Source organism: Microtus oregoni, unplaced genomic scaffold, assembly GCF_018167655.1.
Source record: "Microtus oregoni isolate MIOR12 unplaced genomic scaffold, Mior012 000055F_ref0000237, whole genome shotgun sequence".
NCBI classification, from domain to species: Eukaryota; Metazoa; Chordata; class Mammalia; order Rodentia; family Cricetidae; genus Microtus; species Microtus oregoni.
The window spans coordinates 1,367,882-1,439,793 of record NW_024543831.1 but is presented as its reverse complement, the minus strand read 5'-3'; the positions used below and the strand labels follow the sequence as shown (position 1 = coordinate 1,439,793).

Below are 71,912 nucleotides of genomic sequence, written 5' to 3'. Positions count from 1 at the left end.
AGGCACTGCCAACAGGGAAGGGAGGGGCCTGCCTCCCGGATGCCAGGCCCCGCCCACTGTCCCTCACCTCCAAGTATTTCAGAGCCTTGTCAATGACGTTAGGGTTTGAGAAGCAGCCAGTCCAGAGCGGGGTGAGGTTGGAGGGATAAAACTCCAGGTTCTTCTTCTCTTTTTCCCAGTCACAGTCGAACCAGGCTCCCTTCTGCTCGTCCCACAGGACGGCCTCCATGGCGGCCAAGCGCTGGGACCGCAAGTTTCTGTACTTTGTGGCCTCGGCGTCATTCCCTGTGTGGCATTGCCTTTAGTCCCACCCAGCAGGACACTGCCATTGGGTGCTTAGGGGACCTCCTCTCACCCCAAGGAATTTCTAGGTGAGAAGGAATCGCCTACTTCTGCGGGAGGCTCCCAGGCTGCAGGCAGACCTGGCCGGGGTATCCCTGGGCTATCTGCTGCCCCCTGTGGGTGTAGCCGAGGGCACTTCAGGCCACGTGTGCCTCCTGTCTATTGATAGTAACTGTTGCAGGAGAGATGATGGTCAAGCGCTCCGCACAGTTCTGAATGACTTTCTTTTCCCTGAAGTCCTTGCTATGGAGCTGCAGACAAAATCTACTCATTGTCCCTGATTGCTTCCTTTATTGTTTATTATTCTGTGTGCTTGCATGAGGTGTATGTGCACATGTTGGGGTGAGAGACTATGAACACCTTATCCCTTAGATAGTTTCTCACTGATCTGTGCTAGACGGGCAGCCAATGAGCTCCACAGATACCCCCAGCTCTGCCTCCCCTCACTAGGGTTATAGGCTCAGGCAACAATGCCTGACTTTTCAATGGGTTCTGGGGATTTAAACTCAGGCCCTCAAGCTTGCACACTTACCCTGGGAACCATCTTCCCAGACTCTACAGATGCTTCCTTTCCCATCATGCCCTACCACTGCTCATTCACAAGTGCTATAGCCCAATCTTCGAAGCATATTCCTTATAGACCTGCTGCTGCCCCAGCCCTATCACCAGGGCTCTCCTTCCCCCTTCCCTTGAGCCATCTCCACCAATCGACCTGTTCCTCCTTCTGTCCCAGACACCTGGGACTTCGTCACTCTTGAAAAACACCTGGGGCCCTTGCCCTTCAGCCTCCTTGCCTGGCTTGTTTAGGAATGGGTCTGCCCACCTCCTCTGAGCTGTGTGCCATCCTCTATAACACCCTCTGCTCAACTCCCTCACGGTCCCCCAGCTTCCACCGTCCTTACTGTTGTAGGCTGTCATGGGGATGGAATGCGAGTGTTGCCAGTCCACAGAGTGAGACAAGACAGTGCCCTCCCCTCTGTTTCTGCTGCTAGACGCTGAAGCTCACAGGAAGGTTTGACTTGCCCCAATACACAGAGAGCCGCAGCCCTGTGGGCTCTTGACATGCCCTACATTCCTCTCACACCCAGGCTAGGCATTGTTCGCTTGACCTATCAAGAGAACAGCCCTGGGAGGTGTGATTAGCAATGCAGAAGACTCTGCCATGACAGAAGACTCTGGCCATGACAGAATACTCTGGCCAGGGTGAGCTCTGGCCCGCAACTCTAGGGTCTTAGGCTATAGGTTGATCCAAGGTAGAAAGTTTGTTGCCTGAGGGAGGCAACTGTGCAAAAGGAGACAGGCTACCATTTCCCCTTCCAGAGGACAGTCCAAGTTCTGCCATGGAGACTTGCTTCAGTGGCAACCTGGTGGCAGAAGGGGATGTGTGGCGGAGGGACCTCTTGGCGTTCTGTGTCCTACTCTGGGCTATTTCTTGGGCAGCAAAGACCCTAATAAGAAAAGGGGCAAGCCTTACAGGGCAGGGGTGCAGGAAAGAAGAACGAAGGGTGTGTGTGTGGCAAGACACAGGGACTCGCTTCTCTGTAGTTTAGCTGCCAGCTTGATCCACGCAGTGCCTGCCACCCCCTGGCCCCCAGGGCAGAGCCTCCCATTTGGCCGAGGACTCTACTCAAACCACAGCCACCTGTGGATCAAAGAAACCAGCCCTTGCCCACACGGGCAGGTGGGGCAGGTTGTCTCAGGCACCCTTCTTCCTTTCTGCACAGGACAGCAATTTTGCAGAAAGGGAGTGGAGGCTGTGTCTGGCCCCACGCCATCCAGCTGCAACTTTCTGCACCGCCTCTGCCTACTCTACCTGCCCAAACTCTTGTTCGCACATCAACCACTGTGGCTTCCTGTCCCCGTGGGAACATGGCACAGGGTCAGGAGACCCACCATGCCCAAGTGACTGAGCAGCTCCCTGCTAGACTAAGTATTTCACCGCCACCGCTCAAGTCAACCAAGTCAGTGCCACCTGGTGATCTAACTCAAGCCATGCTGCCCTCGCGGTCGATTTCTGCCAAACAGGCTGTGCAAGCCCTGGGATTTACAGTGCTCATAACCTCTATAAAAGAGAGTTTGTTTGTTTATTTATTTATTTATTTATTTATGTCTTTTGAGACAGAGTTTCTCTGTGAAACAATCCTAGCTATCCTAGAACTAGCTCTGTAGACCAGGCTGGCCTCAGCCTCACAGAGATTCTCCTGCCTCTGGCTCCCAAGAGCTGGGATTCAAGGCATGTGCCACCACCACCTGGCTGAAAGACATTTAAAACCAGAACTAAATCCTAGCAAACCCAATGAGCACTTGGTCATATCATAACAGGCTGAGGATCTCTGGTGGGGTGTGTTCCATCTCTGTAGCTCTTTTCTCTTTCTTTCTTTCTTTCTTTCTTTTCTTTCCTTTCTTTCTTTGGTTTTTCGAGACAGGGTTTCTCTGTGGCTTTGGAGCCTGTCCTGGAACCAGGTCTTGTAGATCAGGCTGGCCTCAGACTCATAGAGATCCGCCTGCCTCTGCCTCCCAAGTGCTAGGATTAAAGGCATGCACCTCCACCGCCTGGCTCTGTAGCTCTTTTCATTGTTGTTATCTGTTTTCAGGTAGCTTTTCTTATTACTTTTGTTTGCTTTGAGTCAGCATGAATCTCACTATTGAGCCCCGCCTGGCCTGGAACTTACTATATAGACCAAGCTGGCTTTGAACTCACAGAGATCTGCCTGCCTTGGCCTCTGGAGTGCTAGCATTAAAGGCATTTACCATCATGCCCTGCTATGGATTTTTTAATTTTTATTTTTTTAGATTTATTTATTATGTATACAGTATTCTGCCTGTATGTCTGCCTTCATGCCAGAAGAGGGCACCAGATCTCATTACAGATGGTTGTGAGCCACCATGTAGAAGCTGGGAATTGAACTCAGGACCTCTGGAAGAGCAGCCAGTGCACTTAATCACTGAGCCATCTCTCCAGCCCAACAGTATTCTTTTTATTTGTGTGTGCGTGTGCATGCACACCTGTGGTGGCCAGAGGCATGAACATCCCTGCAGCTGGAGTTACAGGTTGCTGTGTGCTGACTGACAGGTGCTGGCAAGCTCCAGTCCTCTGGAAGAGCAGCAATGCACTTTTGCTGAGCTATCTCTTTAGTACTGTGTTTTCTTTTTCCTCTTTTTCTGGGACAAGTTCTTATAGCCCTGCTAAGAACTAAGTGTTCCAGGCTGGCTCAAGTTCACAGCAATCTTCCTGCTTCCCCTCTTTGTGCTGGACGCGCTTTAACTCATGTTAGACGGAGACTCCTGTTAGAGGAGCCAAGCCCCTTGCTGCCTGTGCCAGTGTTTTTCTGATTTCTTCCTGGCTGCTCGGGAGTGGCAGCTCAAATGGTGCCCTCTTTGGAGTGGCTCTTGTTCTTTCTTCTTTTCTCTTAAGAAATCCCTGCTAGGAAGCTGGTGGTGATGGTAGCAGCGCACCCATTAATCCCAGCACTCAGGAGGCAGAGGCAGGCAGATCTCTGTGAGTTAGGGGCCAGCCTGGTCTACAGAACAAGTTCCAGGATAACCAGGGCTGTGCAGAGAAACCTTGTCTCAAAAACCAAAAACCCAAAACAAAGAACTTCCCGTCCTTCATCTCCATATCTCCAGAACGTTTCCAGCCAGGTGCCAATGTCTCCATGTCCCCCCCCCCCCCCCAGCCCCTGCACGTACTTAGAAGCCGGAAGTCAGCATCACGTGTCTCCCTCAGTCACTCTCTACTGCAGTTTTGAGGAAGGGTTTCCCACAAAACCAGGAGCTCCCCGATTTGACTCGGCTGGCCAGCCAGACATTCCCAGGGATGCTGCTGTCTTGGCTTCTTCAGCGTAGCAGCTACAGGTAGAATGCTGGAAACCCAAGCCTAGGTCCGCGTGTTTGTGAAGCCAGCGCTCTAGAGCCAGAGCCTCACTCCAGCCCCGGCTGTGGAGCTCTTCTGTATTTTTGCCCGGCTGCCTTAACTGTGGCCAGCGGAGGGCACAGGAAGAATTCAAAATGGCCAGCCCTGAGAAGATACATACAGGTAACATTGTACAAACTAAGCAGGTTATATTTATGTATTTAGAAGTGCACATACACAATATATATATATATACACACACACACATATATATATATATATGATGTACATGTAAGTATGTAACAATAATTAATGAAAAAAGGCCACGGTTGAAAGAGAGCAGAGAGGGGTATATGAGAGGGTTTAGAGGGAGGAGCAGAAAGGAAAACAAAGCAATGGTATTATAATCTCTAAAAATAAAAAGATAATTTTTAAATTATTTTTATTAAGCTATATATTTTTTTCTGCTCTCCTCCCCCCCCCCCATGTCCCCCATGCTCCCAATTTACTCAGGAGAAGAGATAATTTTTTTAAAGGCTATGATGTCTACATAGGAATGTGTGAGCCACCTCTCTGGGGCTGGCCTTCCTCACACTTGCCGGGCACGAGTGCACCTGGTCCAGCCACCTTCACTTCATGCCATTCTCAAGCCAAGAGCCTAGTTCTCTAGGGGCTCAGGGAGGCCAGAATGGCAGGACTGGAGTGTGACACAGTTAATGCCGTGACCGGTGACGACAAGGTGGCTGCTTCCGCAGCTTGTCACGCTCTGTCCTGTGTCCTGTTACATGGAGCCAATTAGAAAGTCATTTGAAAACTAAAAAAGTCTACCAGGCTGGGTGGGTTCAGCCCCATTTGTGTGACCACAGGCTGGTCCTGAACAGCAGCTTCCAGCCTGAAGAACTGCAGGCATCCGGTGACAGCCGGCGGAGCGGCGTGACTGCTCCTCCGAGCGCTCATAGGAAGCACACACGGTTCGTTCTCCGAGAATAGCTCTGCACCTGTAGACAGGCAGTTTCTGTTGTGGTGAGAAGCAGTGGGAGAAGAAACACAAAGGCAGGCCAGGGCCAAGCTGGTCCTGACTGAGACAACTCTTTTCTGTGGTGAGGTTGCTATGGCTTCACACTTCCCACTCACTGTCAATCAGTGCCACCTGCGGCCATAGCCCCTCAAGCCGCAGAGACACCTGTGTGGAGGGGCAGCCAAGCCCATCCCCAGACCACCTGCCTGGGATTGCTGAGGCTGAGACTACCCCCAGTGAAACCCCAGACACACAGGCCTCGGCTCCGCCATATTTGGTCTTCATAAGTACAGACGAGCCTCCGTTTCCTCATTTTGCAAAGTGGGAATAATGATAGCTCTCTTCCAAGGCTGTGGTGATATGGTCCACTGGTGGCCAGCTGAGGAAGTACCTGTCTGTGGGTGGAGATGCTCCAGTTAATCTCCTGCCCCATTGCGGAGGCCTAGCAAACGTCTGAAGACTATTCCCCTGGCTTGAGAGGAGTGTGTGTAGAGCATGCTCAGGGTGCTGGCTGGTTTTATGTCTACTTGATAACCGGAGGGGAGGGGGCCTCAGTTGAGACAATGTCTCCATAAGATCGGGCTGTGTGCAAGACCGTAGGGCACTATTTAAATGAGTGATTGATGGGGAGGGCCCAGCCCATTGCAGGTGCAGGTGATCCTGGCTCTATAAGAAAGCAGGCTGAGCAAGTCATGAGGACCAAACTTGTGAGCAGCACCCTCCATGGCCTCTGTATCAGCTCCGGCCTCCAGGTTCCTGCCATTTGAGTTCCTGTCCCAAGTTTCTTCGATGACGAACAGTGGTGTGGAAGCATGAGCCATTTAAACCCTTTCCTCCCCAAGCTGCTTTCTTTGGTCATGGTGTTTCATCCCAGCGAACATCTATGGCATGTAGCTGAACTCAAGTAGCCAGATGACAAAGTCATCATATTCTACACCTGCTTACCTGGCATTTGATCGCATCTCTTCTACAACAGTATTTGCATGTGTGTTTATGTGCATACGTATACACGTGTGTGGGTGGAGGTCAGAGGTCAATGTGTCTTCCTAAATTGCTCTCCACAGCCGGGCGGTGGTGGCGCACGCCTTTAGTCCCAGCACTCGGGAGGCAGAGGCAGGCGGATCTCTGTGAGTTCGAGACCAGCCTGGTCTACAAGAGCTAGTTCTAGGACAGGCTCCAAAACCACAGAGAAACCCTGTCTCGAAAAAAACCAAAAAAAAAAAAAAATGCTCTCCACATTATTATTTTTTTCTTTTTTAAAAAAGATTTATTTTATTTATTATATATACAGTGTCTGTCTGCATATTTTGCCTGAATGCCAGAAAAGGGCACCAGATCTCATTACAGATGGTTGTGAGCCACCACGTAGTTGCTGGGAATGAACTCATGACCTCTGGAAGAGCAGCCCATGCTTTTAACCTCTGAGTCATCTCTCCAGCCCTCCACATTATTTTTTTGATCCAGTCCCTCCACTGAACCTGGAGCTCACAGATTTAGTGATGGTAGCTGGCCAGCAGGCTGAAGAGACTCTCCTGTCTCCACCCACTTGAGGTCAGAAGCACAGGCCTGTGCCACCACACCTGGCTTTTTCACAGAGGTGCTAAAAGGCAGCCCCAGTCCCTCACGGTGAGCATGGTACCAATGATGTCATCACCCCAGCCCCCCAAACCATATTTTAGCTTCCGAATAAACAGGAAAATAATGCCTCTGATCAAACTGTTCATCAAAAGATGAAAACACGTGGCTGCGACAGTACTTGGGAGGCTGAGGCAGGTGGATGACATCAAGTTCTATTGAGTTGCAGAGCAGCCAGGGCCACTTACTGAGACCGGCCCCAAAATATAAAGTAACAAATAAATGAAGTTTCAGGACCTGGCAGTACAGCTCAGTGTGAAGCATCCATAAAGGCCCGGGTTTCATGCCCAGCACCACACAAACTGGGTATGATGGCAGATGCCTGTCTTAGCACTTGGAAGACAGACAGACTAGTGTAGATTGTCACCAGAGAAAGATGTATTCCATTTGTTTATGCTGAAGAATTACTTTAACTGTGCAATGGTCTGTTACTTTTGTTTATGTTACATTTGTTTAATTATGTAAAGCTGTTTTGCATTTTTTTCACCTTGCCTGCCTAAGGTACCTGATTGGTCTAATAAAAAGCTGAAGAGCCAATAGCAAGGCAGGAGAGGACTAGGCAGGGCTGGTGAGCAGAGAGAATAAATTGGAGGAGAAATCTAGGCTCGAGAGAAGAGAAGAATGAGAGGAGGAAAAAACCTGGGACAAGCCCAGGTCCAGAAGCCAGGCAGCATCAGCCAGCCAGACATAGACAGCAAGAAAGTCGGGAAAAGGGGCTGGAGATATGGCTCAGTGTTTAAGAGCACTGACTTCTCTTCCAGAGGACTGGGTTTAATTCCCAGCAACCACATGGCAGCTCACAACTGTCTGTAATTCCAGTTCCAGGGGAACTGACACCCATGGTAATAATGCCCATATACATAAATTTGAAAAAAATAAATTAATTAAAAAAAGAAAGTAGGAAAAAGTAGATAAGCCCAGAGACAAAAGGTAGATAAACAGGTTAATTTTTTTCTGTTTTTTTTTTTTTTTTGGTTTTTTCGAGACAAGGTTTCTCTGTGGTTTTGGAGTCTGTCCTGGAACTAGCTCTTGTAGACCAGGCTGGTCTCGAACTCACAGAGATCCGCCTGCCTCTGCCTCCCGAGTGCTGGGATTACAGGCGTGCGCCACCACCGCCCGGCTCTGTTTTTTTTTTATTTTATTTTTATATACATTGGTGTTTGAGGGAGTTGGATCCATTGGAACTTGAATTACAAACAGTTGTGAGCTGCCATGTAGGTGCTGGAAATTAAACCCAGGTCCTCTAGGTGCTCTTAACCACTGAGTCATCTCTCCAGACCTGAAACAGGATAGTTTAAAAGAGCTATCCAGAAACATCCCACGAGAGGCTAATCTTTATAATTATGGCTGACACGGTAGGAGAATGGGAGAGGAGAAAGAGAATCGGATAGTAAAACAATGGAGAAGTCCTTAGAACCGTGGAAAGGTCCTCATTTCTGCAACTGTCAGGGTGCTCAGAAATGCTCAATACAATTTGTTTCCTTCATGTACTTGGCTTGTCTTGAAGTCCTGTGCGCTGAAACAACCCACATCTTAAAAACAAAATAGCAGGGGTGGTGGTGGTGCACGCCTTTAATCCCAGCACTTGGGAAGCAGAGGCAGGTGGATTTCTGTACATTCAAAGACAGCCTGGTCTATAGAGTGTTTCAGGACAGCCAGGACTACACAGAGAAACCCTACCTCAAAAAAACAAAACAAACAAACAAACAAAAAAAAAAAAACAAAGAACAACCAAAAACAAAACTATCTTTCAGACCTGGTGCTCAAACCCAAGGACTTGCACTCACTAGGCAGTCACTTGACCAGTAAGAAACATCTCATCCAAAACCCTCCTGACGGTGTCTGGGCTGTTAATGGTCTAGCCTGCCCTCCCTCCTGACGGTGTCTGGGCTGTCAGCGGTCTAGCCTGCCCACCCTCCTGACGGTGTCTGGGCTGTTAGCTGGCTAGCCTGCCCTCCCTCCTGACGGTGTCTGGGCTGTCAGCGGTCTAGCCTGCCCTCCCTCCTGACGGTGTCTGGGCTGTCAGCGGTCTAGCCTGCCCTAAGATGCTGTCACTTTTATCATCATATTGGATGGGAGCCCTGGGGTCCCTTGTCACAGACATGTTCTTCCTTATCCTCTGAGTGTAGCCACAACCCAATTTCATTTTTTTTTCAATCAAGACTGGCCACTGAATACAGTGTTTTCCCTGTTGGTTCCTTCTTCCCAAGTGGGCAGGGGACCGTCTCCTTCTAATTTCATGGAGCCATTGTTGAATCCCTTGACGGAGGTATTTCCTCCAATGAGAATGAAAACTTCTGAACCAAGAAAGCTCAAAGCTACCTTATAATGAATGAACCAGGTGATGTACGCTCTGTGGTGAGCGGCTCAAAGTATGTTGACTTGGTAACGCGTACCTGACCCAGCACTCGGGGGCTCAGGATTTGAGGACAGCAAATTAGGAGCTGTGTCTCAAGAACAGAATAGTATCTTTGATCCTAGCACTTGGTAGGCAGAGACAGGCAGATCTCTTGAGTTTGAGGCTAGCCTGATCCACAGAGGGAGTTTTAGGACAGCCAGGGCTACACCAGTGAAACCCTGTCTCAGGAGAGAGAGCAGAATAGTATGTGCAGAAGATGGCATAGCTGTCTATCAAAATCCTCACCGTCTGTGCTGTCACTCACCTAAGTGATTCTGTCAAAGGCTCCATAGAGCATCCCTCCCTCTCACAGACACTGAGATGGAGCCTAAGTACCAAACTGTAGTGATATTTTGTTTGTGATCTAACAAATGAAGCTTGCCTGAAGATCAGAGTGCAGAGCTAGCCACTAGTTAGCCAGAGAGGCCAGGCAGTGGTGGCACTCACCTTTAATCCCAGCACGTGGGAGACAGAGGCAGAGGGATCTATGTGAGTTCAAAGCCACCCAGGGCTACATGAAATTGATCCAGTCTAAAAATGAAATAGAGCCAGGTGATGGTGGCCCATACCTTTAATCCCAGCACTAGGGAGGTGTAGACAGGAGTGATATGGTTGGGTGGACAGAGGAATATAAGGTGGGAGGAGACAGGAGCTCAGATGCAGTCTGAGCAGGCAGTCTGAAGCTTCATAGAGATAGATGAAGTCTGAGGTTTTGTAGAGACAGTAGCAATCTGAGGATTTGTAGAAATAGAATCGCCCCTTCAGTGTGAGGATTCGGTAGAGGTAAAAAGAACTCTCTAGTGGCTGACTGCTTTGCTTCTCTGGCCTCTCAGCTTTCACCCCCTAAAAACTGACTCTGGGTTTTTATTATTAAGAACAATTAGAATTCGCGCTACATTTGGAACCCAGCTTTTGGCACACCGGTACAGCCTATCCCTGTGGCAGTCCCCTCTTGTCTCTACTACCCTCAAAACTAGCAGCGACTCTGATTTTTCAGCCAACGGTTGGAAGAAGCCAAACCATTTCAGTAGACACGGTGTCTCTAGTAGTGGGATGATGTCCTGTAGGTGCAGAGGTGTGTAAGGCACATGAGGGGCCATCAACCGAAAGCAAGCTGCTCTAGCAAGAGCTATCAGTCGGGGACAAAAAGATTTCACTAGCTCAGGTGGTGGAGGTTGTACAGCTTTGGTCCAGCTGAAAGCCCAAATGCTGCATCTCCAACAGCAGCTTGGGTTTACAATAGTCCACTGCCATTCTCCTGAATTTTCTCCCACACAGACAAGTACATGCATGGGATGGAGATGTGGTAGGGGAGGAGCATTCGTCTTCTCAATTTGGTTGGCAATGTGGTATTTTTGTTTACTATCTTGACAGTTCTGGTGGCTTCCATTTGCATCTCTCCCCCTTATCCCCACTCCCTCCCTCTACCTTTCTTTCAAGATAGTCTCACTACGTAGCCCTTGGCTGGTCTAGAACTTCCTACATAGATCAAGCTGACCTCAAACTCAGAGATCTACTTGTCTCTGCCTCTGGAATGCTGGGATTAAAGATGTGCATCACACCCAGCAGTGTGGACTTTTCTATCAGGATGGTCCTCATTACACAGGCTAACGGACTCATCTGTGGACTTAGCTGAGGCTATCCGTTCCCACTGCGCCGCCTGGACCTCTGCGTGTATAGGTAAGTAAAACCTTTGTAGATTGCATTTATTTCAGCCCTAAGGACACTACACTCAATTAGCTAAAGTTATCTACAGATGAAGAGGACTCTACTTCAAAATTTCCAGGTTGTTGTCCTTTGTTTTTTTTTTGGGGGGGGGTGTGGAGGCAGGGTTTCCTCTGTAGTTTTTGGTGCCTGTCCTGTCTTGTAGACCAGGCTGGCCTTGAACTCTGGCGACCCTCCTGCCTCTGCCTCCCAAGTGCTGTGATTAAAGGCATGCGCCACCACTGCCTGGCTGTTTTTTCTCTCACTCAAGGTGCTTTTGGCTTCTTCTTCTTTTAAAGATTTATTTATTATGTGAGAAGAGATTATGAACAGGCGCAGGGGAACCTAACAAGGGGAAGAGAGCTGACTGACAGAAGAGGAAGGAAAGGGTGATGTGGTCTGTCTGACATCTCTTGAGACAAAGTAGCTGGAGGGAACCCTACCATAAAGGAACTATTACAAGAAGGCTGTATGTTCTTCCCTTCCTCTGAATTTCTGAGGGGGTGGTGAGAGGGTTGGGAACCCCTGGCATGTTAGTCTAAACGGAAGCCAGAGATCTGATGCCAACTTGGCTCACCCAAGTCAATCTGTGGAGAAAGTGAGAAAGTAGCTAAGACAGAGACCTTTGGACCCTAGACTCTAGGGAGGATGGAAGTGTGGCCATAGAATCCACACCCTCCTACAGTATGGAGCTCCGCCCCTACAGCAGTTTCAAGGGGTTGAGCACAAGTCCCCATGTCTTCATAAAGACAATAGAGTCAGAGCTGAGTCTCCAACAGGATAACCAGGTGTGACTTTTTCCTGCAATAGGGCTTCTCTACACAGCCCTGATTTGGAACTCACTCTGCTGGCCTTCAACACAAAGATCGGCCTGCCTCTGCCTCCTGAGTGTTGGGATTAGAGGCGTGTATCACCACCACTTCAAACTGTAAATGTCGGTTTAAATCTATACTCTAACTCCTGTTACGTTAAGCCAGCACTTGTGCTAAACTCCACATGCTAAACTCTAACATGCCAAATCCACCAAGATCAAGAGTTTTTGAGGGGAGGGAGTAGAGGAAGAGATGGAGAAAAGTGATCGAGATCCTTTTGCCACAACCTTTGAGTTTGTGGCAAACTTTTGAGTGTGTTATGCTGCTTTTCACGATCCATTTTTGTACAATGCTTTGGCAGATGGGAGATCCTTTTCTTGCAATATGGACACCCACTAGGCTCAGCATTTTTGTTTTTTTTTGTTTTTTTTTTTGGTTTTTCGAGACGGGGTTTCTCTGTAGCTTTGGTGCCTGTCCCGGAACTAGCTCTTGTAGACCAGGCTGGCCTCGAACTCCCAGAGATCCGCCTGCCTCTGCCTCCAGAGTGCTGGGATTAAAGGCGTGCGCCACCACCGCCTGGCTAGCATTTTTTTTTTTTTTTTTTGGTTTTTCGAGACAGGGTTTCTCTGTGGCTTTTGGAGCCTGTCCTGGAACTAGCTCTGTAGACCAGGCTGGTCTCGAACTCACAGAGATCCGCCTGCCTCTGCCTCCCGAGTGCTGGGATTAAAGGCGTGCGCCACCACCGCCCGGCAAGCATTTTTGTTTTTTGAAAGGGTTTCTCTGTAGCTTTTGAGCCTGTCCTGGAACTTGCTCTTGTAGACCAGGAAGGCCTCGAACTCAGAGATCTGCCTGCCTCTGCTTCCCAAGTGCTGGGATTAAAGGTGTGTGCCACCACTGCTCGGTTAGTTCAGTATTCTTTGATTAGATTTGTCAATCCATTGCTGGTGTGGTGGCACATGCCTTGAATCTGAGCACTACTGAGGCCAACAGGATTAAGAGTTGAAGGCGGGGTCTGGAGAGATGGCTCAGAGGAGGTTAAGAGCACTGGCTGCTCTGCCAGAGATCCTGAGTTGGATTCCCAGCAACCACATAGTGGCTTACAACCATCTTTAATGAGACCAGGTGCTCTCTTCTGGCCTACAGGCATATGCAGGCAGGCGGAATACTGAAAAGATAATAAATAAATCTTAAAAAAAGTTGAAGGCCAGTTTGGGCTGCATACTGAAGCTTTTGCAACAAGTAAAGCAAAGTTGTGCTACCTACTTTGCAGCTTGTTATTTTCCCCCATCCCACAATGGTCTAGACAGTTATCTTTCAGCGGAGTCCTGCATTTGTTTGTATGCATCTATAATGATGTGGCAAGCCCCCACCCCCCCATACAGTTTACGGGTATTCACCGGAGTGTCTAAGACTGGAAATGCTGAGCTCAAACCAAGGACACTGGGAGAACAGTGTTTTCCCCCAGGCCCGTTCTCTCCATTCTCCCTCACCCATCTCGCCACTTGAGGCTGATTCTTTCATTAGCGGATTCTGCTGCATCTGAGCAGCTCTGAGGGAGGACTGGCATCTGTGTGTCTACTGTCCTTGTAGTTCTGAATGACTTGGGAACACATTCTGATCGGCAACTCTGGGAGTTGATGACTTCAAGACTCCCAACCGACGGTCTTAGCTCTTCACCTGTGAAAGCTGTGTGTTTGAAGGAGGAAATCTCGGGTGGATGACAGAAGTCTCCAAGTTTATTCACCCAGGCTCACAAAAAGCCTGCTGAGAAGACTGGGCTGATCTCAAATGTTCAGAAAACGTTCTAGGATTCCAGCACAACCTGCTTCAGGAACATACACACAAGACACATGTGGAGTTCCAGTGGGCTTTTATTGAGATAAATTAACAAAAAGAAGTAATCAAGATTTTACCAACCATCTTTTCTAAACCATATATAAACTCTTTACTCAGGTCCATAGACATGTACATACAACGTAACACATCCCAACAAAAACATACCCCCCACTGGAACATTTGCCAATTAAACAGAAAGCCAATTCTCCCTTTCCCCAAAATATTTTCAAAGTTTTAAGTTCCCACTGTTCAAAGTGGAACTGGTCCCTTGTGGCTAGGGACATTAGAATTTTCTCATATTTATTGAACAAAAATTGTAAGTTTTTTCTAATTTGTTTTGTTTCAAATAAGGGAAGTGACTTTGTTTTCTCCAGGCACCCTTCCCAAGAACCACTGGTTAAAATTCAGCAGCCTGTATCTTTAACTAACCCAGGCCCACCCCTCCCTTGCCCTGCCCAGCTTGTCTACTGGAGATTTAAATACACTTCTGTTGGAGTCTGTCAGCTGTGGAGGGGCAGAGTCCAGGCCAGGCTAGCTCCCTCTGACCTCATACTGGTTACAACCCTTGGACACTTAACTCTTTATTCCAAAGATGAGTTTTTACAACACAGAAGAAAATAGATTTGCTTTGGGAGTTTTAAAAAACTATCTTTATGAATATAAAGTCGAACTACAAACTCACCAAAGTCTGCATAAATTCACCCAAAAGCTGGCTTACTTCACCTCCCATGAGGTCAATAATTTTGCCTGACAAAGACATTTGGCAAGAAAATCATTCCACAGTAACAATTTTAAAGATACACAGAAAAGTTGAAAAAAAAAAAAGTATCCAATTAAAATAACATGGCTTAATTCCCAAGAACTTATTTCATCTTTCTGTTACTCATCTGAAGGTCAGGAGTGTGGCTAAAGGCAGTTTCCCATGAGGTTATGAGCTTCCAAAGTGTTTCTAAATCCTTAGTGCAGACAACCCTCCCCCCTTTGGGACACAGTACCCTCCCCTCCCACCCCTATTAAAAAAAAAGGAAAAAAAACCCAAACGATCAGAAGGAGATGTTCTGTTCCACACTTCCACTGAACTCTGCTGTGCTCTGTTCCCACTGAGCACGATGTGTCCAGCACAAAGCCAGCGGCCACGGAAAGATGCCCTCATCTCATTCTGAACACGAACTATGACAACCACCCACCCTACCCCAACATTTTGGGTCAACCCTGTATTATAATGGTGGTACCATTTGGAAATAATTTAGAATTAGTTAGGCTATCCTTTCCAGAAAAAATTATTTTATGGTAAAATATATTCCACTCCCACTGGCAAGTTTCACTCACCTTCAACATAAAGGGAGAGAAAAACAAAACAGGCCCTGAGGCAGCAAGGTGTGTAACAGTCTTGTAACTCATTACACAACTATATAACCAGGAGCTAAAACCACTGACGTGGATATAGTCTGAATATTCAAAATAGGACATAGTTCTCTCATCCAAATGAACCACTAGAAAAACAAAACTATTTAAAAAACACTGGAAAGAACCTGAAAGACAATTTCCAATAGGAGTGATGTTCCTTATTAGGGGATTAAAAAACAAAACAAAAAACAGAGACCAGGCTTTTTGACCCAGTCAGTAGGGCATCTTCCCATTTCCAGCTCCTGTGAGCGAAGCACCACACCCACCGCAGCCTCTCCAGTGTCCTGCGGCGGTGCCAGCTAATCCAAGTGCCACAACTCATCAGAGACTATAATCAGTAATGCTCTCCATGTGGAGTCTGTGCTTTAAGAGGGACCCGTAGGCATGTGGCACCTGGCAGAGCAGCCCAAGGTTGGCAAGAGACTGCACTCTTTCTGTTGACGCACCCACGTGCCCTTTGGCGAGGTACCAAACTGCATTTATATTCCTTTCCTCCGATGTTCTATATGGAAGATCCCTCATCTCGCCAAAGGCAGGAAGAAAGAGAGCTGCATCAGTACAAGGGCAAGATTTGTTGGTCAAAAGGAGATATTTTAAGACCCCTCCCCCACCCTCCCTAAAAAAGTGACTTCCTTAATTTGGTTTGTGTTTAGTAACCAACATTGACTGGACTTGCCTTCTGGGGTTTGTACTGTGCAGCTCTTGCTACAGTTGTTACGGAGTCGGAGTCCGAGTTATGTCTGATCAGGAGGCATCTGCAGGATTTTGATCCCCAAGGAATCTGGGGTGAGTCACATAGTTTTGCTTTAGAGCTAGGCAAAGTCAAAAAGCAACTTTGAATAACTGATTCTTTTATTCAGGTGAGTTAAGCATGAAAGCATACACATGACATACCTTGTCATAGTTTTAAGGTTTCGAAAAATGATGGAATATGGAAATCAATTTTTTTAAATTTTGTTTTTTGTTTTTTTTGTTCCCTAGATGCCTCCTGACTGACCTAGTATACTGGGTTAAAAGGGAATTAAAAACATTTGTTTAAAAAAAAAAAAGTTCACTGGTTTGATTCATCTCACTCCTTTTGCCTGGAGATCAGGCCAAACATCAAGCATGTTGGGAGGGGCACAATTTAAAGCAACACTACCCACCAAAAGCATCTGACAGCGATTTACAATGCAAAATGACAGACAGCATTCTCATCAGGGCACAGAGAACAATGGCAAGCGGCTTTCTGCAGCATGGAAGTTACAGCTTTGGGGGGTTGCCCATTCCTGCAGAGTGCATGTATCAAGGTGGGCCAAGGGCAACTCACTCCCACACCACAGGTGACTGAAGCAGCTAAGCTCCGCAACTGCCAAGCCCATGGAGCCGGTACTGGCTGGTCCTCTGAAATGCAATGCACGCTTCACATACTCTGATCTCAGCCTGCACTTAACACCCTTCCCATACTCCAAGGGAAGATCAATCTTTGTTCCCCTGAGCAGAACTTGGGAAGTTCCTCAAACTTTTAGGGCAGGAGAACCAAATCACAGAGCTTCTCAAAGCCCTCAGGAATTGGATTTCTGATGCTTCCTTGCTCTCTGCTAAAACCACCGTAAATGCTTCACAAGAGCAGTGCAGCAGACAGTGTATCCTGGGCTTCTGGGCCCCTTCCAACCAGGGCCCTGCAGAGGTCTGCTTCCTACAGTTAGAGGCCAAAGCACTTTTGAAGAATTTAGTGTTGCAGAAAACTGAGCCCCTCTCATCTTTAGCTGCTCCCATAATCACTCTAATCCCCTTAATCCCAACAACCTTCATCCAAAAGAAAAAAAATAATATATATATGTATATATATATATCTATATATATGAACCCAGAAAAAAAACTTATTTACAAAGTTTATACAAGTATACACATCCAATTTTCTACGGGACGCGCTTTGTCACAGAGGAAAGAGGCCAAGGCTCCAGCATATCTCCACGTCAAGTGCCATACTGCTCATGGAGGCGTGAGCCAGGTTAGTGTTCCGCTGCAGAGCACAGAGGCTTGTCATATGGCTCCTGCAGTGAGAGGCTGCCCTTTCCTTTGGGAGCGACGATGGTGCGTCTGCTCAGCCCAGAAGAAAATTGTACTTGGTATTGTTTTTTTAAATACATGTATTTACAGTGTGGATGGACTGCAGTTGTGAATCAACTCCTCCATACAAAGAAAAGGAAAATGGCGCTAACATCACTAGTCCACCTTCCGGCCCTGGGCGTGAGTACTGGTAGAACAGGAAGAGACTTCAACTTGAAACAAAAAATGAAGAGGCAAAGAAGATTGAAAAAAAGAAAAAAGAACATGACTTTGTTGATTCCTTGGGCTTTGTATAAGGATGATATTCTTAATGGTTTCGTAGCATAAGGCACTTCGCACAAATAAGTAATAAGCTCTTCAGGCTTAAGAAACGATGACTAACCAGGGAGAAGTTGATATGCAGTAGAGTCGGCTATTGGAGAATTGTAGACAGGTGCGCTCACCAAGGTTCTTCTCTTCTTAGGGTTTCTCCCCTTTTCTCGTCCCCTTTTCCCAGAAAACATTTTTAAAAACCAGCAGTTAGTGCAACGAATGTTCAGTCAGCACACAGTGCAAACAAGTGGAACAAAAACGTCTATTTCTTCTTTTCAGTTTCTCTTCACCAGTTTAAAAAAAAAAAAAGAAAAATGTCTGAGCTCTTATATAACTCTTCATAGTTCCAAATAAAGATGAAAAAACCCACAAAGAGAAGAGCATCCCCCCAAATGATGTGTCACAGATCCAAGGAGCCTTTTGCAGTTTGTCAAAGCCTATGGAAAAAAAGTTTAGAAATCTAAAGTTAACATCCATGAGAGCAACTGAGAACAGTCCTCATCCTGAACCTCTTCAGTATTCTCTTCTGAAACTACTAGGAGCTACTGGTTCCAGGAAAGGATTGATTAAAGCTGGATCCGGTGGCTCAGGCATGTTAATCTAAACATGCAGAAGACTGAGAACAGAGGATCTGAGTCAGGAGGACAGGTATGAGTTGGTTTTAGGCAAGCTAGGGGTATATGCTCTGTCTCAGGGGAAAAAAAATACATTATCACCAACCAACATATTCCACAACATTCCCCCACATATCCCAGGAGGAGAGCTTCAAGTTCTGATAGAAGAATGACAGCTCTCATTCACAATAATTAAGAGGCCAAGTGTGGTGGTTGGTATATATCTTTAATCCCAGCACTTGGGAAATGGAAGCATGAAGATTAGGTTCTCAAGGCCATCCTACAGTAGATGAAGAGTTTGAAGGCTCTTCTGACTCCCTGAACCTCTCTCAAAAAACAAATAAAAAATAAAGTGGAAAAAGTAATGTAATGGAAAAAGCTCTTCATTTTGTTTTGGAGACAGGGCTACGCGGCCCAGAATGACTTCAAACTCACAATTCCCACGTCTCCACAGTGCTGGGACTACAGGCACTCACAACTGCACACAACTTGCAAATTCTCTGAAGCTACAGTAACAGTTATGCAAGAGCCTGGGCCGCCAGGAAATGAACAAGCAGCCCCTATAACAAGTTACGAAGCTTACTGCAGGACTGCAGATTTTGTGGTAGTACAGTGCTTTGCCCTGGGTTAAATCTCTAGCATTAAAGAGAAAAAAAAAAAAAAGGTGTGCACTGTAAATTAAAAATAAAGCACTTCTCAAGCCCAATCAATGTGTCTCTATGAAAACTCTGAAAGAGTCTCGACCTGCTTATTGTCAAACCCTGCTTCACACCTAACTGGAGCCACAAGTGCAATGTGAGAAACCAGAGGGTAATTAAAGACATGTTTAATACTTGATGACAAGGTATAGGTAATTTAACCTAATTTATTAATGTACCTCCAAAAAAGGCCAGGTAAAAAAAGGGGAGCAGGAAACAGTTTTAAACCAAGACTGCCAATGCCCCTTGTCTTTCATTATCCCGAGAAGCCAAATCTGTCCGGTGTCACTCCCAGCGCATGCTCAGGAAGCTGTCTCCAGAGCAGCACTGGCTTACTCTGACACGGCTGCCCACCAAGAGTCTTGGTTCTCATTCCTATCTACGACACTGGGCACAGCTACGGAGGTCAAAGGAGGAAGAGCTACGCCTGAAGGTCTGATCACTGTTACCAGTACATACCTGCTTGTTAAGGCTTCTCATCTTCTACAGGCTCGCTGTGGTATTCTGCCACATACAGGCTCTTGTCAATGTTGCTTGGGATAGGTTTAATTTCTGTGCCCAGTTGCTCCTCAATACTTTTCAGGTTGAAGCGATCATCATATGTGATCAAGTTGATGGCTAAGCCAAGATGACCAAAGCGACCTAAAAAACAAAACAGAAAGGGTTTAATGAATATAAAATGTTAAGAAATTTAAAAAGTGGCAAATAAAATGAATTAAAGCAACATGTATGCGCAGGTCTGTAATTTGCCAAAAGACACAGCATTACTATTTTCAATTGGTGATATTCTGAATAGCAAAAACAAGACAGAAAAAAAACAAAAACAAACAAACAAACAAAAAAACCAGAAACAAAAGAACAAACAAAGGTCTTTCCTTCGGCACATCAACTGTACTGAACAGAAGAAACTTTTCTGGGGCAGCATACCCAGACTACTCAGTCCATCAAACCTCTTAAAAGTCTGCCTGAATGGACAAGGTATTATTATATGATTATAGCAAATAAATATTGATGTGTAAGATGTGCACCACTGCCGGGCGGTAGTGGCGTACACCTTTAATCCTAGCACTCGGGAGGCAGAGGCAGGCAGATCTCTGTGAGTTCGAGACCAGCCTGGTCTACAAGAGCTAGTTCCAGGACAGGTTCCAAAACCACAGAAAAACCCTGTCTCGAAAAACCAAAAAAAAAAAAAAAAAAAAAAAAAAAAAGGTTTTGCACCACTTACATGCAAATACCACATACTTTTACAAGATTAAAAATGTCCAGACTTTGATGCTAGCAAGGGTCCTGGAACCCATTTCACACACACACTAAGGAATAGTTCTATGCTTAATTTATTTTCTTCAAATGACAAAATGGAGGCTCGTTTGCATGGCTGCCAAAATAAACAAATGAATAGTACACTCACACACTATATCCTAAAATTAAAAAAAAAAAAATTGGGCTGGAGAGACAGCTCAGTGGTTAAGAGGTCCTGAGTTCAATTCCCAGTAATCACATGGTGGTTCACAACCATCTGTAATTTGCTTCTGGCCTGCAGTACAGCATACATGCAGGCAGAATACTATGCACATAATAAATAAGTAAACATTAAAATAAAATCAAATTTTCTTGTACTTCGCTTCAAATTAAGTATGTACTAATTATTTAACCCTCCTCCTCCTCCCTTTTTTTTTTTTTTTTAAGAGCTTCTCTGTATAGCTCTGGCTGTCCTGAAACCTGCTCTGTAGACCAGGCTGGCCTTGAACTCAAGAGATCCACCTGCTTCTGCCTCCCAAGTGCTGGGATTAAAGGACTGTGATACCACATCCCACTGTTTTTTTTTTGGGGGGGGGTGTCTGAGATACTATGCAACCTAACTTTTTGTCAAGAAGCTGCAGGTGCAGAAGTTTTCATCGACCGGATGTGGATGCTGAGAACAAAACTAAAGACTTTCCAGGCTCTTTAGCAGCCATTCTTATCTCCCAGTCCACCCCCAACTTAATCACGATCCTCCTGCCTCAGTTTCCCAGGCCCAGGGATTACAGGGTATATGTCACCATGTCAGTTTACTTTTCCTTGTTTTTGGGTGGGGTTGGTTGGCTCTCAAGTTTCTGGTCCTGGCTGCTCTCAGAATCTGTATGGTAAATCCAGCTGGCTTCTAACACACAGAAGTCACCTGCCTCTCCTTCCCAAGTGTACCATATAAAAACATTTTTTTAAAAAATTTCATTATTCACAACCATCTGTGATGAGATCTGGTGGCCTCTTCTGGCCTGCAGGCATACATGCAGACAGAATACTGTATACATAATAAATAAATACATTAAAAAATTTCATTATTATTATTGTGTATGTGTGTATGTGCACATGCACGAGTGCACAAGTGTTTGTGTTGGCAGTTGGTTCTTTTCCTACTGTAAGCTACAGCATTGAATTCAGGTTATTGGACTTGTGTAGCAAATACCTTTACTCACTGAGCCACCTTGCCGGCCTCACCAGTAAACACCTGTAATCATCAGACGTGGGAGGTTGCGGCAGTGCACCTTAAGTTCCAGGATGTCTCTATTGATGGCTTATCAATGAAAAGTATCAAACAGTGAAACTAGTGTGACTTCCGCCTCTTACAGCCATTATACTTTACTTCATGAAAAATAACAAAACGGGGCTGGAGAGATGGCTGAGTGGTTAAGAGCATTGCCTGCTCTTCCAAAGGTTCTGAGTTCAATTCCCAGCAACCACATGGTGGCTCACAACCATCTGTAATGAGGGCTGGTGCCCTCTTCTGGCCTTCGGCATACACACAGACAGACTATTGTATACATAAAAAATAATAAATAAAGAAAAAAGAAAAATAACAAAACAAAACCAAAAACGAGTGATTATATTTCTTGTCCTAGATGTCTGTCTGCTAGGCAATTTCCTTTCTACTCACCTGATCTTCCAATACGATGAAGATAGGTCTCTGCCAGCTTTGGGAAGTCAAAGTTTATTACCACATTCACAGCTTGTATATCAATACCTCGGGTAAACAGATCTAAAAAAAAAAAAATTGGTTTTGAATTGAAACATGGTTCTTGGAACCACAATGCACTGATTTCTAATGCAGCCCATGTTTAATACTTTATTCAGTTACTACTGGCACTCTTCCATGATTACACACATTATCATAAACAGCTTTCTGTTCCTGTAAAAAAAAAAAAGTCCTAAAAACTAGTCTAGGGAATAGAATAGCAACGCAGGAAGATGATTGCATAAATGAGTCTTATGACTAACTAATGATTTTCTTATTCTACTGTCTAGTACCCAATCCAAGACTTATAAATCCAGAACAGTTCAGAAAGGGAATTCACTGATTTTGCTTCTAGGAGTCACTCACCATTTATCTAAATGAGCAGTGTCCCCTCGTACCCTCACAACAGGATCATAACTAGGTTCCCCGATCTCTCAGCAGCTCCTTCCAAAACCAAAATTATGTCGATTTTCTTCTTTTTAAAAAAAGATTTCTTAAAAAGGCTCCCAAGGCTAGTCTTGAACTCATGCTTCCCTCAAAGACTCCCAAGTATTAGGAATACAAGTACTCTCTACCATACCTTGTTAGACGTTTATGAACCATTTTTTCCAAGTCTTGAAACATGAAATTCCCTTTTCTCCACATCTCAAACTTACCCAGTCTATAAAGTCACTTAACATACCAGCTCACTTGAAACCACACGACTTTCACACTCTAACAAACACCAGGAACATAACAATCAACACCTCCCATCACTTCCTTGTCAATTAAGCTCAACAATTTTTAAGACAAGTCTCACTCACTCTGTAGCTTGCTAGCACACCAGGTGGGCCTTGGATTTCAAACAACCTTCCTGCCTTTATCCCAGTGCTTGACTAAATCCATAACACTTGGCACCAACTAGTTCTTAATTTTCTTTTTACTGCCCATTCATTTGCATACATTTCTTTTTTGTGTAGCTCTGAAGTCTGTCCTGAAACTTGTTCTGTACTACAGGCTGGCCTTGAACTCACCTGCCTCTGATCAAAGGCACGCACACCACCTCACAGCCTCATCTGTATACTATTTTGAGGCTTCTATTTGAGCTGTTATGGAAAAAACTCATATTTCTAAAGAAGATTATATGGCATGCAGGCTTTCCTTTAATTCCATGTTTTTTTGATTAAATCACTATTCCTTGAAGGAGAAGTGGCATTTTATTTTTACTTTGCTTTTTTTGAGCACAGACTGGCTTAAACTGCCTCCGTCACCTGAATGGGTAGAATTTTATATATGGGTATTTTTATATTCCACACACTATATTTTTGTACTGCAGAAAACCCTAACCCTAGGACTGATGCCAGCATCTAGTAAAATTTGGCATACTGCTGCATACCCATAATCCCTGTACTCAGGAGAGGAAGCAGGGCATCCTGGGTTTAATGCTGAACTTCAGACTATCCTGGGCTTCAAGAGACCCCGACTCAATAAATAAATAACTAAAGCCAACCAACCAGTGTAAGTTATGTATTGTGTAAGTACTGTAACTACTATCAATGTCCTCCTTTTTCTTTTAGTGTTAGGGATTGAACTCCCAGCTCCTAAACTCCAACATTTTACTTAAAGGTGGGAAAATACGGGGGAGGTGCCTGACAGAAATGCGCTTCTATTTTCTTATGAATACTGAACATTCACCACTAAGCACTTTATAGGTTTTCCAAAAGCAGGGAAGAATATAATGGAAATATCTAACATACAGCCAAATATTTCACCACAATTTTAAAAAGTTAAGCACTGAATAACACGGCTGCCCTCGTAGGACCCACAAAGAGCACATCAGCTGACATGACTGCACGGATGAAGGGAAATGTCTCACGGCCCCACCTCTACATGAAGAACTCCAGCAGCCAGCAGCTGCAGAGACCTACTGTTCTTCAGAGCTGAGGCCCCAGTCCTCAGTGGTTGGTCCTAAACATGCACATACATAGAGGCAGCACTAAGAAAGTGTGTGTGTGTGTGTGTGTGTGTGTCCGTCCACACGTCTGCACATTCACATACAAAAAATAGCAATAACTATAGAGGAAGAGGTTATGAACTACAGGGGGAGCATAGGAGTTAGAAAGGGGTAGAGGGAGGGAGAAATGATAAAAATACAATGTATTTATGATTGAAATTCTCAAATTCAAAACTGGAGACAGAAGGTCTCTTAATATACCTAATGGTTGCAACACACACTGCTTCTGCACCAGCCACTATCTAGTGAAGAATACACATTCACTGAACATTAACAGGGGTGTAGAAAGGAGCAACTATGGTTATTCACCATTTAGTGTGTATGGCACCTTCAGTTTATAGAAGAAAAACAGCAGAGGAAAAATGTGATTTGCCTCAGGTTACAATGTGTTTCTGTGTGTGTGTGGAGAAGCTTGCTTCCTAATCTCAAAACTTCAGGAGTCTTGCTGGGGATGGTGGTACACACCTATAATATAGGCCCAGCACTCAGGAGGCCAAGGCAGAAAGAATGCAGCTAAGAGAACATCCTGGGCAACATGAAATTATTTTTAAAAATCTAACAATTAAAAAGTTTTAGTACTCTAGTGTATGCTCCATTAACTAGAATGTAAGTAGTTAAGAAAATTAGGAGCACACAGGTTATTTTTTTTTTTTTTTTTTTTTTTTTTGGTTTTTCGAGACAGGGTTTCTCTGTGGTTTTGGAGCCTGTCCTGGAACTAGCTCTGTAGACCAGGCTGGTCTCGAACTCACAGAGATCCGCCTGCCTCTGCCTCCCAAGTGCTGGGATTAAAGGCGTGCGCCACCACCGCCCGGCTTCACACAGGTTATTTTATAGTCACTCGATTACTGACAATCACCAAATTTAATCTCTGGTAGATGTATTGAGCATTTTATTTATATAGCATTGCCACAAAAATCCTGATTAGAATATTCCAATAAAGGCTAAGATGGCTCAGTGGCTACAAGCACTTGTTTTTTTCCGGAAGATGTGAGCTCAATTCCCAGACCCACACCAGCAGGCTCATATGGTTTCAGGGGTTTCAATGCCCTCTTCTGGCCTCTTCAGGCACCTGTGCACACATGTCAGACACACACACTAAAACCTAAAAACATACATCTGTGCCAAGTATGGTGGTACACACCTTTAATTCCAGAACACAGAGGCAAAGGACCAGTCTAGTCTACATATTCAGCTTCCAGGCCAGTAAGAGCTATATAGTAATACCCTGTCTCAAAAAACCAAAACTAAGCAAACAACCAACCAATGCCTCTAAAATAAAATTTGATCTGAGTGATAATAAAGATGAGAACATTTATCAGTACATACAGCACATCTCAAATCCCAAATCCTTCTACTTCCTCAATGCTTACTGTTCATCTCACACTAATAGTAAAATGAAATTCCAAGCATATAGCTGGGAAGGCACTGAATCTATTAGTATGTTTGTGCCTCCACAACCCTGACCACATTTATTTTTCTGTAGAAAAGAAATAACTAAAAAAATAACCAGAAAATTTTGGCTTAGGGTATAAACTAGTTTGATTCTGGGGAAAAAACAAAAAGACACAACTTCTAAAATGCAATTTTTTAGTTCAGTTTATTTTGTGCTTGTTCATTAGAACTATTCAGAAAACACAGATTTGAAGCCCAGTTTAAAGACACACGTGCAGCATAAGCGTCAGATGAGCCCAATGCCACTCTGAACTTCAGAAGCTCTCAAGGTGTAGCAGGTGTGATGGCGATGTGACAGAAAGTAATCCTGACAACAAAGGAAACACAGGGCTCAAGAAATACAAAAACACTTACCAGTGCAAACAAGATTGCGGCATAAGCCATTTCGGAAATCATGAAAGACACGATTTCGATGTTCCTGGGGGGGGAGGGGGAGGTGATAAATTATTTGAGTAAAATTTATATACAACTCAAAATTTCCACCATGTCTTCTCCTACCCAATCAGTTCTTCATAACCCAAATTTATTTACAGAAAATATCTATGCTCCTACAATAAAAGAAAAAAATCAGCAGACCACACATATACTACTAGTTTAGCTCCATCCTTGCTTTCAACTCCTGCTTTCAGTTATCCATGCTCAACTGTGGCCTGAAAACTTTGGAAATATTCCATAAATTTTAAATGACAGACTTCTAAGATGCGGCCCATCACTGTGTCCAGTCATCTACAGCGCAGACACTGCCCTTGCCACTCAACTGTCACAGCACCAGTGTTCAGCCATCTCTGCAGCAGTCAAAGCTGCACCACTCACTATGTCTGTATCCTAACACTTCATCTCATCAGGCAAGCACTTTATCATTGTGTGCCAGCACAGGCGGAACAGGCATAGTAAATAGGCTGAGACGACATTCATACAACACTTATGACAAAAAGCTCTTATATTTATTCTACTTTATTACTCTAGCAAACCTTTTATTATATCTAATGTTTAAACTATCAGATAGAATACACATACATATATAATCTGGTATTGTTATGATTTCAAGATGGGAGATCTTGGCACTTCCCCTTAAGCAAGGAGAAGTTACTATGTATTAAAACCCAGAGTAGTGCTTTCTGTAAAAAAAAAAAAAAAAGAGGGGGGGGGCTGGAGAGATGGCTCAGTGGTTAAGAGCTATTGCCTGCTCTTCCAAAGGTCCTGAGTTCAATTCCTGGCAACCACACGGTGGTTCACAACCATCTGTAATGGTGCCCTCTTCTGGCACATACAGACATTGTATACATAATAAATAAATAGATAAATAAATAAATGCCTGTATTGTTACCCTCCAATAAAGGAGTCACTAGCCACATAGAGCTAACAGATCCTTTGACATGTACTAATTTGACTGAGGAAAAAAACTTTAAATTGTAGTTGTGTTTAACTAATTTAAATGGCTACATGGAGTTAGCTATTAAGGTAATTGCATTAAACAGAACAAATTCAGAAATTTCTAGGGAAAGAATTTTACTTTGTTCCTCTTGTGCCCTCCCTTTCTCCAGAGTTTCATGCAGGTCAGGTTAATCTCAAAGTTACTATGTAGCAGAGAATGACCTTGGATTCTTCATTCTCCTCTATATCTTAAGCGCTAGGATTTCAAGAGGGAGAGAGATCTGACATTTCTATACCGTTCTTTAAGTTTGATGGTTTAAATGAAGGGTTGTGTGCCTACTAAAGAATAGTTCATTTGTTCGTTCTTTTCCTGATACCGGCAATTGGAACTCAAGACCTTGCCCTACCATATAACCTAACCCCCAAATATTCTCATACATAGATATTTATGGAATCTTAAAAAAAAAAAAACCATTTTTTTTTAAATCCATGCAAATTCTAGAATTACACTCACCTGCCTCATTTTAGCATGGATATAGAAGCAAGAGTAGCCCAGCTGAGAAATCTTCTTAGCCAGTAATTCAACTCTCTGAGAAGAGTTGCAGAAAATGATCGACTGGTTTATCTGAAGCTAAGCACAAAAGTATAAGAAAGACAAAACATGTTTTACCAATCTTGAAAACACTATTTAGCCAAAATTTAAAGTCTAAAATTGAGTTTCCAGAGAGATGGGAAGCTGTAAAATTTTACTAAGCAGTTGCTGACGAGAACCAGTTTTACTGAAGAAGAGTGTTTCTTAAGGGCCACCTAACTGCCTGAGACAAAAATACAGACTCAGCGTTCACAGCAATCATGTCCTGCCCTACAAAGCTACCGCTAACACTGAAGCAGCACATAAGAACCAATGCTTTGGAGCCGGGGAGAAGGCTCAGCAGTTAAGAACATGAGTGTTTTTGCAGAGGATCCAAGTTCAGTTCTCAGTATACACATCTTGGGGCTCACAGCTACCTATAGCTTTACTTCCAGGGGCTCTGCACCCTTTTCTGGCTCTTCCAGCAGCTGTACTCATGTGCATATAACTACACACAAACCCAGACTCATATACATACAAAATTAAAATGTCTTACTTAAATATATCTATAATCTCAAACCAATATAACCCATGACTGCAAAAAGTTTATCCAATACATATTTTCCCTGCTCAGTACGTCAGCCTTCTTGTGCTTAAGAGTACAAGACAGCATTTCAGCAACAGTGTAGGTAGGGTCCATTTTAGAGTGAAATCACAGTACCAAAATTTGAAAAACAATGGTTCAATGACTGAAAAATGGATGCTTATTTATAGCATGAGACTAAAACAAGGAAGACTGTCCTTTTCTTGGACTTTATCGAGGACCAATTTTTATTATTTATTATTTTATTTTTTTTGCCACAATGCAAGTCTACAAAATGACCAAAACATCTTCAGCACTGATTTCAAGGTCACAAATGAATTTTAGCAATTAGTGTATTCACAAAGATAGAATTTAAATAATCAGGATAAACTGTAATTAAGGTAAATTATTTAACAGTAAAAATGTAGAAGTAAAGCACCTATGTTAATCATCTTCAACTTTAAACCAAACAAAGCTATTGGTTATGATACACTAAGACTTTTTTAACAGTGAAGACAATGGGGAAAATGATGTAACCGTCTGATTTACTGGAATTAGTGGAGGATAGGACTCAGCAGGAAAAGCCCACTACTTACCCTGGAGAAAAGTGTGTTGAGGCAGTGTACTTTTTGGCGCTCGGTTACATATGCGTAGTACTGGGTTACTCCCTTCAGAGTTAGTTCCTCCATCAGGTTAATCTCATAGGGTTTTTGCAGATGGGAATTCTGGAGGGGGAGAGGAGCATAAATGAAGTCTGAAATAAAGATCGGGCTTCTCTTAAATTGAAAATGTATACTTGTCTTTTTTTTTTTTAACCAGGGAGGGGGGCGCACAGTACTGGGGAATTAAACCTAAGGCTTCGAGTATGCTAGGTAAACAGCTCTACCCCTGAACTCAACCCCCCACTCCCTCCACACACACACACAGTGTTTCTCTGTGTGGTTCTGGCTGTCCTAAAACTCATTCTGTAAACAAGGTTTTCCTGGAACTCCAAGATCCTCCTGACTCAGCCTCTTGTGTGCTGTCTCCCACCCCCCCCCCCAGTGTCTGAACTCAATTTCTTGCCCTAAATTTATACATTGTTTTTTCTCTCTTGCTCTAATGAATGCATCTCTTTTTAAAACAAGTATTCATAAACAAATTACCTAAAATGGTGGATCTCAGATTCAAAATGTAGCTATGTTAGAGATGGGCATGGTGTACATTGCTGTGTCCCACCATTCAAAAGGCTGAGACAGGACGATAACCATGACTACACAAGTAGTTTCCAGGGCACATTTTGTGTACAGGATAACATGGGATAAGTCACCTTGGGATGAAGAGCTAAATAAATAAAATGACAGTTCACCTTCCATCCCCCTGACAGAGTCTCACAGCCAGACCATGATGATACATGCCTTTAATCTCAGCATTTGGGAGGCAGGTATAGGTGGATCTCTGAACTCTAGGCCAGCCTGGTCTACAGATTGAGTTCTAAAACAGCTAGGGCTACAGAAACCCTGTACCCTGTCTTAAAAAAACAAAAAAAATGAGAGAGACAGAATGAGAATGTCTCACTAGGTAGCATTGGATGGCTGGGAACTGATGAAAACCAGGCTGGCTTTGAACTCATAGAGATCCAGTTTATGAAATTAAAAAAAGTATAAGCTAGATGTGATGGCACATACTTTTAATCCCAGCATTTAGGAGGGAGAGTCACGAGACCTGTGAGTTGGAAGCTAGTTTACGGGCCATAACTACATAGGGAGACCCTGTCTCAAAAACAAAACAAAAACCCAATTATAATAAATCCAAGTACAGGGGCTGGAGAGACAGCTCAGCGGTTAAGAGCACAGGCTACTCTTCCAGAGGACCTGGGTTCAATCCCCAACACCCATATGGGAGCTCACAACTGTCTGTAACTCTAGTTCCAGATCTGACATCTTCACATCAATGCACATAAAATAAAGGTTTTTTTTAAAGCCAATAAAGGCATTAAAAAAATAAATTTGAGCACAATATACTTACTGATCACCTGAAATGAAAATTCTGAAATCACATAAAGCATATGCTCTGATAATAAGATATAACTACAGGTAAAAGCATACACTCCTAAGTACCATGATGATACATACTGATTGCAAGTATAGATTTAATACTTACCATGAACTTTTGTACACTAAGCGGGAAAGTAGCAGAATATAGCAAAATCTGCCTGTTTTTAGGTAGTGTGAGAATAATATCCTCCATAATCTGCACAAAATCCTGTGACAACAATTTATCTGCCTGGAATGCAAAGAAAAGGCACTTTTAAAAGAGTAAGACATTAAAAGTTTTGGTTAGCATATAAACAAAGGGCAAAACACAACCTATATAGGCTGCTGCTGGCTATGAACATAAATTCTTCAATGCATACAGTTTCCAAGGTTACCAAGATAAATCTGTAGTAATAAAGAAGGGGAAGGACCCAAGCATAGTAGCACATGCCTGTAATCCCAGCACCCAAGTGGCTGACACAGGAGAACAGAGTTTGAGGTCAGTCTGGGCTATATAATGAAACTGTCTCAAAACAGAGACTATAATTCCTACCTAAAGGAAGGTAGAAAAAAAATCATTCCATTAAAGAGGCAATATTGTATATACTGGTCAAAAACACAGGTTTTGAGCTAGGTGTGATTGGCATACACCTTGTTCAAGGCCAGCCTAGGTTAAATTGCAAGACCCTGTGTGGTGGTATGAAAGAAAATAGCCCTCAAAGGAAGTGGCACTATTAGGAGAAGTGGCCTTGTTAGAGTAGGTGTGGCCTTATTGGAGGAAGTGTCACTATGGAGGTGGGCTTTGAGGTCTTACATATGCTCAAGCCACGCCCAGTTAGACAGACCACTTCCTGTTGCCTGTGTAAGATGGAGATCTCCTAGCTACCTCTCCAGCACCATGTCTGCCTGTACGCCACCATGTTTCACCATGATGATAATGGACTGAACTATGAACTGCAAGCCACCCATTGAGTGTTTTCATTTGTAAGAGTTGCTGTGGTCACGGTGTCTCTTCACAGCAATAAAAACCCAAACTAAAACTCCCTGTTACAAAACCAAACCAGGTTCTGAATTCAAACTATTTGGACTGAAACATTTTATTCTTTAGCTGTACTGGATATCACTTAGCCATGCTTCAATTTCTTCAACTATGAAAACAGGTTACCTACATCCCACAACAGTCTAAGATACCTAGAAGGTCTAGACTGTAAAAATGATGTAAAAGCATGTTATGATGTAGCCAATGTTGACACAATATTTAGTTCTATTTCTCATTAGTCAGTTGGTGAACTAAAACAAACCAAACAGCAAACAAAGTAAATGGACCCCAAACACTAACACTGACAGGCTTACATGTATAAAGCACTGCTAGATCTATGTAGCCTTAACTGGCCTGACATTTGCTGGGTAGACCTAACTAACTCAGGCAAAACATTTGGCTTCAGTTGACTAGGTTATAACCCAATGAGATAACAAACTTCAAAAGAAGCAAACAATATCAAGCAGCAGATACAAAAGAAAGGGCTAAGAGATATCTCTTACATGGTTTTAGAATGTATCACTGAATAGAAAGATTTAAAATGAACTTGGCTTGGTTATGTGGTAACAAGTATCTGGATGTGTTTACTGAAAGTCAAATAAAAACAGCTTTTGCTTCATCCACTGAAAAGTGTAAGCAACTGCATGCCCACAATCATCCACAGCAGTCCTTTAAGTGGAGAACATTACCTCATCCAATACTATCATCTGGACATGGTCAACCTTCGCTACTCCTTTCTTGATAAGATCCAGGATTCTGCCAGGGGTAGCGATCACCACATGCACTATACAAGATTTACAGGAAAAAGGAGATTCAGAAACTATATACATTCTTGTTAATTTATTGTTCACACATACACCCACACAAAAAAGTCAAGATGTGTTTGGGACTGTATACTCCCACTTCACCTCACAACAGCTAGACAATATTTGCTGCAGTTTTACATTGAGTAGGCTAGTTTCCAAAGTCTCCAATTCCAACTAAGGGGCATAGCCTTTGTCTATGACAGACAACCTGCAAGAAATAACAGCCATAACACGGGGTTTCTCACATAAAGACAGGCCTTACATCTAGGCAATCCTGCCCAGACTGTGTTAAGGGGAAGAACAGTTACTAAAAACAAAAACTGTACAATTAAAAGAATATAACCAAGTAACTAAATAACAAATAATACATATTAACATTCTGACCAAATTTGCCTAATTTTACATGTGCTCTTGCTATTTTATTAACTCTTTTACACTCAGCATTTTTCATGGTGAGCCCTTCATAAAAACTGAATACAAGTCAGGCATTCTTTATTTACTTTGTGAGACTCCACTCAGGTTATACCTCACTGTATTTATCCAGTCTTCCAAAAGAAATTTACCTTCTTTTTGAGTACTACAAACCACACCAGAGTAAACAACTTTGTGTGTATGCTGTTTAGTTACTTGAAAATATTAAATTTCTAATCTGAATATACTGCTATGTATATTGTATACTCATGCTATAATACAGCCTACTTTCCACAGACAGGCATTACTGATAACTAATACTTCTTAGTCTTGAAAAATTAGAACAATTTTAATATAAATTCAGTATTTTCAACCATATTAATGAATATTAAAAATATTTAATCCCAGCATTCATGAGGCATAGGCAGGCAGATCTCTGTGAGTTTGAGGTTTGAGAACAGCCTGGTCTACATAGCAAGTTCTAGGACAGGCATAGAGGTTTCCATAGAGACTCTGTCTCAAAAAGCCAATACCTGAAAATACTAATAATGCTGAGTATCCTTTCAGTTATCTATTTATTCCTTTTGAAAGAAATGGTTGTTGTCACTGTTCTTTCTACTGCAGCACTTCTAATCCTTCATCTTTTTGCTATGACAGGGCATCAAGTGCTCTGGGCTGGCCTCAAATTCACTATGACCTCCAACTTTTGAACCCTTTGTTTTCACTTCCCCAGTGCTAGAATTACAGGGAAATGCCACTAAATCCAGTTTGTTTACTAGCTGAGCTAACCTCAGTCCCAATGTTAATTCTTAAAAATATTTTTTAGTTATTTCCTAAAAGGAAACACTTGGGGGTTAGCGATGACTTAGTGGTAAAGAATTCATACTGCTCTTGCAGAGAATTCAAGTTCAATTCCCAGTATCTACAATAGTTGATGCACAAATGCCTGTAACTCTAGCCCCAGGGGATCCAATGCCCTCACCATTGGGCACCTGCACACAGAACCACTCCCCACACCCACATAATTAAAAATGTCTAATAAGTTAAAAAAAAAAAAAGAAAAAAAAGAGCCACTGTGGCCTCAATCAGTCAGAGAGCACTGCTATTTTAACCATTTCCTACCTGTATCATCAAGCCTCATTATGTCATCCCGTAAATTCGTTCCTCCTGTGGTTGCCATCACTTTGGCCCCTCCCATGTGTTTGCTGACCTGGATGCAAATTTGACTGACCTGTAGAGCAAGTTCTCTTGTGGGAACAATCACCATTGCTAGAAAATATCCAAGAACAGAGGAAGGGGAAGGAGAGAATATATCATATTTTAGAAGCTTAAGAAGCTATAAAAATAGTTCCACTGAGGTATTAAGTCTAACCATGCAGGCAGAACATGAGACATAATATTTCTAAGTGTCATAAACTACATTTGTTTGACAGAAGAGATTCACTAATCTAAATACTTTAGTAGTAAATACCTCCTGCTCAGATTCTATTTACATCATATCAAAGTAAGGTGAGACAATTATAAACTGAAAGTTGGAAAATGTAAGAAAAGCTTTAGAGGTGAAATCTTAATTATATGAACTGATTCCAGATGAAACTATAGAAATTTGCTTCTTTTCCACTGTCTAAGCTCTTAAAATCCCCAGAGCTCAAGCCTTTACAAGAGAAGCACTTACTACTTCTACAAGGAGCCTGGCTTTACACAGTTCTCACAGGGGAATTCAGTTTCACAGGCCAATAACAACTCATTGAACCTCTCAACAACACAGTTTTCCTAAGTATAGGGCAACAAAACTTACTTTTCCTATCTCACATGGCTGTTCAACTGTGTGTCATACAAGTCTCCTGAAAGCAGGAAACCCCCTTAAAAAGTTGAGAATCATTTTTAGACAATTAAGTCAAATTCTGTAAGAACAGAGTAACAACTGTAACAAGTTTGGATTGCTTAAATTCTGACCAAGAGTAAAACCTACAAAGCTCCAAGAATAAAAAGACAGTTTATCTCTCTTTTTCTCTCTCTCACACACACTTTGTACAACTAACCTTGAATATTGTCCTTCTTCAGGTCCAGCCGTTCAAGTAAGGGAATGAGGTAGGCACCGCTTTTGCCTGTTCCATTTTTTGCTCTAGCTAAGATATCCCTACCAGATAAAGCAATGGGAATGCTCTCCTCCTAAAAGACAAGGCAATGGAAAAATTACTTGTGAATAAAAGTAGTACATAACCAGATTCTTCTCTAAGTTACACTGAAGGATAAGTACCCTTCTCCATACTGCTCTGATTTGGACTATTTGTATTTTGCATGAATGGCAAAGACCTATGAAGATTAACAGGACCAGTGATCATTAACAGCATTTATGAATAAAAAATTTCCAAAACTGCCTTCCAAAACTCAGAAAATATTCTGAGTTTAATCCCAGAGTAATAGAAAGGGCAAGTGAGGTAGGCTTGGTGGCATACACCTCTAATGTCAGAGGTAGAGGCAGCAGATTAGAGAGTTCAAGGCCAGCCTGGTCTTGACAGCCAGGGCTATATAGAGAAAGATCCTGTCTCAAAAACAAACAAAAAAGCTGGGCTCCATGAGTTCAAGGCCAGCATGGTCTACAAGAGCTAGTTCCACTCCAGGTCAGGGTCCAAAGTTACAAAAACCCTGTCTTGAAAAATCAAAACCAAAACAAAAAATCAAAGTGCCCGTGTGTGTGTGTGTGTGTGTGTGTGTGTGTATACGTACAAAGAAAATAACAGGGGAAAAAAACTCCCAAAGAGCTATAAACAGTCCTCAAAGAACATTTTTGTCAGAAATTAAAAATAGCCAGACACAGTAGCTCAAGTCTGTTCCCAGTAGGCTGCAAGTACACAAGTTTTAAGATCAGCTTGACTTAACAAACAGGAAAAAAAAAATAGCACCAATGATTCCAAGGAAAGATTATATATATAGCACATGTTATTTTCAGACCAGTAAGTCAATCATACTACAGGAAAAAAAGTGAACACTGGGCTGGAGGTGTAGTGACTGAGTGCATGTTTAGCCATTTGCAAGACCTTCGGTTCAATGCCCAGTACCAAAAACCAAACCAAACAACCCAAAGCAAGAAAAAAAAAAATTGCAGATTAGATACCTTCTTCTTACACAAAATAGAAACAGAGAAATAAGCTAGAAACATTTATCTCTGAGTTCTAGTAAGTACTTATTATATCAACCTCCAATATTTTTCACAACTTCTCTGTCCTGCAACTCAAGTGTTCATTTTCTTTTCTTTCTTTTCTTTTTTTTTTTTTGGTTTAAAACTTCAAGACAGGATTTCTTTATGTTCACAGCCCTGGCTGTCCTGGAACTCACTCTGTAGACCAGACTGGCCTGAACTCAGAGATCTTCCTCCCTCTGCCCCCCAAGTGCTGGGAATAAGGTGTGTGCCATCACTGTGTCCCTCATTTCACTTTTAGGCTTACTTTGTCTTATGTTTTCAATAACCACAACAAAGGTAATACTTATTATCTGGGGCACAGGAAAGGATACTGAGGTTACAAGCACACACAGAAATTAAAAGGGAAACAGGCACAAATTAAGACAGAACACACACTGTTCTGCTACAGAACCCTACAAATAACCTGCTCACAAACCTGTCACTCAATAATGATTTCTCGATTTGCCAAGAGTATTGAAGACAGGAGGTTAGAAAGCGCTCATGTAAAAATAAGTAAACTTCAGAAAAATGATTTAAATTGATTTATTTGTATATGTGTGTCTGTGTGAGCATGTGCCAGGTGTCCCTGCAAGAGTGTCAGAGTCCCTGGAGGTGGAATTACAGGCAGTTATGAGTCAATGAGTTTTGGAGAAAGAAACTTATTTTCCTTACAAAAGCTTCTTTTCCCCTTTCTAATCTCAAAGTAAAAGCATAAGAAACATTCAAAGCTTGCTGATTTGTTTCTTTCATATGGACTTTCAGTCTGTAGTCCTAGATGGTCTAAAACTCCTGTACAGTCTCTTGCCTCAGCTTTTTGGGCTACAAAGTTCAGTGAAATATTTCAAACACAATGTTTTAGAAAACTGTATATTGTTTCAACAGAGTCTTTAGCCTCCTCCCCGCCCCCCACCTACTCTCCACAATCCCTAGAAGAAATTAAGGGTAAAGAGGCCTGGCAGTGGCAGCACACTCCTTTAATCCTAGCACTTGGGAGGCAGAGGCAGGAGGATTTGTATGTTTGAGGCCAGTCTGATCTACAGAGTGAGTTCCAGGACAGCCAAGACACAGAGAAACCCTGCCTCAAAAAACATAAACTAAAAAATAAAAAATAAAAATTAAAGGAATAGTATATAAAGAGTTTATTTTATAACTTAAAAGGATCAGAAAATGGGCAGGTGAAATGGCTCAGTGAGTCCATGCAGTACAAGCCTGGATCCCATGAAGAAAGAGTTGTGGTCTGCCCTCCACACACTTGCTGTGGGATGTGCACCACCACCCACACCTCTCCCCCATATTTTGAAAATATTCAGGAAAGTCAAAAGAATCGAGCCTCCTCAATGGTTCTAGAGCTCCAAATTAAGAACAATATTTTTGAATAAAAGGATAAATATAACAACTTGCAAATTATACCAAATATACTTTATAGTATCTAAATTGAGACTAACCATCTATATATGGCTTTCTGGGGAAGGGAGCAAAGGGCTGCTTGTGCTCAAGGCTGGCCTCTTAACTTGCTATGTAGCACAAGATGGCCCTGATTCTTGTCCTCCTGGTCTCCATTTCCCAAGTGCTAGTACTGCACCGAGCACTAGAGACCAAACCCGGGTTTCAAACAGGCTGAGCAGGCACCCTACTGAGGCACCGATGGGGGGGGGGATGATGATGGATATTTAAGTTTAAAAGAAAACCCCCAGAGCAGGCCAGTTGGAACCTCAGCAACTATTGGGAAGAAAGAAGGTAAAAGGCCATGGAATTTAAAGTGAGATATATGATGGACAAGCAGCCACATGGTGAACAGAGGCTTCAGAGAAAACGAGAAAAGGCAAGTAACTGTTGGAGAAGCCGAGTGGTGAGGCCTACAACCCTAGCACTCAGGAGGCAGCAGAAGTAGTTCAAGGTCAGTACAGTCTTCAGAGAGTTCGGAGACAGCCAGGGCTACACAGAGAAATCCTGTCTTGAATCCCCCTTCCCAGGATACCGAAAGAAGGAAAATGGAAAAATTATGCCTTTAATTCAGCAAAGTGAGAAATATTTTTAAATGTTAGTTTTTCTGCAAAATATTCTACAAAATAAAAAGAGCCTCTTTCAAAACAAAGTTTCCACTAATCATTACTAAAATAAAAATCAAATGTCTTAAATGACGACAAATCACTAGTGTAGTATTTCTGAGAATACATTACTGAATGGTTCTGTTTGTTGCTTAAAAATATTACATGGGGACTTGTGTGATGGTTTAACAGATTTATCTTTTCTACATGTAATCCTGCTGATTTGAGTTCCATACCCGAAAGCATGACCTCCGACTTCCATGTGTGTCTTGGAAAGTATGCACACACACTCTCTCTTCTATACACGCACACACACAAACACAAATTGTAGAAATTAAAAATAAAAATTAAAAAAGAAATACAAAGTCCAGGGAGACAGCTTGCTGGGGTGGGTGGAAGTCCTTGAGACAACTCCTAAAGGCTGTCTTCTGACCTCCACATGTGTCATGGCAGCCATATTCATAAAAATAAATGAAATTTTAAAAAAAATCCGAAGAGCTATCATATAGCATAATATACTGTGCCACTGTAAAAAGGCTAAATTCTGACCCATACTAGTTGATAAAGGCTAAGAAGCAGAATTCACAGGGGTGGGGATCGGTAGTGTACATCTTTAATCCTAGCACCAAGGCAAAAGCCGAAGAATCTCTGAGTTATGGCCAGTCAGAACTACACGCTAAGACCATGGGTGGGGGGATGGCTTTTCTTCACTTGCACTAAATCCTTTGTCTGGTGAACAACAGGCAAGCATCAATCGCTGAGCTCTGAGAGGGCTTCTCCCTACTCTCTTTGAGACATTTACTGTTACTATGTCCCCTAGACTATTAGGAAATCATGAGACCCAGGCTATTGACTTTAAAAGTGTATACGCCTCATCACTCCACTATCAGAAACATTTCTAGCAAATCTTAAAAGCTAAAAATGAGTTACTCAAGGTAGCTCAAGACTTTAATCCCAGTACTCGGGAGGCAGAGATAGGAGGACAGCCATAAGCCTGAGGTATTCTGGGTTATTAAGGCACCATCTCAACAAAATAAGTCAAAGTGTTAGAAATGCTGTTCCCTGACAAGTGTCCGGTTCAATGTGATAAAACAGGAAACTCCATCCATCTATTAACCCACCCACACCAACCCACCCACATCAATCTACCTTCAACCCACCCGCATCAACCCACTTGCATAAACCCACCCACCATCAACCCACCCACACCAACCCACCCGCATCAACCCACCCACATTAACCCACCCACATCAACCCCCACTCACATCAATCTACCTTCATCAACCCACCTGCCTACCCTAAGTTGAAGCCATCAAGCCGCTCATGTGAACTAATGCACATGTCATGAGTTGACCATTAGGACCCATGAGAAAAATTAACTTGATCTTGAGATGGCAGGAATGCATACTTGCTCATGTTTCTCTCATTGGAAATAAACTATATGCAATGGATGGTTAAATATATTTCAACTACATACTTATATATTAGAAGGAAATATACAACTTTGTTAAGTTTCTAAAACTAAAAACCAACAAAATCCAGGAAAATCCAGATTCACAATCATTGATATATGCCTATATCAATTACCAAAATAGTTCTATGGTTTTAAAATTATTACAGAAGTAAGACACAAACAGTCATGACTTCCATCCCCTACCATCTTTCTTTTTTTAATATTTGCTTATTTATTATGTATACAATGTTCTGTCTGCGTGTATACCTACAGGCCAGAAGAGGGCACCAGACCTCATTACAGATGGTTGTGAGCCACCATGTGGTTGCTGGGAATTGAACTCAGGACCTTTGGAAGAGCAGGCAATACTCTTAACCTCTGAGCCATCTCTTCAGCCCCCCCCCATCTTTCTTTTTTTTAAGAGACAGGAGCTCATGTAACCCAGCTGGGTCTTCTTATGTATGAAGAAGACTGTGGCCTTCTGATCCTCTTGAGTGTTGGGATTGCAAGCATGTACCACTAGGCCTGGCTGACAATACCTTACCTGGTTTATGCGACACTGGTCATAAACCTGAGATTTTCCAGGCACGCTAGGCAAGCACCCTGTATCCCTAGTTCTTAATGATATATTTACTACCTACAAGTCACAGGCATCAGATGGGTGCCAGAGGGTCAGAATAAAACAGCTGTCAGACCATAAAAATGGTCCAATGATAATACTTTTGTTTTAGTTTCATAGACAGTTCTAATGTCTGCTTATCATAAACAGTACATAGTAAAGGAGTTAACAAGGAAAGCCATGGCTTTGACCTTCTGGTCTTAATGTCTTTCTCCTGCCTTGAGTCAAATTTTTTTTTTTCCCAGAAGTTGCCATTATTGCCATAGGCTGAAGTTTTTAACAGGCTACCCACACACTACTTGTTTCCGTAGCATTAAAAACATTAAGATGGGGGATGGGGATATAGTCCAATTCCTACATTGCAAAAGTTGGTTCTGGGGGTTTCTCAATGCCTAGCTACAAAATATTTTATTTTTAATTATTTTTATTTATTTTATATGTGTATGAATGTTTTGTCTCAAGTGTATCTCTTTGCCATATGTATGCCTAGAGCTAGCTTGTGGACGACAGAAAAGGGCATCGGATCCCCTGGAACTGGAGTTACAGGTGGTTGTGAGCCACCATGTGGGTCCTGGGAATTGAACCTCGGTCCTCTGCAAGAGCAACCACTGCTCTTAACTACTGAGCCATCTCTCCAGCACCACTACAAAGTTCTTGAAAGGATATGGAATTCTGATGCTAACAGTAAGTAGTTTTCTGCCAGGTGGTGGTGGCGCACGCTTTTAATCCCAGCACTGGGAGGCAGAGGCAGGTAGATTTCTATGATTTCCAGGCCAGCCTGATCTACACAGTAAATTCCGGAACGTCAAGGTCTTTCACAGAGAAAGCCTGTCTCGAAAAACAAAAAAGAAAAAAAAACTTTCCAATTTTCTCTCGGCTATGGCCCATCATCTCTGCCTCATCAGATAAACTTGAGGGTGTGAATATTAGTTTAGTAATAGTATTTAACTAACATAACTAAGCACAAGGACCCGAGTTTGAATCCCTAAAACCCACATAAAAGCTAGGCCAAGGGGGCTGGAGAGATGGCTTGGTGGTTAAGAGCACTGGCTGCTCTTCCAGAGGTCCTGAGTTCAATTCCCAGCAACCACATGGTGGCTCACAACCATCTGTAATGAGATCTGGTGCCCTCTTCTGGCGTGCGGGCATACATGGAGGCAGAATGTTGTATATATAATAAATATATAAATAAATCTTTAAAAAAAAAAAGCTAGGCCAAGTCTGGTAGTCTATATCTGTAATCCCTTAACTCTATGATGAGATGGGAGGTAGAAACAGAATCCTCAGGGTCCAGCTAGCCTGGCATGTACAGCTATTGGGGGTGGGACACAGGAGAGACCCCTGCCCTAAAGTAAAAGACAAGGACTAACACCCAAAATTGTTCTCTGATCTTTACCCCTATCATACACAGAGTTCCCACCTCACAATCAGAACCTCCAAGTTAGTACAGAGCTAACCAGAGAAAAGCAGATTCCCAGGCTCCTTCCAAGGAGGATGCTTTACCTTTAAAACAAAACCACTCTACATACACACAGGCAAAACACCCATATACATAAAATTAAAAAAAAAAACCCTGGAAAAGAAAAAGAAACAACCGTAGTCTTAAATACTGAAAATGACGACCATCATTATCAGAAGGGAAATAAAATGGCTAACAGAAAAGCACAGTGTCACAACATCTTTAATACCAGCAGGAAGCAGGCAGATCTGAGTTTGAGGCCAGCCTGGTCTACAGAGTGAGCTCTAGTATTGCCAGGGCTACACAGAGAAACCCTGTCTTGAAAAATCAAAATTAAAAAAAAAAAAAAAAGAGTAAGGGGCTGGAGAGATGGCTCAGTAGTTAAGAACACGGGCTGCTCTTCCAGGGGACCAAGGTTCAATTCCCAGCACCCTCAGGGCCACTCACAACTGTCTCTAACTCCAGTTCTGGAGGAACTGCCACCCTCGCACCAATGCTCATAAAAATAAAATTAAATAAATTGAAAAAAGGAAAAGAGTAAGGAATGAATATAGGTAGGTAAGAACAAGGTTTGATGGCCCATATCTCCAAGTGTAGCACTTGGGAGGCTAAGGCAGAGGGATCCTGAGTCAATTAGCCATTCAGCAAGATTCTGTGCAAAGAAAAATGAACGGTAGAAGACAGCCCATTGTAAGCCTGGACTTTTTTTTTTTTTTGGTTTTTCGAGACACGGTTTCTCTGTGGCTTTGGAGCCTGTCCTGGAACTCGCTCTGTAGACCAGGCTAGTCTCGAACTCACAGAGATCCACCTGCCTCTGCCTCCCAAGTGCTGAGATTAAAGGCGTGCGCCACCATCGCCCAGCAAGCCTGGACTTTTAGATAAGGTGATGTGTGAATTTCTTTCTGGACCTAGAATTCTGATTTCTTAATTCTGAATGTTTTGTCTAAAAATAATCTCTCTCTCTCTCTCTCTCTCTCTCTCTGTCACACACACACACACACACACACACACACACACACACACACACACAAAGAGGCATGGTAGTCTATAGTTTTAACCCCAGTACCCTGGAGACAGAAGCAGCTGGATCTGAGTTCAAGGCTAAGCTAGTCTAGATAGTGAGTTCCAAGACACCCAGAAAAACACAGGGAGACCCTGTCTTAAACCACAAAGAAGCTACTACACTCACCTTCTCACCTTTGGGCAATCACTAGCTGTATTTTCTTAGAGCAGAGGGTTGTCAACCCTCCTAATGGTGTCACCCTTTAACAACATAGTTACTTATTTTGTGGTGACCCCCAACCATAACATTATTTTGTCGCTACTTCATAACTGTAATTTTGCTGTTATGAATCATAATGCAAATCTCTGTGTTTTCTGATGGCCTCAGGCAACCCTATGAAAGGGTTGTTTGACACCCTCCCCAAAGGAGTTAGTGACACATAGGTTAAAAACCACTGTCAGTATTGGCATAAGAACAGACAGGAGGACCAATGGAACCGAATAGAAGACCCGGATATCACGGATATCAATCCACACATCTTCAAACATCTGATCTTTGACAAAGAAGCAAAATACATCAAATGGAAAAAAGAAAGCTTTTTTTCTTTTTTGGTTTTTTTTGAGACAGGGTTTCTTTGTATAGCTCTGGCTGTCCTAGAACTAGCTCTTGTAGACTAGGTTGGCCTCGAACTCACAGAGATCTGCCTGCCCCTGCCTCTGCCTCCCAAGTGCTGGGATTAAAGGCGTGCACCACCACCACCACCCAGCTCTAAGAGAAACAATTAATAAATGGGACCTCCTGAAACTGAAAAGCTTCTGTAAACCAATGGTCATAGTCAACAATACAAAACAACAGCCTAAAGAATGGGAAAAGATCTTCACCAAGCCCACATCAGACAGAGGTCTGATCTCTAAAATATATAACGAACTCAAGAAATTGGACACAAAAAATCATATAATCCAATAAAAAAAATGGAGTAAACAGAGAAGTCTCTACAGAGGAATCTAAAATGGCTGAAAGACACTTAAGGAAATGTTCAACATCCTTAGTCATCAGAGAAAGGAAACTCAACACAACTCTGAGATTCCATCTTACACCTGAAAGAATGGCCAAGATCAAAAACATTGACGACAACTTATGCTGGAGAAGCTGTGGGGAAGAGGGAACACTTCTGCACTGCTGGTGGGAATGCAAGCTGGTACAACCCCTTTGGACGTCAGTGTGGTGATTTCTCAGAAAATTAGGAAACAACCTTCCTCAAGATCCAGGAATGCCACTTTTGGGTATATACCCAAAGGATGCTCAATCGTGCTACAAGAACATATGCTCAACTATGTTCATAGCAGCTTTGTTTGTCATAGCTAGAACCTGGAAACAACCTAAATGCCCCTTGACCAAAGAATGGATAAGGAAAATGTGATAAATTCACACAATGGAGTACTACACAGCAGAAAAAAAAAAAAAAGACAGCTTGAATTTTGCAGGAAAAGGGATGGAGCTAGAAAACATTATTTTGAGTGAGGTAACCCAGACAAAGAAAGACAATCATCACATGTACTCACTTATAGGTGATTTTTTAAACATAAAGCAAAGAAAGCCAGCCTACAAACCACAATCCCAGAGAACTTAGACAATGAGGATATTAAGAGAGACTCACATTGATCTAATCTACATGGGAAGTAGAAAAGTATAAAAAGACAAGATCTCCTGAGTAAATTGGGAGCATGGGGACCTTGGGGGAGGGTTGAAGAGGGGTGGGGAGAGGCAGGGAGGGGAGCAGAGAAAAATGTAGAGCTCAATAAATATCAATTAAAAAAACATCCACTGTCTTAGAAGAGCACTTTTAAGCTCTCCTATTATCAGTGATATATAAAATGAGACTACCTCCAAATAAAAGGTGCCCATTGTGTAAAATTAAAATCATCTGTTTTCAGCCAGGTGTGATGGTACACACCTTTAACCTTAGCTCTCAGGAGGCAGAGGCAAGTGGATCTCTGAGTTCGAGGCCAGCCTAGTCTTACAAAGAGAGTCCCAGGACAATCAGTTATACACAGAAACCCCGTCTCAAAAAAAAAAAATAAAATAAAAAAAAAATAAAAAAATCAGTACTTCAAAGATTCCAAGGTCAGAACATAATAAGCATAAGATACATAATTCTAGTTATCGTGTTATAACAAAAGGAACTGCTCAATAAAAATCAAGAGTTTAATCACAATATGCATATATGAACCACCCTGATGGAGCCAAATTTGTAACAACCGAGCACACAGAAACATGATTTTAAAGGCAATCCTGAGTCCACACAAATATACATGAAGCAGGAAGGAGAAAGGCTAGTGCTACATCTCAGTGTTAAGAGTGTTTGGCTAGTGTGACCAAGGTCCTGAGTTCAACTCCTAGCATCCCAAGACTCAGATACTCTTATAATGGCACATATAGGGGCAGGCTCTTCTTTATAGGGGCCAACATGGAAGGACTGTTTGAGCTGAAACTTACAAGAAATTCACTACACCCTCGACCGATGAGATCAAGTCTCTGGATGGTAATTAATAACTACAACAATGAGAAAGTTTGATGAAGAGAACACTTTCTTGGTCTTAAAGTATTCTCTAGAATGTTGACTAGTTTTAAGGGACATAAAGTAGTTGTCATCATACATTATTGAATATAAAAAAAAACACTTGAACAAGATAATCCAAACTAATGACATCACCAATCAGACTGTACACACCACTTTCAAATTCGATACCCTGAGAAACCTGTAACACAAGTTTTGCAGTATTTTTGCTGAGAAAGCATGACTTCAGCCTAATCACAGAGTCCCATCAGAAATGATTAAAAAAAATGAATGGAAGAGATTGGAGATGCAGCTCATTGGTAGAGTGCTCCCCCAGCATGCACAAAACCCTGACTTTGAACCCCAGCACTATATAAATTTAAAATTTTCCAAGTCTGTAACCCTAACTCCTCTTGTACAGAAGGATTAAGAGTTTAAGGTCATCCTTGACTACACAGAGTTTGAGGCCAGCCTGGGATACAAGAGATCCTGTTTAAAAAAAAAACAAAAACAAAAAAACAGGACCAGCAAGATGGTTTGGTAGAAGTAAGTCCTTGATGTTAGGTGCCACATCTGATCTGATCCCCAGAACCTACCTAGTAAAAAGAGAGCTGACTCCCGTAAGTTGTTCTCTGACCTCCACACATGCACACAAATATATAAAGATGTGCGCACACACAGAATGTTAAAACAAAATCCAGGGACTGAACAGATGGTTCAGGTGTTAAAAACACTGGCTGCTCCTCCAGAGAGCCCAGATTTAATTCCCAGAATCCACATGGCAGTTCACACTTTTAACTCCAGTTCCGGGGATCCAACACCCTTGTCTGGCTTCCTTGGGCACTGCATGCACATGGTATACAGACACACATGCAGGCAAAACACTTGCACACATAAAATAAAATAAATTGGCTGGGCATGGTGGCCCATGCCTTTAATCCCAGCCTGGCCTACAGAGAGTTCCAGGACAACCAAAGAGAAATCCTGTCTTAGGGAAGTAAGTATTAAAGCTGTCAAGCATCAACACAAAAGCTAGAGCACGCACGCACAATCCCTATTCTTAGGAAATATACACAAAGAGACCCACAAGAAAAGGAAAGTGATTTTATAATTTAACCTGTAAAAATTCAAGGAAGCCAGGTGGTGGTGGTGGCGGCGCATGCCTTTAATCCCAGCACTCAGGAGGCAGAGACAGGCGGATCTCTATGAGTTCCAGGCCAGCCTAGTCTACAAGAGCTAGTTCCAGGATAGTCTCCAAAGCTACAGAGAAACCCGGTCTCGAAAAACCAAAAAGTTCTAGAAGCTGGAGAGATGGCTCAGCAGTTAAGAACACTGACTGCTTTTCCAGAGGATTTGGGGTCAATTCCCAGCACCCACATGGCAGCTCACAACTGTCTCACACAGACATACATACAGACAAAACACCAAATGCACATAAAAAATAAATTTTATATAAAAATTATATATAAAATTGGGTAACATATTTATATAAATAAGCATAAGGTAAATTTATATATTTATGTTTATATTTCAAGAAAAAGCTGTGAGTGGCGATATTTGCCTGTAATCCTAGACTTGGAGGCCAAGGCAAGAAACAAGAGCTCGGGGCTGGAGAGATGGCTCAGAGGTTAAGAGCACTGCCTGCTCTTCCAAAGGTCCTGAGTTCAATTCCCAGCAACCACATGGTGGCTCACAACCATCTGTAATGATATCTGGTGCCCTCTTCTGGCCTGCAGGCATACACACAGACAGAATATGGTATACATAATAAATAAATATTTAAAAAAAAAAAAAAAAAAAAAAAAAAAGAAACAAGAGCTCAAAGCTACACTTCCAATTCAAGGTTAGTATGGACTATATGGAATTCTGCCCCCCCTCAGAAAAACACTGTACACACACAACCCCCCCCCCACGTTACACTATTCCTGCATGTCAAAAAAAAAAAAAAAAAAAAAAACCCAAAAACACAAGTAGGGGCTAGAGAGCTAGAGAGATTGCTCAGCAGTTAAGAGCACTGGTTGCTTCCAGGGTACACATCTTAATTACCAGCACACACATGGTGGCTAACAACCATTGTTTAACTCCAGTTCTAGGGGATCTGAGGTCCTTTTCTTGCTTCTGCAGGTACCAGATATATATACAGACAGAACACCCATATACAAGTAATTTTTTTTTTTTTTTTGTCAAGAAAGGATCTCTGTAGACTGTCTGGAACTCACTCTAGACCAGGCTGGCCTCCTGAGTTCTGGGATTAAAAGCAGCTCTGTCCAGTAATAAAATGAATATTTTGCTGAAGTGCATAACGCATGATACACAGCCTTCACGTAACATAAAGGGTAAACATACCTGAATAGGAGATGGCTTTTCCCAACCCATTTCAAAAATTCCCATTAGCAACTCCCGTTTCAAACAGTAATCTTCAAATTCATTTCCTTTTGTGGAGGTCACATCCTAATCAAACAAAACAATAAAATAAAATACAATACAATCCTGGTTCTTTCATAGTTAGCATGCTTAAAAAAAAAAAAGTACTCGATGGACCTGAACCCCTTCTCCACCTTCATCTTAAAAATATGTACTACTACTGCTTCAGTTTCTATTTTAGCATTCCCTGGAGAAATACTCAACAAATACACACCACTTAAAAATGGAGCTTTGGGCAGGGTGGTGGCGGTGCACGCCTTTAATCCCAGCATTCAGGAAGCGAGGAGGGGGTGAGGGGGATGGGGGTGTGGGGTGATTTGCCATGAGTTCAAAGCCAGCCTGGTCTACCGAGTTCTAGAACAGGCTTCAAAACTACACAGAGAAACCCTGTCAAAAACAAAACAACAACAAACGCACACCAAACAAAAGCAAAAAAGGAAATAAACATGTGCATGGGCACACACACACACACACACACACACACACACACGCACACACAAACTTAATATATCCAACAGCTCATTATTATGTAATCCCAAAGACTGGTAGGAATCTTTTTTAGCAATCTAACATCTATTAGCTACACAGTTTCAATCATTTCAAAATGTTTTAAGATTAAATATATACTACACACACACAGACAGAGCGCCCCTCCCCTAAATAGTGAAACCCTATTGAAAAAACTAAAGATACTATTTGCTAGCCTGGTGAGACATACCTTACTATACTCCCAGCACTACTGAGACTAAGGAAGGAGAACCTAGAGTTTGCAGTAAGCCTGAACTATATAGGACACTATCTCAAAATAAACAAAACAAGGACTAAATACTCGGTGTCACTTCATGCAACTACTTTACTTGTAATTGCCCCATTCTTCCATTTTTGAATTCTACAACCCAACTTACCGAAGTTTTGATTCTTAGATCCTTTGGAGGGAGTTTTAATGTCTTTTTCCAGTCATCACCAGGTCTAGAGAGAACACAGCAAACAAAGTTATCACAATTCATAGCTTCCTCCTTAATACAAATGAAACGTCTCAATAGTACTACCCCACAGCAAGTTTAATATGCTCTACATCATTAACAAGAAGGAGGGACACTCCTGTACTTAATTAACAAGAGTGTTAACTTCAGGGAACATGTTCTTTGGGAAATCATCTAAGGGGATAAATTTAAGAACAGAAGGGCTGCCAGCATCCATCCTCCTCATCCTAAGATTAGAAGTACAAGTGTTTGTCAAAACACATTTTATTTGACCTACTAGTATTTAACTTTCTGTTTTTAATTAACTACAAACATTTAATACCTAGATTTCATATAAAGGATCTTGAAAGACTGCCAAATCCACAACAATTCAGGGAAGCACACTTTGGCAATAATGTTTCAAGTTCTTGTATGGTAACAGTTCGGTAGAACTTAGCAACTACAGCCTTTTCTTTCTTCTTTTTTTTAATGCTAAGAAATTAAACCCAAGCCCTTGAAAAAGCCAGGGAGTTGCCAATGGGCTACCTAGTAACCAGAACTTAAAATCACTAAGTGATGCTTGTAAACAGTAATCACCTTCTAACTTGGCACAGTACCCTACAGTCATCCAAGCCTCTGACTTCTGGTAACTACCCAGGAGAACAAGACAGAAAGACCACCTGAGCCATGGAAGTTCCAGGCTAGTCTGAACAACACAAAGACCTCGACTTAAAATACAAAAGCACACACAGTCTTGACGTTTCTAACAGAGGTTGCCTTGATTTTCTTTATTCCTTCTGTGATGGCTGCACCAATTATTCCCTCAACCCTCTACGCTCTCACATACAAACGGTGTCTACCAAGCTTATCAGTAATGTATACAATGATGTATGATGACACCCACCAGGTGATTCCAGCACCCAGGAGGTGAAGCACGAGGTTTAGGAGTTCAAGATTACCCCTGGCTACATAGGTACTTGGAGGCCAGTCTGAGCTACATGAAGTGCTGTCTCAAAAAAAAAAAAAAAAAAGCAAATAAGTAATTTATGTAAAATAATACTAACAAAAATAAGACCTGGAGACACTTGAAACTGTCCCCAGAGCACCCCGAAGGTTGATTTGTCTAACGCTAGAGCTTACATTAAAAGCAAATAGCCTAACACAGATACCTTTCTTTCTTTCTTTTTTTTAAATCTAAATAAAAACTTGTATCTATATAGCCCAGGCTGGCCTTGAACTCATGAACCTCTGCAGACACCACTGAACACTAGATAACCACCTAGTAAAATAGCTTGCCACACAAATTCAACAATGCATAATATAAAAAATATAATGCAAAAACTGGCTCATAGGAGCTGGAGAGATGGCTCAGAGGTTAAGAGCACTGGCTGCTATTCCAGAGGACCTGAGTTCAATTCCCAGCAACCACATGGCAGCTCACAACCATCTGTAATGAGATCTGGTGCCCTCTTTCTGGCATGTGGGCATACATGCCAACAGCATATTATATGCATAATAAATAAATCTTTAAAAAAAACTGGCTCACAAATTATACTCAAATATATCTTAAAAATGAGAAATCAAAGTGAGCAAACAGGTGAGGGAGGTAAGTACTAAAGAGTTCTGAAACAGCTGACAAAACCCAGAACTCTTCAAAGAGATGACACACTTAGAAAATCCCAGAGCAAAAACTGTTACCCCAAATCAAAAATTTTAAGTAAACAATACTTTCATACTGAAGTGGACATCTGCCCTTAGAAACTGAAAGGAGCCTCAATTTTGCTTGCCTATTTGTGTTAAAATAAACTACAATTTATAAAATATTCCCATTTCTATAGTTGTTAAAACCAATTCCACTGTGCCACTCATCCCAGCAACCAGGAGGCACAGGCAGGCAGATCTCCAAGTTCCAGGACAGCAGGTTACATAGTGTGGTACTGTATCAAAACAACAAAACAGTGGGAATTCTTACAGACCAGCAGTGACTCTCATAGCAATAATCTAAATATTATAGTAGCCAGGGAAGACTACTTTTCCCTAGAAAGACTCAGATTACGAAAACCATAATACAGTTCAAACTCAGGATGGTGACACACATCTATAATCACAGCATTCAATCAGAGCAGGGGTACAAAGACATCATCTCAAAAACAAAACAAACAAGGGCTGGAGAGATGGCTCAGTGGTTAAGAGCATTGCCTGCTCTTCCAAAGGTTCTGAGTTCAATTCCCAGCAACCACATGGTGGCTCACAACCATCTGTAATGAGATCTGGTGCCCTCTTCTGGCCTGCAGACATACACACAGACAGAATATTGTATACATAAAAAATAAATAAACATTTAAAAAAAACAAAACAAAAATAACACACACAAACAAGTCAATAAACTAAGTATCATATATAAAGATCTGTAGATGTTAAACCATTTTATGTACGTCTATATTTTTAACAGAAGCCCAACTTCCATTGAATGAAGTTTTACATGTTAAATCCTTATAAATTCATTTTTAGAATGCCAGTTCCTTCGTCTCTCCCCCACCCCCCAAGACAAAGGGTCTCTGTGTAGTCCTTCCTGGCTGTCCCTGAACTCGCTTTGTAGACCAGGTTGGTCTGTAGCTCACAGAACTCCATCTGCCTCTGCCTTCCAAGTGCTGGGATTAAAGGCATGCATTGCCATTACCATCCAGTTAGCCTCTGTCTTTAAAAAATGAAATAAGTCTGAATCTTTAAATCTGCTTTTTCAGGGGGCTGGTTAAGAGCACTGGTCTACGTTAAATTTCCCAGCACCCACCAGGAGGCTCACCACCACCGGCAACTCCAGTTTCAGTGGATCCAACCCACTTTTTTAGCCTTTATGGACACCAGGCAGGCACATAGCATGGAGACATACATGCAGGCGAAATGCCCATGCACATAAAATTTCAAAAAATTTTTTGTTATTGCAAATAAATTTTAGTTTTCAAACAGCCTTTACCTGTTGTATAAACTCGGGCAAACTGCCGTGGTAACATTAGAAAGCCCCCCTCACCTAAAAAGAAGAGTAGGGTGTGGTGCCTCACACCTGTAACCCTAGCGCTTGGGAGACTGAAACAGGAAGACTGCCCAGGTCAGCCTGGGCTACAGAGTAAACCTATCTCAAAAAAAGAACAGACAGAATGGGATCCTTTTATTCACATTTATACAAACAGTACATTTATTTCTTAACATAGCAATTTATAGATGCTTATGTTCATCACTTGCTGAGTTAATTATGGCAGAAATATATTATTCTACTACAAATACCTACAGACCATGACAAAGTCATCTGCAATCAAAATGGTTAATATTACGTAGTCAAAAAAAAAATAAACAGAAACTGTGGCCTACAAGTTTTCTTCTAACACTTACTTAATCGTGGCGGTCATGCTCTGTGCTTGCTGTTGAGTGCCGTTATTGATTGTGTTGGTGTTTTTCAACTGGTTCATCTGTTGCTGTGTCTGTGTGCCCCCTCCTCCAGGGCCACCACTGGGCTTCACAGGGCCCCTCAGCTGACCATTCTGACTGGACAGACCCATTATAACAGGGTTCTCTGTTCTGGCCGTGCTCATGCTTTGTTAACTGCAAAGGTGTCTCTTTCAAACTTCAAAATTTTTGAAAGTCAGTAGAGAAACTGTAATAACAGTTTATGAGGCTCTCCAAAATGAAGAGATAAATAAGTCTTGCTCAATATATGAGTCCTTTATTGCAATTCAGGCAAGCACCTGTAAGTCTCTGAACGGCAGGCAGCAGTAGTTAACTTGCTCTCATGCACCGAATCAAATCTTTATTTTTTAAGCCCTCTAACAAGCTTGAAGTATATCTGAATTCACTCACTTCAATCTGAAACAAAGAAAAAAATTCAGTCAGCAAACAGCAAAGTCAGGGTGTAAGTTCCCTTCTAAAGAACTCCTTTGCAATGTTTATCTTTTAAAGGACGACTAACAGCCACACTCAGGCCAAATCACTAGATGACATAGGAAAGACTGAGTGAGGCGCTGCCTTCAAACCCCAATCTACAAGGACTCCAACCTCACATTCAAATTTTCAAGATCAAAGTAAGCTAGAGAAAATGAGGCAGAAAGACACTACTGACAGAATTCAAGTTCATCGTCAAATAACAATCTGTTCTTCAATCTCCTCTGAATTTTCTCCAAGTCCTACAACCTCCAAAAACCATTACATTAATTGCATTAAGACTTGAAATATCACTCAATTTACTTAATGTAAATCTAGATTTAAACAAAGCAAGACAATTCACTTACATTTTTCTATTTCTGACAGCAGCCAAGAGATTTTAAATGAGAAAAACTGCTTCAAATACTACAAAAAGGTTGTCAGTTTCGACTGCAGAAGGTTTTCTTTTTTTTAATTGAGCTTTTGTTCTTACCAAATAAATGAAGCGGTCAAAAGATCTGCACGGAGCAGTCTACATGTAAGAAATCTTTTGCTTGAAAAATTCTAAGACCCCTCTAACTACCAAACCAAAACACCTCAATACAAAAAAACTGACTGTTGCCTTTCAGTAAGGTTTTTCAGAACAGTATATCCTAATTTAAAATAACATTGTCTTTTAAAAAATGAAATTTTCTATAGTTAAAGGAGGGAAAAACAAAACCCCCAGAGGGTTAAACAAAACTGAAGCTTTAATAAAATTCTCCCAAATCACCCAGAGTATCAAATCTAATTAACAGTTATTTTTAAGAAAAAATTGCAACCTCTATTTGTTCCTCAAACAGGATTCTAAACTTTAATAAATAAAAAATTGCCAAGGACCAAAACATAAGCCCAACTCCTTTGGTTTATCTTTTAACCCCCTTACGTTCCACCCTCTCGCAAAAGAATTAAAGAAAAAAGAAAAAAAAGCCTAGCTTAATCTGTGCTATTTTTTCCCATGCACCAATGTATCCCAAACCCAAAATTCTAAAGTCAAAAGAGATCTCAAGTTTTGTTAGCAAACACTATGTCTGTTGAAACAAAAAAAAAAAAAAAACTTTATACATCGACTTGCGCACAAATGCTGCTTATCACACGAAGTTGTTTATCTGTTCTGGCAACAGCTATTTTTCGTACTGACAGGTCTGTATTATGATCAACAGTAGCAGGTACGTCCAACAGGAAGGGTTACCTGCTTGCAAAGCACTAAGAGGATGAATATTAAGCGACCATCATTACTGTCAATCAAACACAGTAAGACCTCCTATTGCCTTAAATCCAAAGTGAGCCTCCGATAGCTGCTCCCTTCTTAAACTGACACCTGCACTGCAGTTTTACGTCTCAGAGGAGAAAATATTCTTCCTACCCCTCCCCAGTTTAGATTTGCAAGTTAGATTCCAACATTAAAAAAAAAAGGAAGGAAGGAAAAGAAGAAAAGAGAGAGACAGAGAGACAGAGACAGAGAGAGAGAGAGAGAAAACAAGCCCACGAAGGAACGTAGACTTAGTTGGGAGGAGCCCCTGGCGGAGTTAATTACAGCACTTCCCAGACCGCGGTTAGCAATTGACAGTTTCACACCCAAGACGGTACCACCAACTCCAACAAGGGCTTTTGTTTGCAAATGCAGCGCAATTTCTCTAAGCCTCAGCAGGAAGTTAGAGTGGGGTTATTCTGAAGGAAAAGGGCGCTGTGGAAAAGGCAAGAGCCAAGCCAAGGACTGGAGTCCGGTAACCGTAGGGCACTGATCCCTCGCCCCCTCCCCCAACCACACTCTCTTCAGACCCAGCTCCCTCGGATCCAAACGCCAAAGGGTTTGCTGCCCTGCAATCCTAGCTGCGCCACAAGAGCCGCAACAGCTCCGCGAGTAGGAAACAATAGGGACTCCCCCAGGAAAGCCCGGGAGAGAACCCCCAAATTGGAAAGCCTCTCCATTCCTCTGAGCCGCGGAGTCTCCCCCAAGCCCCCGGTACCCCGCGACCTGCAAGGCCTACTTGCACCCGAGCAGCTGCGGGTCCTCTCCTGGCCCCGGCTCCGGACCGCACAGCCCTGCCGCCCCGCACAGGGCCGCCGAGTCCCGGCCGCCGCGCCGTCCCCGCTCCCGGCTGCCACTCGGCTCGCCCCGAGCACTCCGCCGCTCCTCCTCCAGACCCCGCCGCGCACCGCATTCCTCGGTTCCACTCCTCTCAGCCTCCCCCGCTCCTCTCAGCCTCCCCCGCTCCACTCAGCGGCCGCCCGCCCGTCCTCCCCCCCCTACCCCCCACCCCCCAGCCGGGCCTGGGCCTCGGGCCTCCGCCCCAAGCGCGCCCCGACGCCCGCCCGAGGGGGCTCCCCAGCGACCTTCATGGCCCTGCCGACCCCGACCACGCCGCCTCACCCCCCACGCCCCGCGGCTCGGGCCCGAGTCCTACCGCCGAGGCCACTCCCGCTCCGCACCCTCGGTCCTTTATTGTTGACTCGAAGCTCCCAAAATGGCGGCGGCTCCTTCCTCCTCGGAAACCTCCGCCCGCCCCCACCCGGCCCCTCGCCACTACGCCCGCCGCCCCGCCCCCGCCGCGCCGCCCGCGCCGCCGCCACCGCCGCCACCTCCCTGCGCTACCTCGGCCGCGGCCCGGTGTGTGGGCGCCCCCGAAGTCGCCGCCGGGCTGCGCTGACTCCGCTCCTCTGCCCCCTCCCTCGCCCGCCGTCGTCGCCGCCGCCTCCCTCCCTCTTCCTCAGCCTCTCCGCAGGGCGGCGCACGGCGGCTCCTCCTCCACACAAGATGGCGAGAGCTCGGCCGCTGCAGCCGCCGCGGCGGCGTCGCGGCTTCCTGGGCGCGGCGGCCGAGCCCGTTCCCTGACCCGACCGAGCTCGGGGAAACGTGGGGCTGCTTTCTGGGAAGGACGGACGGACGGGAGGGAGGGAGGGCTTGCCTGCGGCGCGGAGGACACCAAGCTGGGACGCGAACGGTGCCCGGGGACAGTCGCCCTTGCCTCCGTCCCTCCGAAGCTGGCTGGCGGGCCGGGGCCGGCGGGGAGGGCTGCTGGCTGCTGAGCAAGGACGCGCTCGGAGGGCAGCCGGCGCGCGCTCGGCGCCGGGAAGCTGACCTGGGATGGCCGGGAGGCTGTCGCGAGGCCGGGGCGCACCTCCACCCGGGGACGCGCGGAAGTGGGGCCGGTCGGGTCCACGCTGCTGGGGAGCCCGCTCCCGGGGAAAGGGAGAGCCGGGAGCGCGCCCTCGGTCGTGGGTTACCGAGCCCAGAGTGCAGGCGAGGTCACCCTTTCTTCCTGACCGGAGTTACACTCTTCTAGAAAGAAGGGCGAACCGCCTCTACGAGCGAGGACTCACTCATGGAAATGGGAAACCAGTAGATTCTCCCGCCTGACCCTCACTGCAGATACTTGTGCGTTTGTTTCTGTGATTTTCAGATCCTAGTGTCTTACCCTTAATAGAAAAAGCCGTCTTGTTCCAAGTAAGTAAACATTTCGAGATAGAATCGAGCTGGGCCAAAGGGAAAGTGAAAACCTGGGTCTCACGCAGCTGGGAGGCGGAAATAAATGGCCAAACCATTTGTGACAATAGGTCTCCGACCCGGAACACCAACTTAATGGGCACTGGACAGTCAATACTTAGTCACTGACTGGCAGCTCCCATTTTTTTTTCTTTTTTCTTTCTTTTTGCCGCGGCTTCCAACTTGAAGCCAATCAGAGAAAGCCAAATCTGTTCTCTAAACCAATGACTCCCTACTTTTAGCCCTCCTCCCGCTTTCTTTCCAACAACATCCAATGAGAATAAGCCTGAAGCCTTTCTTCCCTCCCACCCCAATTTTCTTTTACTTACTGTAGCACTTAATCTTTTTTTCCCCCCTTAAGGGCTCAAGTCTTTACCAAACGTCGGTGGATGCTTACTTGACCCCATTGCCATAGCAAGCCCCGAACAAATAACAGCCTGTTGTCATTTGATTTAGTTCCATAAAGCAAAGACTGCGGCTTGTTGGCTTAAGACAGATTGTTGCAATGAACCTCTGACTAGCCTGGAACTCATGACTGGGATTTACAAGTGTGTGCCACCACACTAAGTACTTGTCATCATCATCATCATCATTACTAGTACATTTTACTTTTACTTTTTGCAATTCTGAGTTTAAAGCATGACATCTCCCACCCAGATTTTAAAATAACTACTCATATAAGGGAATAGGCTGGCACCTTATGCTCACCCTGGAGAGAAGCTAAGTGTGCTCAATGATCTCTTGAGAAGAGGTACGAGGCCTTGTTTATCCCTTTCTGTCATTGGTTTTTTTGGATATTAGTTTTTCAAGACAGGGTTTTTCCTTTTTTTTTTTTTTTTTTTTGGTTTTTCGAGACAGGTTCTATGTAGCCCTGGCGCTCCTGAAACACTAGACCAGGCAGGCTCAGACTTGGACTGGCTGCCTCTGCCTCCTGCCTCCCTGAGTGCTGAGTGAAGTTAAAGGCCTGCCCCAACACTGCCTGGCCTCAAGTTGTTTTTTATTTGTTTGTTTATTTTTGTTTTGTTTCTTTAGAGACAGCTTTGGAGCTTGTCCCGGAACTAGCTCTTATAGACCAGGCTGGCCTGGAACTCACAGAGATCCATCTGCCTCTGGAGTGCTAGGATTAAAGGTGTATGAAACAACCTCCCGACCTTCAAATTGTTTTTATTTCTTCCTTTTTAAATGTATCTTAGGGCTGGAGAGCTACCCAAAATATAAAATGTATTTTATTTGATGTGTATGTTTTGCCTAGGTGTTTTGCCTAGAGTATGTCTGTGCACCATATGCGTGCAGGGGGCCTGAAGAGACCAGAAAGGGGCCTTGGATCACCAGGAGCTGGAGTAACAGATGGTTGTGAGCCATCACGTGGGTGCATGCTGAAACTAAACCAGGATCCTCTCTGCAAGTGCAGCCGATTGTGATGTTCTTGCCGCTTAGCCATCTCTCCAGCCCCAATTTAGGAATTCCGAAGTAGGCCTCTTTCTCGTTGAGTCCCATTCCCCTACAGTCTCATACCCATTCAAGGTATGGGACCAGCCAAAAAAAAAAAAAAAAAAAAAAAAAGCAAGGTATTAACCTTCACAAATTAATTTGTAAAGGGAACTGGAATCAAATAAGGACAAAAGCTACAGGAAGGAGACAAGCAAAATGAAATAATGGATATGAAATAGCTGTCCCATCTCAGTAGGAACCTACCACTAGCACTCTTAAGCAGTCTGCCTCTTTTAAGAGTCAATCCCCATTCTCCTAGCTATCTACGGTAGTCCTTTTCTGGTGGGGAGAATGGAGATTTACACTTAAGTTAGCACCATTTGGACCATGTATTAGGATTCAAGTTGCTGTGAAGAGACACCATGACCATGGCAACTCTTATAAAGGAAAACATTTAATTGGGGGTGGCTCCCTTATAGTTTAGAGGTTCAGTCTGTTATCATCATGGTGGGGCATGGCTGTGTGCAGGAAGACATGGCGCTAGAATAGTAGCTGAATAGTCAGTCCTACATCTCGCAGGCAAAAAGGAGCTTTGAAACACTGGGCAGAATCTTGAGCATATATGAGACCTCCGAGCCCGCCTCCACATGGACACACTTCCTCCAACAAGACCACACCTATTCCAACAAGGCCACACCTCCTAATAGTGCCGCTCCCCATGAGACTATGGGGGCCAAATACATACAAATACCACAGACTTTTTTTTTATTTTATTTTTGTTTTTTGTTTCATTTCTTGAAATAGGGTTTCGCTGTTAGCTTTGGTTGTCCTGGAACTCTCTGTAGACCAGGCAGGCCTCAACTCAGAGATCCACCTGCCTCTGCCTCTGAAGTGCTATGATTAAAGTCATGCAGGAGCACCACCCAGCCGCCATTTAGATCTTTTTAGTGAGGGTTCAGTTTTAATGGTTGTGAGGTCCAATGGCCAATCACAATACGTTTTTCTCCCTAGTTCAGATTATCACTGAGCTAAACTTCCAATTTAGATTCTTATTTCTAAGGTGAACGGTAACCCATTACTGTCTTTTAAAATGCTTTTTTCTGGGCCAGGTTGTGTTCACACCTGGGTGAGATTAATTGGGAGGCAGAGACAGGCAGATCTCTGACAGTTTGGGGCCAGACTATCTATCTACACAGTGAGGTCCTGGTAGGCCAGGACTACACAGTGAGACCCTGTCTTTAAAAAAAAATAGGGTAGAGGTTTGTAGCCAGATGGCCCAGTGGTAAAGATGTTTGCCACTAAACCTGACAACTTCAATTTGACTCTCAGGACCAGAACTTAATCCTATACGTTGTCCTCAACCTCAAATGTCTGCCACATATACAATTAAATGTGATTTTAGAAAATACAAATGTGGATCTTGAGAGATGGCTCAGAGGTTGGAAGCAATTGCTACTTTTGCAGAGGATCTGGCTGGGTTCAATTTCCAGCATCCACATAGTAGCTCAGAGCTAACTCCAGTTCCAGGAGATTTGACACCCTCTTCTGGGCCAGGCACACATACACCTTGCATTACATGAGGCAAAACACCCATACACATAAAAAGTAAGACTAAAAATGAGTTCTTTGCTAATGTACAGAGTATCTTTATATTTATAAAATGTATACTTTTTGAGGAAAATGATCCAGAAATCCACCTCCAGGGTAAACAAATAGAAAAGTACTTTAGCAATAGGACAAACACGATGGAAATGGGTTAGACACATTTCCCTAAACAGCCAGATGTAGTTTGCGGAGTTTTACTCTCTATGACAGGTAACATCCCCTGACCACCATCAGTTAGGCAGCTCAGCTGGCCAGGTGTCTGGGCCTCATCAGGGCACGCATGGCATAGTCTGATCGTCACCCAGACATCTCGTATTCATTTTGCTCTTTCGTTTTCATAAGATCACTATGCACCACTAATTTTTACTTATTAATTTGAAAATAATGGGTGGCTGAGAAGAGTGAAATCTGGAAAGTAACTTTTTAGGCACAAACTTACTTTGGCTTATTCAGATCATGAATACATTGACAGGGTCCTCGTGCCAGATGCCTTGGTCCCCTTGGGGACTTTTCAAGTTAGTTCTGGGACCGTTCCTAGCGAATCCCATTGTGAGCCTGTTGCGCTGCTGTGGCGCTGTGATGGGTGCCAGGTCCCAGCTGTACCTGAGTCTGTGACAAGATGCTCTTTCTGAATACTCTTCTCGGAGTGGATAGCAAAGAGCCCGAACAACCGTGAAGGGTGCCCAGCCACTGAAAGTAGAACTGTAATCTTAAAAATGAGGCCTGCAGCCAGGTGGTGGTGGTGCACACCTTTATTCCCAGCACTTAGGAGTCAGAGGCAGGTAGATCTTTGTTCTTTGTCAGCCTGGTCTACATAGCAAGTTTCAGGAAAACCAGAGCTACATAGAGAGAGCCTGTCTTAAATAAATAAGAAAATAAAATCATATTGTTTTGTGTGGGGGGGGGTGTAGATGTTCGCAGCGCACATGTACAGGACAGAGGACAGCTCTGTAGGGTCCAACCCTTTCTTTTTACCTTCACTTGGGTTCCTGGCAGCAAAGCGCCTTTACCTGATTAGCCATTCTGCTGGCCCCAGTCTATCCCTCCCTCCCTCCCTTCCTTCCTTCCTTCCTTCCTTCCTTCCTTCCTTCCTTCCATGTAGACATAAGGACCTGAACTCCAATCCTGAGCAAGAGCAGCCACTGCTCTTAACTGTGGAGCCATCTCTTCAACCCTTCCCTTTTCTTTTCATTTTTAAAGATAAAGTCCCTTTTTCAGTAGCTATAGACCAGTCCTGGAATTTGCTTTGTAGGCCTCACACTCACAGAGATCCCCCTGCCTCTGCTTCCCGAGTGCTGGAGTTAAAAGTGTGCGCCACCACTGCCCAACTAAGATAAAGTCTTATTAAGCAGTCCTGACAGTGACCTCCTTTGTGGCAGTCTTCCTGCTCATAAGTGCTGAGAACACAAATGTTCGCCACCCTGCTGTCTGGCACAATTACATGCATATGTAATGGTATTTAAAAACAAGCCACTCCCTTATTCTATATGCCATTTATTTGAAATGTCTTGCTTATTGCTTTTACCAAGCCCAACTCAAATCCACTTCTCTACTGAGCATGCCGATCAGTCCCCAGTGCTCCTTTGCACCCCTGCTACATGGGGCTCTTTTATTGCTAAGGTGTTCCTGGCAGGTGGGCTCAGAAGAGTCTGGATTTTTCCAGGACAGTTGTCAAGAACGCAGCTGTTTATTTTCCAAAGCTCCCCAGTGGACTGAACAATGTGTTATGTGGCCTACTGAGTTTTTAGCTTTGTGCCATCGCTCTTCATAAATATACTGAATATTTTTTTGTTGTGTTGTTTTTCAAGACAGGGTTTTTCTGTGTAGCCCTGGCTACACAGGAACTCACTTTGTAGACCAGGCTGGCCTCAGACTCACAGAGATCTGCCTGCCTCTGCCTCCCAAGTGTGGGGAATAAAGGCATGTGCCACCACTGCCTGCCTAATATGATTCTAACACACCGAGGACAAGAGCAAATCATGTTCATCTTCCCTTTGCCAATGACACACAGTAAGGGGCTTTGTATGCGTGTAGTAGAAGCTCAGGAAATGTTTGGTGAATTGATTGACTAATAGATCGAAATAATGAACTTGAAAAGTCTTTCATGATGTCTAACCCACTATAAATATGTTTTCTTTTCTCTTATTTATTTAATCTTTGGAGACAAAGTCTCACTATCAGCTCTGACTGACCTGGAACTCTGTAGACCAAGTTGGCCTTGAACTCAGAGAGATCTGCCTGCCTCTCTCTCCTAAGTGTTGGAATTAAATATGTGAGCCACCATACGCAGCTAGTTATTTTGTTTTTTTAAAAAAAATATTTACTTATTATGTATATTCTGTCTGCGTGCCAGAAGAGGGAAGCTGATCAAAAATTATGAGCCACCATATGGTCGCTGGGACTTGAACTCAGGACCCCTGGAAGGGCAGCTAGTGCTCTTAACCTCTGAGCCATCTCTCCAGCCCCTACTTATTTTCTTCAGGTTCCACAGATGTTGCTCTCCCTTCTCTCAGATGGCTCCGAATGGCGAGTGCTCTCCCAGGCTCTTTGTCTGATGTACCTGGGTACATGCTGGCTTATTTGCTTATTCTGAATTTCCTGTGTTTCTTACTGTAGATTCGAGGCTTGTTTTAAATTTAGACATGGTGTTCTTTATTTCTCTTAGCAGACCAACCCTTTTATTGTTTTGCTCTGAGACAGGGTCTCATTCTGTAGCCCAGGCTGTGTTCAAACTCACGATCTCCTTCCTCCGCCTGACTGGTGCTGGGATCAGCAGCACCAGTCAGGCAGAGAGGTTCCTGATGAGCTGGTCTATGAGAGCGTTTCTACAGTTGCTGGCTGGTTACTTTGCAGGAAGGAGTGAAATGATGAAGGCGGACTCTGGTTAGCAGCCACAGTCATTTCTCTACTTGAAAACACTTATTTTGGTGTTCCAGCCCCCGAAGCAGGAGCCCCAGATGTCTGCCTGCTACCTTTGGCACTAGCTAGCACACAGGTGCGTATGAACGTATGGAAGTAGGGGAAGAATCATTATGAAGTAATAAGCCCTCCCAAAGCCTGTCCACTCATCTGTGAAATGAGGCTGACGCACATGCTCCTGGGGGTGGAGTATAAGAAAAGTAAACGAGAAAAAGCATGTGGCACACTTGGCACAGGGCCTGACTCATTGCAGGCCACAATAAACAATGGCCATTTTGACTGTGGGCCATCTCGATGGCTTCAAAGCTGTTTTGATGCTAAAGGTGAAGCTAGCTTTTGCAATGAAGTTATCCATTTTTTCATTAAGTCCTGTTCCTAGCATCAACAAGCTATAATTATTTACTTATTCATTCAACCACTCATGCTTTTGTCAATCACTCATCAGTCATTTCAAAAGGATTTGTTTTTAATGTGTGTGTGTGTGTGTGTGTGTGTGTGTGCTCACACATGAATGTGTGTGCTCATGGCGGGGGTGCTCATATGTGTGCCCAAGGAGCCTAGAGGTGCCAGATTCTTTTGTTACAAGAGGCTGTGAACCATCTGAGGTTGGGATTCTTACTTACTCTTGACCACTGGGCCATCTCTCCAGCCCTCATTCATCGGTTACGTATTCTCTGCCAAGTAAACCATAAATGCTGGTAAATGTTACGGAATGGTGCCAGCGAGACGGCTCAGGTGAAGACATTTGCCACCAAGCCTGGAGACCTGACGACCTGAGTGTGATCCCAGGATCCACAGAGTTAAAGGAGAAAGTTGTCCTCTGACTTCCACCTGCATCCCATGGCACACATACATACACAAACACATACACGTAAAAAAGAAACACTACTGAATAAGTAATAGAATAATATTTAATACCTTGGGGAGATAAAGACTTTGGGAGCTATGTATGCCTTCAAATGGGCATAAAATGACAAATAGCCAGGCTCAGGTCACCAAGCCAGATGTTTGAGGTGTAAATTCAGCCATATCAGTAGTTTGAAACACAGCCAAGAAGACACACCGTTCCTTTAAACCTTACGATTTGTGACCTTCTCCAAGCAGACAGGTGCCCCAAGCCCAAACGGAAAAATCAAGGCGTTGAAATTCTGCGTCTCGACTTCCTTCCTTTACATCTAGACCCATCTCCCACAGAATCTAACCTTTCTTCTCTCCTTGAGATCTCTTCCCTTCAGGGGCACGAGAAGACGTTAATCACTCTTCCCTTGTGACACCGGTGAGCAAATTTCTGTTACTGTGCAGATCAATCGATATGCAGGGTAAATCTCTACGTTTGCCCTCTGTGAGGACTAGCTCCCTCTGTGTTTTCTCCTCTCGTGTCCAGCATCATGCACAAGCTCTGACATTTGCTGGATCTCCTGTACATGTTTACTCTAGGGGCTCCTGAGTCAACTACTCATTCCTTCCCTTTAGTCTCCCAGAGCCCTAAGTCTGTTGGGTTTCATCTCTAAGATAATATGTTTTTAACACTGGGCAGTGGTGGTGCACGTCTTTAATTCCAGCACTCGGGAGGCAGAGACAGGCGGATCTCTGTGAGTTTGAGGCCAGCCTCGTCTAAAAGAGCTAGTTCCAGGATAGGCTCTAAAACTACAGCGAAACCCTGTCTCGAAAAAAAACCAGAAAAAAAATATTTTTAACCACATATATATATATATATATATATATATATTAAAAATTAGTGTGTGTGTGTGTGTGTGTGTGTGTGTGTGTGTTAAAAATTAGCTGGATGTGGTGGCACACGTCTTTAAACCCAGCACTTGGGAGGCAGAGGCAGGTGGATCTCTGTGAGTTTGAGGCCAGCCTGGTTCCAGAGATGTTACACAAAGAAACTCAGTCTTGAAAAACAAAAAACGAAAACAAATAAACAAAAACTGAATGCCCTGAATCCACCCAGTCCCTCTCGCCTAGTTGTCCTCACCCCCCACCTTCATTCCCACAGAATCATCCTTGTTGGCCTGTTTACTGTTGTAGTGTTCCAGCCGAGTCGCCCTCACGACCCTCTGACCTCCATCCCACAGAGGGCCTCCGATGATTTACAGTTTAGCTCTCTCGCCGGGGACCTTTGTCCTTGGGTTGTCTTTCCCCCAACAGCGTCCCTCTCCACACCTTATCCTTTAGGCTTCTAAATAAATCTCATTCTTCAAAGAAACAGACTCCAAACCTCACCCTGCTGTCTGTCTCTCATGAGATTTCTTTTTTTTTAAATCCTTATCAAACACTAAAATTATTTTATTTCTTCACTTGCTGACTTGCTTGTCATTTATCTCCCCTGTGAGACTAAGCTTCAGGAGAGCACAGACTAAGTGTATTCTGTCCCAAGTGCCCTAGGCCAAACGATACTCTAGCCAAACAATTACAAGGATTCTAGCCCTAGTGATCTTAAATTGCAAGTTGTGTAGCTTTTCTGATTTATTCTTTTTTTCCATTTATTTACTTGTGATTTTTTGTTTGTTTTCCTATTTATTTTTTTATTATATATACAATATTCTATCTGTGTGTATCCCTGAAGGCCGGAAGAGGGCACCGGACCTCATTACAGATGGTTGTGAGCCATCATGTGGTTGCTGGGAATTGACTCAGGACCTTTGGAAGAGCAGGCAATGCTCTTAACCTCTGAGCCATCTCTCCAGCCCCTGTTTGTTTTCTTTTGTTTGTTTTTGCTTGTTTTAAGACAGGGTCTTACTGTGCACCCTTGCCTGGCCTGGAACTTGCTATGTAAACCAGTCTGGTCTTAAACTCACAGAGATCCTCCTGCCTCTGCTTTCCACGTACTAGGATTAAAGACTGCACCATTTAATCAAGCCTGACTCGATGTCTTCATTTTAACTTGCAACTAGTTTGTCATCATAGACTGCAGAGATGCCTCAGTAGACCTTGTCTCCCCACTACCTACACCCAAACTTCTGCCCTGTTCCTCTTCCCTAACTGCCTTGGGGAGCAGGCTCTGTCTAAACTTTCTCCACAAAACATGCCCACGGGGAGCAAAGCCATCAGTGACCTTTGCTGTTAATCCAAGGGCAGATGACCTAGCTCTTGCCTTTTCCACAGCTGTATTTCCCTAATTTTTTTTTCTGTACAACACAGTCCTTTGAGCTGCGCTGGTAAAAATAAAATAAAATAAAGCGTTTTTGTGTCCTTCCCCCTCCTGCATACTTCTTGGGTTTCTGTTGTGCTCCTCAGGCAGCCTTCCAGCACTGAGCTGTCCCACAGCTATGAATTGCTGCTCTGTGTAGGGGCGGGGGAATGTGTGTGTGCAGGCACTCGCCCCTGCACACAGAGGTGGAGATGAGGGATTTACAATTGATGTCTCCCTCAATCCCTTCTCTGTCATTTATTTTCCTAAACAGAGGCTCTCGCTGAACCTGGAACTCACTGGCTGGACTGGCAGGCCAGCAAGCCCAAGAGTTCATCCGCCTCTCCCGGCAATGCCAGGATTACAGATATGTCACCGCGCTCTACACTTCAAGCTCTAAGCCATCTCCCTCGCCCTGTAATGACTACTCTATAACCCTATCTGTCAAGTGACTAGAAGGGAAATGACATCACACCCTCTCAAGAATCTTGGCTAAGTCATCGTGAAAGGGACTTGGCAGTTATTCTCGGGGGTTATGGTTAGAGCACGGTTGGATATTCAGAGTGGCGTTACTGTTTAGAATAGTAAGGGGACACAATACAATAGTTAAAAAGCAGTGTGCTCTCATGACCCAGGCAACTCCTCAGTGCCTGAGCATGCTGTTGTAGAGAAGCTGTGTGCCTCCTGCTGTACCAGTCATCTCTATGTTATTTACACCTCCTACAATGTAAGTGACATGTACTCTAAAGAGGAAAGTCTGTGGGTTAGTACTGATGCAGTTGCTTTTTCAAATGTGCTTAACTTTAGGTGATTTGACCCCAAAGACGTGGCACCCAGGTGTGTAAGGCCAACTGCTTTGACTGAATAATCAACAGTGTGGGAGGCAGGCTTTCAGAGAAACTGGAAGAGCTGCCGTAAAGCATCCTGACAAAAGGCAGGACTCTCAGTTAAACGGGAATTCCATGTAAATAATGGTTTTTTTTTTCAGTATAAATATGTTTCAAATACTGAATTATGAGACTTAGGGACGTAACTCAGTGACAGGACACTTGACTAGCATGAGTAAGGCTAAAAGTTCCATTCCCAACACTGAAAGAAAAATTGAATTGTAACTAATGGGGATATTCTAGACAATGATTTGCTGTCTATTTGAATAAAGAGCCAGGCAGTGTGGTGACATTTTGTTTGTGTTTTAACAAATAAAGCTTGTCTGAGTGCAGAGCTAAGCCCCAGGCAATGATGGCACACATCTTTAATGCCAGGATTCGGGAGACAGAGGCAGACAGATCTCTGTGAGTCCTAGGCTACTCTGGGCTACACTAAATCGATCCAATCTCAAAGAGAAACAGAGCCAGGCAGGGGTGGCCCACACCTTTCATCCCAGCACCAGGGAAGTGGAGATGGGAAGTGATATGGCCAGACAGAAAGAAGAACCTAAGGCGGGAGGAGACAGGAGCTCAGATGCAGTCTGAGGATGCAGTCTGAGGAGGCAGTCTGAGGACACAGTCTGAGCATGCAGTCTGAGCATGCAGTTTGAGGATTAGTAGAGAAAGGGTCACATCGTCAATCTGAGGATTCGGGAGAGGTAGAAGGTCTCTCTAGTGGCTGCTGCTCTGCTTCTCTGATTCTTCGGTTTTCACCCCCTAATATCTGACTCTGGGTTTTATTCATTAAGACCAATTAGAATTTGTTCTACAGGGTGATGGTCATACATACTTTTAATTCCAGCACTTGGGAGGTAGAGGTAGGAAAGTCTCAGTGAGTTTGAAGCCAGCCTGACCTACAAAGTGAGTTCCAGGGCAGCCAGGACTGTTACATAGAGAAAACCCTGTCTTGAAAAAAAAGAAAGAAAAAAGATTTAGGTGCATGTGTGTGTTCCTGCATGAGTTTATATGCACCGCACACATGTAGTGCCCTCAGAGGCTGGAAGAGGGGGCTAGACTTTGGGGGGGGGCTACTGTTAGAGATGGTGTGAGCTGCCTGTTATAAACAGGGGAATCAAACCTGACTGCTCTGGCAGAGTAGTAAACCTTCCTACCCACACTTGAAATTTTAATTTAACCAATCTCCCTATATTTTTATTTGTTAAATCCAAGAATTCTGCCTGGGAGAAGCTGTGCAATACTGTTACAGAAATATTTTAAGATGTGTTACATTTGTTTATGCTGTGGAACTTTTGTTTCAATGATGAAAAGATGTGTAGCGTTCTTTTATGTTGCATGTTTAACTCTGTGAAGCTGTGTTGCTTTGCCTGCCTAAAACACCTGATTGGTCTAACAAAGAGCTGAACAGCCAATAGCTGGCAGGAGAGAAAACTAGGTGGGGCTGGTGAGCAGAAAGAAAAAATAAGAGGAGAAATCTGGGAGGAGAGGATCAAGGAAGGAGAGAAGGAGGAAGACTCCAGGGGCCAGTCATCCAGCTACACAGTCAGCTACACAGCCAGCTGTGGAATAAGAAGCAAAGAAAGGCCAGGTAGTCATGGCATACATATTTAATCCCAGAGCTTGGGAGGCAGAGCCAGGAGGATCACTGACTTTGAGACCAGCCTGTTTTAAAGAGTAAATTCCAGGACAGCCAAGGCTACACAAAGAGACCCTGTCTTGAGGGGAAAAAAAAGAAGTAAAGAAAGATATGCATAAATAGAGAAAGGTAAAGCCCAGAGGCAAAAGGTAGATGGGATAATTTAAGAAAAGCTGGTAAGAAATAATTCAAGCTAAGGCCAGGCATTCATAAGTAGAAATAAGCCTCCATGTGTGATTTATTTGGTAGCAAGGTGGTGCCCCCCCACACACAAATAGGGGGGAAGAGTAAAGGAAAAAGAGCAAAGAGAAAAAAAATAACCAACTACACAATATCATCCGGATACTTCCCTACTTTGAGACTTGTCCACAAGGGTGGGGGAGTTTGAGGTCGTCTTGTCAGAGAACTGGGACAAGCCAGATCTGGCCTGACGTCCACAAAAGAGCAATGGTTGTTTTCTGAGACACATTTAATACGTGAGGGGTCAGTAACAACTCAAACAGTTGAAAATACAGGGGGCATGGCCATAAAAACTCATATTTGGGCCCACAATCTGTCATTTCATAGCTAGATGACTTGGGGCAAATTGCTTTATAGTTCTAAGACCATTTCCAAACACACAAAAAATTATTACCGTTAACACCAGGATTGCATTAGTAACTTTTGCTCTCTGTAGCCTATTTAAGGCAAGAAAAGTCAGTTTTGGCTCACTGTTTCAGAGAGATTTCAGTCCATCACAGCAGGAAAAGCCAGCAGAGTTCATGAAGATAAGAGAGTGGGGGCTGATGTTCCCACATGGGGCAGTTAATCCATGCTGCTAGAAATTCAAACTCAGGTCCTTATGTTTACACAACAAGCCTTTTATCCCGAAGCTGTATGGCCAATCTCTTGACTGTTTTTTTTTTTTGAAGTTTTATAATTATATTTATGTACAGAAAACTCAGCAGTACATTTAACCCAGTTTAGTGGCGAGTTCTTTGGCCTTTGCCTTTTCCAGCTTGGCAATTCGAGCCACAGATTTAGGACCCAGGACGTTGCCTCCCCAGTGGCGGCGGATCTCATCATATCTGTCGTTGTAATTGGTCCTAATAGCTTCCACCAGCTTGGCCAGAGCACCCTTGTCTTCCGAGTTAACCTGTGTGAAGGCAAGAGTGGTGCACATCTTCCTATGGACCAGCCGCCCCAGCCTGGCCTTTCCCTTGATGATGCAGTAGGGGACCCCCATCTTGCGACACAGAGCAGGCAGGAAGACCACCAGCTCAATGGGGTCTACGTCGTGGGCAATCACCACCAGCTGAGCCTTCTTGTTCTCTACTAAAGTGGTGACTGTATTGACGCCCGCTCGAAGGACAGGTGGTCTCTTAGTCGGGACATCCCCTTTGCCGGCAGCTTTCTTCTCAGCACGGGCCAGCAGCCTCTGCTTCTTTTCCTGCTTGGTCTCTGGCCTGTACTTGTGGGCAAGTTTAAGCAACTGGGTAGATGTTTGCCGGTCCAGGGCTTGGGTGAACTGGTTAATGGCTGGAGGAACTTTGAGTCGCTTATAGAGGATGGCCCTCTGCCGCTGCAGCCTAATGTAGCGGGGCCATTTGACGAAGCGCGTGAGATCTCTCTTGGGCTGGATGTCCTGCCCAATGCCGAAGTTCTTAGGCCTCTTCTCAAACAAAGGATTCACCACCTTCTTCGCCTCCTGCTTCTTCATGACGGCGGGGGCCGGGGCCACCTTCTTCCCCTTGGCCTTCTTTCTCTTGGGCATCTTGCCGGGCTGGAGGAGAGAGAGCCTGTTTTTTTTTTTTTTTAAACAGTGTCTTGCTAGGTAGTCCTGTTTGACCTGGAACTTGCTATGTAAACCAGGCTAACTTCAAAGTTGCAGTTTATTTATTTTATGTGCATTAGTGTCTTGCCTGCATGTGTGTCTGTGTGAGGGTGTCCAAACTTCTGAAACTGGAGCTACAGACAGTTGTGAGCTTGGGTGCTTAGAATTGAACCTGGGTCTTCTGGAAGAGCAGTCAGTGCTGTTAACCATTAAGTCATCTCCAGGCGGATCTCTGTGGGTTCGAGCCCAGCCTCGTCTACAAGAACTAGTTCCAGGACAGACCCCAAAGCTACAGAGAAACCCTGCCTTGAAAAAACCAAACAAAAACAAAAAACATTAAGTCCAAGGAATGCATTTATTAATTTTAAAAAACCAATATAAGTAAGTGTGGTGTTGATCCCTATAATCCAGCATCTGGGAGTCTGAGGCAGGCGCATCTTGAGTTCAGTGCAAGCCTGAGCTACATAGTGAGCTCTAGGCTAGCCTGGCTATAGGGTGAAAAACCTATCCTAAATTTAACTAATACTCATAAAGATAAGCAGTAACTACATACTTTCAATATTGTGTGATATGTATTTTTTGTTGTTGGTGGTGCTTGTTTAATGAGGATTTCTCTGTTTAACAGCCCTGGTTGTCCTGAAACTCTAGACAAGGCTGACACAGAGACCCGCCTGCTTCTGCCTCCCAAACGCTAGGATTAAAGGTGTATGCTACCATGCCCAGCATTGCTTTGTCTTTAACACAAGGTCCTGTAAACTCAAACTCACACTCACTCAATAGCTGAGGCTGTCTTTAAACTCCTGACTATTTTTACATCTACTCCCAAGTGCTAGGATTATAGGCACATGGCACTATGCCTAGGTACTGCTGTGTGTGTATGGGGGGGGGGGAGAAGGAGGGAGGGAGGGAGAGAAGGGGCTTATTCCTGTGTGCAGATGCACTTGTCTGTGTTGGTGATCCTGGAGGCCAGCGATTGGTGTAGGAATTGCCTTTCTCAATTGCTTCCTCAGCTTGTTTTCTGAGGCAGGGTCTGTTACAGAGCTCCATAGTTTATTTTGGCTAAATTGGCTCACCAAGGGACGCCCCTCTCTCCCCATCCACTTGTCTCTGCTCCCCAGAGCTGGGGCTACATTCACATGCTGTGATGCCTGACTCTTTCTGTGACTGCTGGAAATTTGAACTCAGATCCTTGTGCTTACACAGCAAGCCCTGTACCCTGAAGCTGTATGGCCAACTTCTTGACTACTCTGATACTTTTAAAAGACAGTGTCTTGCTATGTAGTCCTACTTGGTCTGGAATTTGCTATGTAAACCAGGCTAACTTCACACTTGCAGTGATCCTCCTGCCTCTGCTTCTTGCATGGTAGAATTAAATTCGTACACTGTCATACTGGCTGTAATACATACTAGTGCAGAGAAAATCAAGGAGCCCAAGTGGGGAATAATGAATGGCTCCCAAGAGAAAATTAAGTCTGTATTGAGACCTCTAAGATGAGTCAAATTAACCAGAGGAATAAGGGAGGGATAAGAATAGAATACAGAAAGCCCTCAGACAAAATGGAGTTTGACAGAGTTGACATAAAGTGGTTCAGGCTGGATGGAGAACAGAGTTCTAGGGAAAGAAGAGAACGGAAAGAGGGAAGCAGGGACCGGACCATGAGACGCTCAGTGGGTCAGCTAAGGAGTTTGCTCTTTATCTGGTGACTACGGAAAGTCATTAAAGCAGGTGGTCAAACTCGGGGCCTTCAGGGAGGAGACAGGTAACAGAAAGGAATGGGATACAAGGGACAGTGGGAACGGCAAGACTTCAAGAGGATGCGGTTCCCGAGAAACTGCCAGAGTCAAGTATTAAAGCCTTTACTCTAGCAAAGGGCTTCAGTGGTGGTGTGGCGTGTGCTCTGTAACACTAGTCCTGGGGAGAGAGAAACAAGCATCTACTTACACAGACAGGGAACTGGAAGCAGGTCTAAGTAAGGACACCACGAGATCTGGTGAACAAATGACTTCTTCTTGGGGTTACTTACAGGACCAGGGATGAACCAAGGCAGCTGTGTCATCAAAAGCCCACCCAGCACTGGTGATGGCTCACAAAAGCTGGATCCCTGAAGCTCACTACACCACTAACAGGCAGCTCAGACAGGTCAGGGAGGGTCTCTTCCAAGGAACTCGACTGGTCTCCAGCTCCTCAGCAGTCCTGACTGCCTGGATAATCTTGGGAAGAAAATGACTAGTACTTCTAGTCAGTTTCGGGGACTTTCTGAGGTTTCTGAGTTGTTCATTTCTTCAGTCTTTTTTTGTTTGTTTGTTTTCCAAGATAGGGTTTCTTTGGGTTTCTCTATGTAACAGCCCTGGCTGTCCTGAAATTGACTTTGTAGACCAGGCTGGCCTTGAACTCACAGAGATCTACATGCCTCTGCCTCCCAAGTGCTGGGATTAAAGGCAGGTGCCACCACCGCTGGTCTACTTCCTCAATCTTAATGTGCCTCCTTTCAGAGTTTCCCCTAGTCTTTAGAACTTGCTGAGTCTGACCTTGCTTCTTCAGAAGAAATTGCTACACAATATATTTGTATTTTAGAATAAGACATTAGAATGTGTAGGCACAGGGGCTAAATCAGAGGCAGGAAAAGCAGAAGTTATCCCAGTGAAAAAGGAATGTATGAGCTAGGATCGAGTGTGAATAAGAAAGGTGGCTGCTTATAGAGATGCTTAGGAGGAAGATAACAGCTCTTGTAGACAAACTCGATGTGAGGCTGAAGGAGAAGCCAAGATTACTATTGCTATTGTAGCGAAATTCAGTTGCGTACACTGAAAGCTAACAAGGCCCATGATGGAAGAAGCAAAGGGAAGAAGACACGAAGAACTAAAAGGATGAGAGATGAAAGATGGCATATGAGAGGTTGGGAAGACGGCTCGGTGGGAAGAACTGTGAAATCAAGTGTGTCTGAGTTCAAATCCCCAGCACACATGCAAAACGCCAAACACGGTCGTGTGTACCTGTAACTCCATACTTGGAGTGGTGGGGAGAGAGGCAAGGGGATCCCAGGAACTGGACTGCCAGAAAGCCTACCTAAAATGGCAAGCTTCCAGCTCAGCGAGTGAGTGAGAGAGAGGGACTGTCTCAAAAACAAAACAAAGCACAAACTGAGGAGGGGGCAGCAGAGGAGACACGGGAAGTATTTTTGCGGCCTCATCAAGTTAGACACTCATTTAATTCCCATTCCTTCCAAAACCTCACTAAAGTGACAGAGAAAAAGAGTTAACCATCTGAAGATGGTGTCCCCTGTGATCCCAGCACTCCCGATCATCGAGACTCTGAGGCCTGCTGGCTATACAGTGAGACCTAGGGCAACTGAACCAAACCAGAAAACGGGCAGAAGAGGCGGCAGAAGGTGATGGAGTTAACACAGCTAGAAAGTGTGCACACTCA

General features: G+C 43.7%; 2 protein-coding genes across 7 annotated transcripts; both read right to left on the bottom strand.

Moving 5' to 3' along the window:
- Positions 1 to 13,615: 13,615 nt before the first annotated feature.
- Positions 13,616 to 55,081, bottom strand: Ddx6 (DEAD-box helicase 6). Of its 6 annotated transcripts, none has more exons than XM_041638420.1 (14): positions 54,997 to 55,081; positions 51,014 to 51,484; positions 47,570 to 47,633; positions 46,587 to 46,691; positions 33,960 to 34,089; positions 33,040 to 33,186; positions 31,390 to 31,484; positions 29,789 to 29,911; positions 28,243 to 28,371; positions 27,007 to 27,123; positions 25,473 to 25,536; positions 21,596 to 21,697; positions 19,141 to 19,323; positions 13,616 to 17,806 (listed from the first exon to the last, which is right to left on the bottom strand). In XM_041638420.1, the coding sequence occupies exons 2-13, from the start codon at positions 51,211 to 51,213 to the stop codon at positions 19,148 to 19,150; spliced, it is 1,452 nt and encodes a 483-aa protein (XP_041494354.1). In that variant the 5' UTR covers positions 51,214 to 51,484; positions 54,997 to 55,081; the 3' UTR covers positions 13,616 to 17,806; positions 19,141 to 19,147. The 6 variants fall into 6 exon arrangements, with proteins under 6 accessions (XP_041494354.1, XP_041494349.1, XP_041494350.1 ...); XM_041638415.1 differs by lacking the exon at positions 54,997 to 55,081 and adding an exon at positions 54,174 to 54,305; XM_041638416.1 differs by lacking the exon at positions 54,997 to 55,081 and adding an exon at positions 53,986 to 54,073.
- Positions 55,082 to 67,624: 12,543 nt separating this feature from the next.
- On the bottom strand, positions 67,625 to 68,431 carry LOC121438366 (60S ribosomal protein L7a-like). The gene has a single exon (XM_041638677.1). It carries the CDS (start codon positions 68,423 to 68,425, stop codon positions 67,625 to 67,627), a length of 801 nt encoding a protein of 266 aa, XP_041494611.1. The 5' UTR covers positions 68,426 to 68,431.
- Between the last annotated feature and the right edge of the window lie 3,481 nt (positions 68,432 to 71,912).

Coding starts and splice junctions, on each gene's coding strand:
- Ddx6 (XM_041638420.1), bottom strand. CDS start 51,213: ATGAGCACGGCCAGAACAGAGAACCCTGTTATAATGGGTCTGTCCAGT. Junction 33,187..33,959: donor GAAGAAGGACAATATTCAAG/GTTAGTTGTACA, acceptor GATATTTTCTAG/CAATGGTGATTGTTCCCACA. Junction 19,324..21,595: donor TCATCGTATTGGAAGATCAG/GTGAGTAGAAAG, acceptor TTTGTTTTTTAG/GTCGCTTTGGTCATCTTGGC.
- LOC121438366 (XM_041638677.1), bottom strand. CDS start 68,425: ATGCCCAAGAGAAAGAAGGCCAAGGGGAAGAAGGTGGCCCCGGCCCCC.